Source organism: Nicotiana tabacum, chromosome 20 (genome assembly GCF_000715075.1).
Source record: "Nicotiana tabacum cultivar K326 chromosome 20, ASM71507v2, whole genome shotgun sequence".
Classification (NCBI taxonomy): Eukaryota; Viridiplantae; Streptophyta; class Magnoliopsida; order Solanales; family Solanaceae; genus Nicotiana; species Nicotiana tabacum.
This window is the reverse complement of record NC_134099.1, coordinates 77967447-78039535: the sequence shown is the minus strand read 5'-3', so window position 1 is coordinate 78039535 and position 72089 is coordinate 77967447. Positions and strand designations below refer to the sequence as shown.

Genomic DNA, 72089 nt, shown 5'->3' with positions numbered 1-72089 from the left:
GGGTGTTATGGGTAGAACATAGGTTTTTTCAAAAATTAGGGATTTGGACCTCGATTTGAGGTCCGATTTCAAAACAAATTATATATTTGGGTTCGTGGGGGAATGGGTAATCGGGTTTTGGTTATAACCTCGGGTTTTGACCATGTGGGTCGGGGCGATTTTTGACTTTTTGGGTAAAACTTTGGAAAACTCATTTTCATGCATTGGAGTTGATTCATTTAGCGTTTATTGATGTAATTAAGTTAATTGTGACTAGATACGAGCGAATTGGTGGTAGAATCAAGGGGCAAAGCGATGAGATGTGAATTGTGTTCGTGACATCGAGGTAAGTGTTTGGTCTAACCTTAGCTTGAGGGATTAGGAGTCGAGTCTTATTTGTTATGTGGCATTTGTCGAGTACGACGTATAGGCACGGTGAAGAGTATCTATACGTTGGTGTCAAGCATGCCCGTGAGTCTTATATTGTGATTTTTATGACTTTGTTGTATTGTTCATGCTTTGGTGATGATTTCCATTATTGGCAAAGTTTGTAGAAGTAATTATGGCGTTTGAATATTGAGGAGCGTTGACTCAAGTCGTATAATGAAATGTGAAAGTGTAAGAGATAAATTGAATCCTATTAGATCATTGGCTCAAATTGTAAAGTGAGTTGCAAAGTGAAAGTGAAAAAAGAGAAAAGAATGTCTCCTTTGTCGGGATGTTGTTGTTGTTTTGATGTTGTCCCTTGCCGGGACTTGTTGTTGAATTATTGTTCCCTTGTCGGGATTATTATGATAGTTTCAATTATTTCCTTGCCCTATTGTTTGTGATTGTTGTTTGGGTGAGGAAGAGAGTTAAAGCACGAAGGGTGATGCCGTGTATTGTTTGGTGAGAGAGTGATAAAACACGAAGAGTGATGCCGTGTATGATTTGTGAGGAAAGAGTGTAAAGCACGAAGGGATATGACGTGCCGTACGATGTACCATTTCGTGCCGATTATATTGATTATATGGTAAGGACGAGAGTAAAAGCACGAAGGGTGATGCCGTGCACTTTTTCATTACTTGATTGCTTTAGTGAGGAAGAGGGTAAAAGCACGAAGGGCGATGTCGTGTACTTATTGATTTCTGATTCTTTGTTGATATCCGAGATATATTATTTCTTTCAATTACCGGTTGTCCTTAAATTATGAATTGATATCTCCCCCGCAGCATTCTACCCCTCCCATACTTGACTGTTTATTATTGTTCTTCTTTTCCATTGTATATAGTTGAATTGCACAGGTTTATTTGGTAGTCTAGTCCTAGCCTTGTTACTAATTCGCCGAGGTTGGTCTAGGCACTTACCAACACATGGGGTCGATTGTGCTGATACTACACTCTGCACTATGTGCAGATCCCGGAGCAGCTTTTGGATCGTAGATTGACTGGCTACCTTTAGTCCACGCGGAGATCCAAGGTAGACCTGCAGGCGTCCGCATGGCCCTGGCGTCTCTCTCTATCCCTTTATCCCTGTTTCATTTCCTTAATTCAGAAATAGTGTATCGTTTATTTTTCGGACTTTGTATGTAGTAAATCTTAGATCATCTGTGACACTAGTTCTGGGTGGTTAAGGCTTAAACAGTTGTATTAGTTACGTCTTCAGATATTTAATTGTCTTTATTTCGCGTATTTTAAATTTTCGCTATTTACACATTACTACCTTATAACTGTTAAAGAGTATAAAAAGGGTAAAAAAGTTACTTGATCAATAATTGGCTTGCCTAGCTCACACTAGTAGGCGCCATCACTACTCCCGAGGGTGAAAAATTCGGGTCGTGATAGTTTTGATCCGAATTTCGGGTTTGGACCAAGCGGGCTCGAGGTCGATTTTTGACTTTTTGGAAAAAAATTTAGAAAACTTATTTCCATGCATTAGAACTGATTCATTTTAATATAATTAAGTAACTTGTGCCTAGATACGAGCGAGTTGGTGGTGGAATCAAGAGGTAAAGCGATAGTTAAGGCTCGAATTGTATTCGTGTCATCGAGGTAAGTGTTTGGTCTAACCTTAGCTTGAGGGATTAGGAGTTGTGTCTTATCTGCTATGTGCTAACTGAGGAGTACGACGTATAGGCATGGTGACGAGTATCTATACGTCGGTGTCAAGCATGTCCGTGAGTCTTGTATTGTAATCGTTATGACTCTGTTGTGATTTATTGTGCTTCATGTGAGGATTATCATTATTGTTCTCTTGCCAGGATGTTGTTGTGGTATTATTATTCCCTTGTCGGGATGTTTGTTGTAATATTATTGTTCCCTTGCCAGGATGTGGTTATTATGCTATTGTTCCCTTGCCGGGATTCTTTTATGGTTAGTATTGATATATGAAATGGGAACGGGTTGCACGCCTGCAGCGGAAATATATGAAATGGGAGCGGGTTGCACGCCTATAACGGAAATTATATGAAATGGGAGCGGGTTGCACGCCTGCAACGAAAATTATATGAAATGGGAGCGGGTTACACGCCTGCAACGGTATTACATGTGTACTTGTTCTTCTTATTTCCTTATCTTTGCTGGTAATTGATTTATGACATTCCTTACATTTCTCTACTGTTGTTCTGTTGTTATCTGTTACTCCTCGCAACATGTTTCTCCCGCCCAACTTTAATTGTAATTATCTGCTTCTATTTTCGTTGTATATGATTTAACTGCACATGTTTATTTGGTAGTCTGGTCCTAACCTCGCCACTACTTCGCCGAGGTTAGGCTAGGCACTTACCAACACATGGGGTCGGTTGTGCTGATATTATACTCTGCACTCTTTTGTGCAGATCTCAGTGCTGTAGACTTTGGACCGCAGTGAGATTGTTGTTTGTTGTTCATCAGGCGACCCGAGGTAGTCCTGCAGGCGTTCGCAAGCCTTGACGTCTCCTTCTAGCTACTATTCATGTTTCTTTCATGTATTTCCAGAGACAGTGCTGTATTTATTTCTTTCAGACCTTTATTTGTAGTACTCCTAGACAGTCTCTGAAGTTGTGACACTAGTCTTGGGTAGATTTGTTATAGAATGGTATTTGCAGTATTATTAAACTTGAAATTTAATCTTCCGCTTAGTAAAATTTGTTGATTGATAACTGTTGGTTCTTAATTGTTAATGGATTTAGAATGGAAACAAGGTAAATAATTCAATTGATTAGCTTGTCTTGCTTTCACTAGTAGGCGATATCACCACTCCCGAAGGTGGGAAGTCCGGATCGTGATAACAACCAAAATACACCCAAAAAGTTAAAATACCTCCATAAGGAGCTACAACTTCTCCATTCAAGTTGCATAAATTAAAATAATGGAGACCAGAAATATACTTACAACTACTAAGAGATCCGATCTTCGTCGATAAACAAATTCCGTCACATTCTTATTCGCCATCAATTTTCTGTCCAAAGGTGCAATAAAGAGAGAAAAATTGCACAAATAACTCACCAGCACAAAGTGGGGAGGTTTACCCGTAGACTGTGGCAGAGATTGTAGCGGCTACGATTTTCCCTCTCAACCAAAAAAAACTCACCAGCAATAAGAGAAGTCACAAACAGAAAAAATTGACAAATTCATAGAAGTGAAAACACAAGTGATCATCCACAAAAACTGAAATAAACCAAGAGGTAATAGTGCAAAAAGAAAACTCACCCAGAGCAAACAGAAGAGAGAGGAGGAGAAAATTTTTAATAAATGAAAGAGGTGATACAACCTGGTGAGAGAATAGGGCTTTGAATGAAAAGTTTTAATGATACATCTATGTCCACGTATAAATGTCTTATACAATTATAAATTGTATGAAACACAAAATGTCCACGTATCTTCTCGAATAAAAGGCAATTTAATAGTTAATGAATAAGATTATAAGAAAATGATTTTACCCCTTGACGAACATGTTCCTACATCTAAAGTCTAGCTTCTAAATAATCTATATTTATATATTATATATTATTATAAAAGTACGAATATTTTATGCTAAATATTGAACGACAAAAATATCCCTAAAATATTAATTGACTTTTATGCCCTTAAATAAATAAAATATATGTTTAATGAAGCAAGTTAATTGTGGACGTAGTTGTAATACTCAAAATATATATTATTTGAAAGATACAATTCTTTTTCATTTAAACTACACATTTAGTTCTACTTACTTTTTCGATTTAAACTACAACTCTACAATTTTAGTTCTACTTATAATATGAATCAAATATGCAGCACCGACCGTAAACTCCTATAAACATGGTTAAATCATGCGCTTGTGCTATAATAACATGTCGTCCTAAACCTCAAAATATACTAAGAGTAAGAATACTTTCTCCTGTGTAATTGATCACATGAATAGCATATACATATTGAGGTTTAACTTCTTCTTCTTTTGTCTAAAGTCATTTGTTTTCTGATGAAGTCGTTTTGTTTTACGTCTGCAGTACATTTATTGACATATCTTTCTATGTTTGTTTTTTTTCGTGTAATAAGGTACACCATCATTCATTCAATTGTAGGTTTGATTTATGAAATTAATTGTAGTATTTAATTAAGCGTATTAAGAACGTGGCTAATTACTTTTCTTCTTGGTTATTAAAGCACGAATCTTCAAATCGAGATATAGACTGATCAAAATAATTTAAAAATATTGATTGATTTTTATACTCGTGAGTAACTCTTCTTACATGATTTAGTTCTATTTTATTTCTCTGACAAACGTTACTATTAAAATACCTATATATGCAATTAAATTTTTAATATCTTTCGTACAAATTATATGATATTTGACTTAAAATATTCGTGCAACGCATGAGTATAGAGACTAATACTATATTAAAAGTATGAAGGTCTGTAGTGAAATATCGTTCGCCTTTTTTATCCTTCAAAAATTAATTTCATACTAGACAAAATAGTTATTTGTTAATTATTTTCTCAAATATTTAGGCCTATGAATTAAATCATCCCTTATTAAAATTAGGTAAAAACTTCTAATATTTAGGAATTTAAATCGAGTAAATTCTATTCATATAACCTCATTGCCTAAATTAACTAAAAATACCCTTCCGGTTGTTATTATTTTGAAAGTCCTAATCTAAATAGGAATCGATTATAGACGTACATGTAAACTAAAATAGTGACATCGATGGAGATCATTAGCTAAAATTTCATATTTCTTTTCTATTTTGACATAGTATTCAAGTTGGAAATTCTTATTTCATTATTTTAGATTGTTTTGTTTGATAATTAGGGATTGCCGTTTTGCTTCGTTTTTAGAAGATTTTTTTTACATTTATTTTAGAATAAATCTACTTGTGGACTAAATGGTACTCCCTCCGGTCCAAAATAAGTGATTTTTTGGTTGTTTTCACACATATTAAGAAATTCAACTTTTAACATTAATTAGCAATAAAATTGACTATATTAACCTTTATTGTCTCTTCACATAAATACTCCTAACACATACTCCAACATTAATTACTCTAAGGGCAATGTAGGAAAAAAATAATTAATTCATTCTTGAAATATGAAAAAACCACTTATTTTGGACCACAAGAAAAAAGCCAAAAAATTACTTATTTTGGACAGGAGGGAGTACCTATTAAAAATATATTTCACCGTGACAAACTTAATTTATTTTTTTTCATAATATTTAGAACTTTAAAATCAATTAAAAAATTTCTTTTAAAGTTATTTCTTATTTGAACTAAGTAGGAAGTCGTAATATATCGTACTTTAAAATAAATTAAATTTTATCTTATATAAAAAAAATTCTTATTTGAATTATTTAATATAACTATATTATATTCCGTATTACTTTTGGTTAGGATTCATCTCCACGGTACATTTAATTTTTTTCCAAGTTTTTATTGCAAAATTTTAAGAAGATTTCTAGATTCAGTATTTTGTCTATTCTTTTATGTACGTCAAGAATTATTAAAAAACGGTTTATATATTCAAGTTTTATTTATTTATTTTTTATGATTTAGAATGAGTTTTCTCATGTTTGAATGACTAGATTATATAAAAATATTTTACATGTAGTGACAAATTAAAAATTACAAATATATTTTACCATTACTATTTATTAAAGTAAGACAAAACAAATTGTATCTAAAAATACTTTAATTACCTAATGAATTTTAAAATTTAAAAGATAAGAAAGAGAGATATTTCTATAAATTTCATAATGACTAACAGGATATGTGTGAAGCACTAATCTATATCTATTTTATATCAAATAAAATGATAACAATTGCAGTTGAATATACTGTTTGAAGATTGAGAACCTCTATTGGAATAGTTTATTTTTTTAATTGAGTGATAAATATCGGATCAATATTCATCATTTTCAAGAATAAATACTTTATTTTATAACTCAAACACAATATTTAATATAATGTATACGCTTTTTAAAAAATCTTTTACTCATCATAATGTACACGCGCAATGCGCGTAACGTAAGACTAGTAGTAAAATAAACAATAGGAGGAGGTCTAATTTCGTTGGATTAAGACATCATTCTCACTCTCTTTACTTGATGGACTTTTTGGCAAACATATGTTTCCATACTGGAAATTATACCTCAATTCGTTGAAGAAAGAAGTAGTTTACTTCACTGCTTTTTCTACGCCAAGAAAATCAATGCAGAATATTCTTTTTTCTCCTAAAGTGTGAGCATAGTATTTCATTTGATTAGAAAATGTACACTTAGCTTGTTAGCAATCATGAAGAACGTTGGCAGAGATATATGCTACACACGTTGTGTTGGGCAAAGATTGCATGACCTAACGAATCATGTGCTACTCGGCCTTTGAATTTACTTTTGATTCAAATTTTGGGGATATTACTTTTTGGACAATTTTTTGCAAAATGTCTTTACAGAGAATATTTACATTTGAGTTCTTTTTAGTTCTTAAAAGTTAGGAGTATTAGTCTTTTCGAAAATAATTTAATTTTTTGTTTTAATTTTGCAAACAATTATAATTCAAACCCATACAAATATTTTTATTTTACATATTTTTATAATGATAGTATCCGACGAGTATATTTTTATTAGTCCACGTTGTGCTGTTTTCTACTAAAATTTGAACCTTTATTCCCAAAATTATTACTTACTCACCTTTTGGATGGCTCAAAACCTAGGAAATTTATATTCTCCTCCTTGTTTGTTTTAAAACTTAAATGTATACGTACGTAAATAAAGTGCTTTGTTTTTAGTAAAAATTTATTCACAATCAAGGTTTAGTCCAAGCTACATAAATTTATCATAGTCAATTTGTGTATGGGTAAAATCGGGGATAAAAGTTACCCCCAATTTTTCGGTAAAGAAACGAGAGGACAGTGCGACCCGATATGTCCTCGGGGTAATGCCGAGGGGTTCCACAGACCAGAACCCGAGGAGGACGAATGGTGCACCCGAAACCGGAAAAGGCCAAGCGTTAGCTTGAGCAAAGTGATGAACCGGGGCTAAGAGAAAGGCGGTTAGACAGAATAAGGGGGGGGGGGGCAAAATATCTGCCCATCCACCAGATATTACGGCACAAATCTCGCCCGATATCAACTACGTAATAACGTTTACTGGAAGCCAAAGATCTTTACTTTACTTAGACTTATACTAGGATTGAAACTCCTCTACTATATAAAGAGGAGAATTTTTATATTTTAGAGAACACTGTTGGCACATATATCAAAGCAATAAAGTTAATTTTTGTTCTTTAGCTATTGTTCAAAGTGTTCTTCAGCTACTTGTTTATAAAGTGGTAATTGAGTCCGTTCTGAGGCTGGATCGGAACCGGTTTTCAAACCTCCATTGCAAAGCTAGAGTTAATCATACATTATATTTGGTTTGATCTCTCTGATTTCCTTTAATTCAATTATTTATTGTTCATACTTCATTCGTGTAAAATTAAATCACATATCCTTCAACCGCGTATAAATTCACTTGTTACTCATTTTAAGGGTAAACAGCTTGGCACCCACTGTGAGGCTAAGGATAATAGTGGTATTTAATACGAATCTCCATAACACACCTTATTTTACACTTGCTCTTTGATGTTTGATTTTACGTTAGTCTAAAAAATGTCAAATTCTCCATCTCTTCACTGGAACGTTGACACCGAATCAGGCCACTACGATGAAAATAATGTGGTACCAAATAATGGCGTACCCCCTGTTGATCCTAATGGTTTCCCAATCGGTGACCCGGTCACCGCTAACAAGTTGCCATCAACATCAACCTGCTAACTGATCCCGAAAATAGCATTCGTGGGGCACCTCGGCTATCAGATCGAGAAGCACCTGAAGGGAAAGGTGATGGAGTTAGTTTACAATTGATTTTTAAAGAGATGAATAAATTGTCGTAAAAACGGATGAGTTCGGGTCCAAAAAAACTTGCGAGGTGATGAAAAATGTTGGAAGCGCTAACAAAGCGGGTGGAGTCTGGTGAGAAAAAGATAGATGCAAATGACAAGAAGGTGAGAACTTGCAATTCGAGAGTCGGTCAGATCTAGGGAGTGCCTCTAATATTGAAAAGGTTGGATTCCAAAAAATTCATTCAGAAGCCTTTCCCCCAAGTGTGGTACCGAAGCCAATTTCGAAGAGATTCTGAATGCCTAATATTCGCAAATATAATGGGACCACAAATCCAAACGAGCATGTAACCATCTAACGTGCACAATAAAAGGCAATGACCTAGAATACGACGATATCGAGTCGGTGTTATTGAAGAAATTTGGAAAAACCTTATCCAAAGGGGCGATGATATGGTACCATAACTTGTCTCCAAATTCTATTGATTCATTTTCTATGCTTGCAGATGCCTTTGTTAAAGCCCATGCTGGCGCCGTCAAGGTCGAGACGAGGAAATTGGACCTCTTCAAAGTCAAGCAAAGAGACAACGAGAGATGCTTAGGGAGTTCGTGTCGAGGTTCCAGATTGAGTGAAAGGACCTGCCCCTGATCGCAGATGATTGGGCTTTTTAGGAGTTCACTGAGGGGCTCAACCCTCGAAGTTCTATTGCTTCTTAATAGTTGAAGCAAATCTTGGGGAAGTAACAGGGGGTTACTTGGACCGATGTCCATAACATGTATCAGTCAAAGATCAGAGTCGAGGACAACCAGCTGGGGGGCCCATCAGGGTCTGTTTACCTCAATAGAGCAAATGACAGATCTAAAAGAATTATGGACTAGGAGCCAAGGCCAGTCTAAGATCGGTATCAACTATATAACTTGGACAGAAGGGGAAACGAACAGGTCACCAGCCAACCAGGAACGATAGGAGAAGCGATAAAGGACCTAGTAACTGGGGTTTGATGAATAAAAACAGTTTTGACAGATCAATTAGGGGCAGGGAAGCCCCAAGAATATTGGAATATAACTTCAACGTAGACGATGCGAGTATAGTGTCAGCCATTGGTCACATCAAAGAGACCAAATATCCTACGCCACTTCAGTTTGATCCCCTACAAAGGGATCACAATTTGGTACATAAATACCATGATACTCACAGTCACATGACCGAAGATTGTCGACAGCTAAGGGAGGAAGTGGATCAACTATTTGACAATGGGAATCTTTGGGAATTCCTAAGTGAGGGGGGCAAAAATCATTTCAAAAACAAGTACACCAATAAATAAATTGTGCAAGAGGAGCCTCAACACGTGATCAACATGATCATTGAGGGAGTGGATGTCTAGCAAAGGCCACTGATAAAACACACCAAAGTTTCTATTACAACATTCAGCTAGAGTTTATGACTTTGTATTACCTAGTCTTGAGAGGTTGTAGTGATTATTGTCGTGTAGACTTATTTCACATGTATTTTGGTATTATATAATTCTCTGATTTAAATATTATTGTTAAATTGGCTTAATAGTGGCAAGTAATCGGCTTACCTAGTCTTAGAGACCAGGTGACATCACGAGGCCTGAGGTAGGATTTTGGGTCATGACAGTCGGGATCCGCTCTCGGGGCAGGGAACCGCTGCACAAGCTTTGGGCTTGAGCTCGGCCCGCCTGACCTGGCAACACGTCCTTTCTTGGGATCTCCAGGTGGCCAAAATCGGAGTAGTCCTCCAGCGCACCGATGTCCATACCTTTAAAAAAAACAGGTTAAGGGCTTTATTTGCGGCCCGTGATGCCTCAGTTGGCTTTTCTTTAACGACCCAAGCCTCATCAAAATGAGACTCTGTGTGAGACGGTGACTCCATAATGCCAATGACGTCGGCGGTTTCTCTTGGAACTAGAGTAGCTTCTCGAGAGGCAGTAGCCATAGGCTTTTCCTTGCGCTCCCGAAATGAAGAGGGTTCAGCCTTACGGTCACCTCCCTCCGGTGCTGCCCGCTTTTCTGCAGCGATGTCTGGCTCATGGGAGACAAACTCCACATCGTCATCTTTAGGGTAGTCCCTAAGCAAGTTAAGAGAATAAGGGTTCAGTCCCCTCGCTCGAGTACTCTTCTTGGTACTTTTTCAGACCCTGACTTTAATCTTTTTCTTCTTGGCCTCAGCGGGAGCATTCGAGGAGCCAGAAGACCCCCTATTTCTTCTCTTTTTCTCCTTCTTCTTCATAGTAGCCTCGGCGACGGGCTCTTCCGAAGCGGAGGGTTTTGCAGATAGGGACGAGGGCCTCGTCCACTGTCCGAATCTCGATGGCCTTGGGAAAACCCGTGGAAGGAAGAAAGGGACTTAGTCAAAATGAAAATAGAATGAAAAGGAAAATCAATCAGGAGAAGAAAGATACTCACCATGGGAATGGACCTCCCATTTGCCTTTTGAATGGTTGTGCCACTCGCACTCGGAGTATGTCAATTGTTTACAGATTCCTCCCTCGATCCAGTCCTTGAAACTAGGGACTGCATTGGGGACTTGGTAGAATCACGATCATCCATGTTATTGACAAAGTGACGAAGGAGAATCACGATCATCCAAAAGGATTGGTTGATCTTCCCGAGATAGACCTCGTACCTTTTGCAAAAATCAAAGACCACATTGTCTATCGGTCCAAGCATGAAGGGGTACATAACGTGTGTTGTAATGAGATCTTCCCGAGACAGACCTCGTACCTTTTGCAAAAATCAAATACCACCTTGTCTATCGGGCCAAGCATGAAGGGGTACGTAACGTGTGTTGTAATTTCCTCGTCAGGACCGGGGATGACTACTTCCTTGACTTCCCACTTGCAATCCTCGCAAACCTTCGGGAGCATGTCTTCAGTGATGGAGCAGATATACCTCCACACCTCCTCATCGCGATCCCCTTATTTGGAGGCCTTTTCGACCTTAAAATCATTATCTATAGAACAACCTTCATGAATAAAATCCTTATGGGGGAGGTTCCGCGACCGCTGCCGAGGGTCGCTTCGATATCATTGGCCGGGGTAGAAGTTGAAGGAGTGGTATTTTGAGGCACGGACTTCGAGGTTTTTTCATCGGTATCGTGGAATATGAAGGTTTGAAGGCGGGTATGAAGGTTTGAAGATGAATATAAAGATTTGAAAGTCTAACTTGAAGATTCAAAGACGAAATATGAAGATTTAAAGATTGGAGATGAAGAAATGAATATGTGAAGAACAATATATGAATATTTGAAGGAATTATGGGCAAGTAAAAAGTTCAGGGGTAACTTAAGAAAATTTGAAATAGGAAAGTAAAAAAATAAAAAAAAAGGGAACCGAAGCTTTTATAGGAGGAAAATAATAAATGGGTGACGCTTCACATTCGAAGCCTACCAAGGATGGTCAACCAACGATTGACACGTGTCCGGAGTCAGAACGACGCGACTGATGGGACGTTTCACTGACTCGTCGACCCGATTGTAGCGTACAAAGGACGGAACCAGGGTCAATTAATTACCTCTCGTCGTTTCTATAAATTTGTTCTCTAAAAAGTGAGGGGACTATATGTGTATGAGTAAAATTAGAGATAAAAGTTACCCCTGATTTTTCGGTAAAGAAACGAGAAGACAGTGCAACCTGATATGGCCTCGGGGTAATGCCGAGGGCTTCCACAGACCAGAACTTGGGGAGGACGAATGGTGCAACCCGAAATCGGACACGGCCAAGCGTTGAGCTCGAGTAAAGTGAAGAATCGGGGCTAAGAGAAAGGCAGTTAGACAGAATAAACGAGGGGCCAAAATATCCGCCCACCATCAGATATTACGGTGCAAATATCGCCCGGTATCAACTACGTAATAATGTTTGCTGGAAGCCAAAGATCTTTACCTTACTTAGACTTGTACTAGGATTGAAATTCCTCTACTATATAAAGGGAAGAGTTTTTATATTTTAGAGACCACTGTTGGCATGTATATCAAAGCAATAAAGTTAATTCTTGTTCTTTAACTATTGTTCAAAGTATTCTTCAGCTGCTTGTTTATCAAGTGGTAACCGAGCCTGTTCCAAGAGCTGTATCGGAACTGATTTCCTAACGTCCATTGCAAAGCTAGACTTAATTATCTGTTATATTTGGTTTGATCGCTCCGATTTTCTTTAATTCAATTATTTATTGTTCATAGTTTATTCGTGTTAAATTAAATCATATATTTTTTAATCGCGTATAAATTCAATTGTTACTTAATTTAACGATAAATACAATTATTTAAAATGAGAGATGATTATAAATCAATTTAACTGATAATAATGTCTATATTCATTATATCGTTGGAATCATATGCTGGTGATGACAACGTAAATCCTAAGGACAATAGGACCCATCACCTAAAAATAATTGTTGGAAAACTATGTTATTATAACTCTCTCAAAGCTCTTTACAATTCTTTATTTCATTCACATATAAAATAAGCTATCAATACATATATTTATAATAGTATGAAACCTATTTTAACTAATAATAAGAAAGTCTATTCCTATATTTATTCTAACTGCAAATCATATTTAGACATAAATTAAATAAATCAAATCCTAAATAATTAAGGTTTCCTACTACAATTTTAAATTAGTTTCCCAACATTCTTCCGTAATTCAAAGTTGTATAAGTCTGACTTGTTCGTTGTGCAGTAATATTGCAACACTTCTCTCCAACTTTGACATTTTGATGAAGTACATGTCTTCATTCCTAGTTGATGCACTTTGTCACCAATACCCAATTTTATTGAAGTACTTGTCTCCAACCGTTGATGAACTTTGTCACAAGTACCCGATTTTCTTGAAGCGCATGTCTCCAACTCCCGTTGATGCACTTTGTCACCAGCACCCGATTTTGTTGAAGCGCTTGTCTCCAACTCCCGTTGATGCACTTTGTCACCAACCCAATTTTGTTGAAGCACGTGTCTCCAACTCACGATGATGGTTTTTGTCACCAAGCGTTGATGCACTTTGTCACCAACACCCAATTTTGTTGCAGCACCTGTCTTCAACACCCGTTGATGCACTTTGCAACCAACACTCAATTTTGTTGAAACACATAATCAACTTCCAACTTTTTTAAACCTCTCTCCAACTTTTAGAGAAGAGTTTCTTCATTTTGTGTCATATTTGTTTGCACCTGTTTAATTTTTTTTTTCTTGAAACTTTTCATCAAATAATCTAATTTTATTGACAACTATCTATGATTTTGCCATCATATTTTTGGCCAGACGGGTGACACACTTTGACTAGCGCCACCCGCCGGCAGCAAAAGCTATTTGATTCTCTCCCAAGATCGTAGAAGCTTTGATATCAATATGTAGGAAAATTATTTTATTATAACTCTTTGAAAGCTCTCTATAATTCTTTATTTCATCCGCACATAAAATAATCTATTAATACCCTTATTTATAATAGTATGAAACCTATTTTACTTAGAAATAAGAAAACCTATTCCTATATTTATTCTAACTGCAAATCATATTTAGACATAAATTAAATAAACCAAATTCTAAATAATTAAGGTTTTTTATTACAATTTGAATTAATGTTCCAACAATAATCAAGATTAGTTTATCGTTGATCAACTGCCTGTGTTCTGACACGTTCCTTTGACTCCGTAATCACAAAGGAACCTATTACCAGAAAGAAACAAAAACCTCATAATCCGTTATTACCGTCTTGGTTCAAGCGAATCTTGTCTGAATCATCATGGCGGTGAGTTAGGCACAAGAAAAGTAGAGGTCACAAAAATCAACTACACCAGCTGAAACTTCAATCTTAGTCCTCTCCACAAGCATAGGAAATTAAAAAAGTTGCAATTTTTAATATGGACATTAATTAAATCAAATGGGATATTAAGTAAGTTACTAGTAGTATATTAAAGGCTATATTAAAAGAAAGCTTAAGGAATATATTTTGTACCCGACAATCCCAAGGATCGGTCCTTTTAAGCCTGGAACTGGTCAGACTAACCATGTGAAAGTACTATCAACTTTACCAGGTATTACTCTTTCAACTTTTAGCCTGTGTTTGCTGAGTATTTCCTTTCTTGAATGTCTATGAATCTTGATGACCCTTATTAGAAATAAATTTTGGGTTTTGCAAAACCATCAAGATTCATGTTTTTTTTTTTTTCATTTTTTTAAAATTTGGGTTTGGTTTTCCTTGTTCAGTAGATCATAAAAGGTAAATATAATCTGTTTTTCAGCAGACAGTATTTTTTTATGGCTTTTTTAATTCTGCAGCTAATGAATGTCTGGTCTTCCTTATTTTTCTTTGGTAGCGCAGGTATATATTAGCTTCTTCTGCAGTATAAAAGCAGAAATTCTGGTTAAAGATTCAAACTTTATGGATTTTAGGAGCTAAATTTTGGTGGTGAAAACTCTCAACTTTACCAATTTTGGTTCTTGGAAAAACCTTCAGGGGTTTATGGAAGTAGTTTGTGCCTGCTGAATTTGTGTGAATGAAACCTACGAAAGTATCTGAAAGTTCTTGAAAAAGCAGATACTAATTTTTCTTATATCAGTATTGTTGGCATAAATCCCTTTAGCTTAAAAAATGTCATTGTTTCTTGAAAAGAGCATGCTAGCATCCAGGTTTCTATCTTGTTTAATAGCCATTTCGGTTTTCGTTTTGGTAGTTTCTTCATTGTCCCTTCTTCAATTTGCTGACAATTCTTTCATACCAAGATCAGTGTTTAGGTTAATTCTTGTTAATAGTACTTCCCTTTACTCAACCTCGAGTGTCACAAGTGGAGAATCTAAAACCCCTTTCTTGACCCCTGAAACTTCTTCTGAACAAAGCTTGAAAAGCCAAGAGGTAGCATGTCAAACATCCAGTTCCAGCAACAGGTCAGCTGGAGTAGGAGTTAATAAAGCTTGTGATGCGAAACAAGCTCTTCTTAGGGTGTATATGTATGACTTAACCCCTGAATTTCACTTTGGGTTATTAGGTTGGAAAGGAAGTGGGAATGAAATGTGGCCTAATGTTGGTATACAGGGTCAAGTACCCTCATACCCTGGCGGCTTAAATTTACAGCATAGCATCGAATATTGGCTTACACTTGACCTTCTATCGTCAAATATACCAAATATTACTAGACCATGCACTGCTATTAGAGTGCAGAATTCGAGTGAAGCCGATGTGATTTTTGTGCCTTTTTTTTCGTCCTTGAGTTACAATCGGCATTCTAAGCCTCATGGGAAGGAGAAGGCAAGTCTAAATAGAATACTACAGGATAGAGTGGTGGAGTATTTAAGAAGTAGAGATGAGTGGAAGTTAAAGGGCGGGGCGGATCATCTGATTGTCGCTCACCATCCCAATAGCATGTTGGTTGCAAGAAAGAAGTTGGGCTCAGCCATGTTTGTCCTTGCAGATTTTGGAAGGTACCGAGCTGAAACAGCAAACATTGAAAAGGATGTGATTGCTCCTTACAAACATATGGTCAGGACATTAGATGCTGAGAACTCGCCCTCTTTTGGACAGCGTGATATATTGGTTTATTTCCAGGGGGCAATTTATAGGAAAGATGTAAGTTGCATATATTCTTTTGCCTGTGTTTTATATTGTCGCTTGTGTTGCTATTTTCAGGGCAGATAAAGTTAAATCTAAATTCTAACTATAACATAGCCAGCATTTAGTTGGTGCACCCCAATCTACTTAGCAGCAGCGAAATTTGAGTACTATTGCCAGATAAAATTTATTCATATCCTCTTATTAATTATGGTAAAAACCTTCACTGGAAATTAAGAAATCAATTTGAAAGAATAAAGTAGCAGCAGCTTTTCATTTCAACCCTTCTGTCGTCCTTTAATACCCTATGCTACTTAAATTACTCATGGTTCACAAATAGCATGCACCTTAATATTCTCTCGCCTGGTACGTCCAGACAATTGCTTTGTTTCTATGTTGTAATATTGGAATAGTTGAGGATGTACTGCATTTAAGAAAGGAACTGAATTATTTCTTTATTTCTATCGCTCAAGTATAACAGGTTTTTCTCTTTTCTCCTTTTTTGTTGACCTTTATTAATATGATGATAACCTAGACCTACCCTACCACCAACCCCTTCCCCCGGAGTCAACGTTGGCCATTCCACACTTTACTCCCTTGGTTCTCTTTTATCCAAATATGATAGATTATTTTAATAGTTTGGAATTTGGAAGATGTCATGGATTTAATTGTTTTAATAGTTTCAGTACTTTGTAGATCTAATTTAGCTCTAAGGTTATCAAAGAGATTCTAGAAGAATCCCATGATGAGCTGTTGGTACTGTCAGTAGCTCCTCAAGAAAGAAGGGAGATAGGAACAGAAGAAGCCAAACAGAAAAATGAAGTTATTTATTATGATTTTGAGATGTCACTTAAGTAACAAAACTGTGATTTTCTTGTTTCCGTCATTTTCAAGCTTGAGAATAGGAGCTTGATCGTTATGCTGTTGACCTGAAGTACATGATCTCATTTCTTTGCTTATATAATACCAGGGTGGAACAATCCGTCAGGAATTATACTACCTTCTCAAGGATGAAAAAGATGTACACTTTACCTTTGGGAGCATCAGATCAAACGGCGTCAGGGAGGCTGGACGAGGAATGGCCTCTTCAAAATTCTGCCTGAATATTGCTGGAGACACTCCCTCTTCCAATCGCCTATTTGATGCCATTGCTAGTCACTGTGTTCCTGTAATAATTAGTGATGACATTGAGCTACCATTTGAAGATGTTATCGATTATTCCAAGTTCTGCATTTTTGTCCGTTCTTCAGATGCCGTAAAGAAGGGTTATCTTCTGAACTTTCTTAGAGGAATCAAGGAGGATCAATGGACCAAAATGTGGGAAAGGCTAAAGGAGCTCACCAAGCATTTTGAGTACCAATATCCATCCCAACCTAATGATGCAGTGGATATGATTTGGCAAGCAACTTCAAGAAAATTGTCATTTATACAACTGAGGGCTCATCGCAACAACAGATACCATAGTTCATAGCTGTTCCTTAAGGACCGCTAGTTCTATTAGGAGATCAGCTATGAGGTCAGGCTCGATTCTTTAAGTAGCACTTGCACTATGAAAATATTTAACTGTTTTGTTGCCATTCTTGACAACCCTTTGTATATTATTTTCATTATGAAGTTGCATATACAAGTTGCCATTGATGTAAATGGAAATTAACTCAAAAGCAGAGTAATGCTTTGTCAACGGAGAAAATAGGAAACCAACAGTAGACAGCCTTGACAATATGTTACTATTGTAAGCATAGGCATGAGATGAAGAAAATTGCACAATAGAAAAAGGTTCAGAAAATTCAATGTTTCATCATACATGCAAGAATTGCTGATGTTTTAATTTTAGCTATACTGAGCATGGATATATTTTTCTATTTTGCCCTTGTTCTAGCTTTACATAGCATATGAAGTTTCTGCATGCACAGGAGGTGACGATGAGTTTAAACAACCTATATAGTCGAAGATCTTGTTCATGACAGCAAGATTGAAAATCCTAATCTATTTGACTGTGGTTCTAGCTTTACAAGACATGAGGTTCTGCATTCTTTCATCTTCTGCTTTGATTTTTTGACTGAAGATTCATATTCAAACACAAAGCAATGATAAGTTTAACAAAACCTATGTAGTGTAAGATAACATTCTGTTGTGTATTACAATGAGCATGACAAACCTAATCTATTTGACTATGGTTCTTGCTTTACATAACATATGAAGCTGCTGGCTGCACAAGGTTTGCAGCTTATCAGCTGCAATCTTTCATCGTCTGCTTTCAAATAATGACTTATACTCAAACAAATAACAACAGTAAGTATAGCAAACCTATATCAAAATGTTCTGAGCTGTGCAGAAATTCCCACCATTCTAAAGTTTCTCTTAGAAAAATGAAAAAAAGAAGGCAGCCATTTCCTTCTTTCCTCTTGAGTATTTGTTATGGTTTCATCCTTGCATACTCTGCGAAGATCGTTAGCACCTATTGTGGATGGGGTCTGATCCTTTTTTCACACTTCTTTTGCTCGATTCATTCGGATCAAACGTTATTGCAGGGGCAGGCGCTATATTCAGCTGTGTGTGTAGATCCTGCATGTCAACAGCCTTTAGAATCCGAGAACTTCTGAGAAAAAACAACTTGCCTTCTCCCCATCTGAGAGCAATATCTATACTTCCCAGAGCAGATACCATCTTTGTTTGAATATTTAAGAACCCAATACAAAGAATTAGAACCATCACCTTACAGGAAGAAGAGCACATATTTCTTCACTTGAAGAGGAATAGAAGAGATAAAATCTTCTGTTTAGGCTATGATGAGTGAATAAGTGCTTTGTCTGTGGCTATACTCTTGCATATTATCTTCCTAAGGAATTTATATATAAAAAACTTGTGAGTCATCTTTAATGGATTTGCAAAACTAAAGGTACTAAAACAGGGAGGGCCCCAGGGGCAAATATCTTAAGAAGTTCAAGATTCACTTCAATCATGAGCCTGCTATAGAAGCATTAATATAAGGCTGTTTTTAGAAGACACTGACAGGTTTGAATAGAAAGTTAAAATTGGAACCATTCTTGGGAAGACAAGAATCTTAACATTTGTTCCCCACATCCCCATCATTTGTCTTGTTCTTTTGGACCAAACAATGACCAATCCAGTCTCTTTGAACTTTATGCCAACTCATCTGCCACCTCATCAGATTACGCTCACGGCTTGCTTGCTCTTGATTCTTGAAACTCTTAGGGGTCGTTTGGTTGGAATACGGATTATGCCGGTATAAGTATGTTGGGATAAATTATGTTGAGATTAGTTATGCTGAGATTGTTGTTTATTCACTGTTTGGTATGTTGTATTAAGAATGACAATTGCATAATTTCTAAGAAAGGTATAAGTTATACCGATGCTAATTACCCCACCCTCTATAAGGTATAAGTTATTCTAGTGTTAAAATTAACATCGGATAACTTATACCTGATTTGCTAACCAAACATAGTACTCCCTCTGTTCCAGTTTATGTGAACCTATTTCCTTTTTGGTCCGTTCCAAAAAGAATGAACCCTTTCTAAATTTGGTAACAATTTAGCTTAAAATTACAACTTTACCCTTAATGAGAAGCTTTTATAACCACACAAATACTCTGGCCCCATTTGAACTTGTTTAGGACCACAAATTCCAAAAATCTTCATTTTTTACTTAAACTCCGTGCCCAGTCAAATAAATTTACATAAATTGAAACGGAGGGAGTATTAAAGTGGTATTAAATTTTTATACTATCCCTATACTTTCTTATACCTCATACCAAACGAGCCCTTAGCATTTAAGCTTTGCTAACATGTTCACTCATGCTAATACATTAGTATAATACAAAGTAAATCAACCTTAAACAGGAAGCAAAGCCTTAAAATCAACATAGTTCTAGACTCAAAGCTCTATAATAATAGACTGACATTACTTACGTAAAATTTGTCCTATGCTATTTTTATTATGAAATGAAATGGCTCAAGTGTGAGAACATAAGTTTTGAGGCGGCAAAAGAATGAGAATACAACAGTTGCGTTGCAAGAAAGCCAGATAAAGTAGAGGTATTGGACAATGTGAGGAATAGGAGCCTCTTCTAAAAACAAGACAAATCCAAGGACTTGCTTTATGACTACTCTTACTTTAGAATTCCAAGCTCTTCTCTCCATGCATCAAAATTGACAGTCTTGGTTTCTTGTGCTTAATGGTTTTCCCTTTATGCCTTTCTTTTTGTTCCATCTTTAGTTTTAGATTGTGCAGCCTCACCTTATTCAAAATTGGTGGTGTTTGGACTTCCAACTCATTCTTCTCATTCTTCTCCTTCTTATGTACCCCCCCCCCCCCCACACACACACCAAACAATCGTCTTGTCTCTTTTATTTCTTCTTGCTATCATCTTTTTTTTTTCCATTCCCTTATTGTTTTCGTAAATAATAAAAAGTGGAGTAAATATCAATTTGGGACAAGTTTCAAAATTGAGATAGTCCTAGACCCATATTTGCTCACAAACCGAATTGTGATATTATTTTGATGCCATTGCATAAAATCCTACATAAATCACTTATATACCTCAATCAGTTTAAGCTAAACGAATAATTCTTCAAATGTGGTGTACTCAAAGGTGTCTTAGTCATTTGTGATCGCGCAACTAAAATATCTTCTAAGTTTGTTTGGAGTAATTCTCTTTTTGCCATGGAGTTCTCTAAAAATCGATTGAAACAACGCGAGAGAAGGGCCGTGGTGGCGGTGGGGGTGGGCATTTTTGGGAAGTCAGGTTAATCAGATGTCTTTAAGTAAGTGACGATACAGAAGAAGAACAATGAAATAAGAGAAGGGGGGCAAGGAAAAGAGTTGAGTCAGATTAGGTTGCGTATAAATACCTGAAATAAGAGAAGGGGGGCAAGGAAAAGAGTTGAGTCAGATTAGGTTGCGTATAAATACCGTGAGGAAATGGTGATAAGAACTATATTCACAGAGTGCAATAAAGAACCTGATCCGGCATATGCACCTTGTTGCATATGGTGTCACCGGGCACCGCTTCGTCAATTTTTAATGAAAATATTGAGGATAAATAATTAAATATGAAAAATAACACCACTTATTCTTATAATTATTTTGTTCATTAGTCCAATTCTTCAAATTGTGATACTGCTTATAAAATGTCCTGCATAGCCACTGCTTGATATCCAATGCAACAATCAATCAAAAGAGTGGAGCTTAGAGCGATCAGGAGAAGCAAAACGAAATTAGAACTTTGCCGAAAGCGAAGATGACTCCATTCTTGTGCTTAATGGGTTTCCCTTAATGCCTGTCTTTGGTTCCATCTTTAGTTTAGATTGTGAGCCTAAACTTATTCAAAATTGGTAACTTTGGACTACTTACTCATTCTCGACCTTCTTATGTACATCCTCCCTCCCCGTGGCGAAGGCAGAATTTTGCTAAGGGGTTTAAAAAAGAAAAAATTAAAAAATTAAAAGAGATTGTAGCTAGTGGGAATTGAACCAATGACAACACAAATATTTTGAATCCCTATGACCACTAAACTATGCTTTTAGACTATGTCAACAAAAGAATTTAAAATATAATATATAAAGGTATAAAACAAATTTTGTCTTATATATACAACTAGTGAATTTATCTGCGTTTCGCGCGATTATTAAAAATATTAGTAAAAGCAGAAATACTACTTTTTATAAATTTAGTCATGATTTAGTAGATGAATGTTTTTATGCATATAAAGTTTGACTTTATTATATATAATGATTAAATCAGAAATATAATATTTTTATTGAAATTAGAGGTTGCATAAACAAAATGTCACGTTTAAATATGTGTATATGTCTGTTTTCTCCTATTCCAAAAAAGAAAAGGAAACATGAAATAGAATTAAAGAAACTAAAAACATATAGAAAATCGAACAACCAATTTATTGGAATTAAAGAAAATTGAAGATTCACAATTATTTTTTGCCAGGTGAAGTACAAATAATTACAACTAACTGTACATTTTTTTTCCAACTCAAGTACTTATTCATAGATAATGAAGAAACTTTTAACATTCCTTGAAAATAAAGAGCCTTTAACATTCAAGAAATGCTAAAGGCCCTTGTGTCATTAAACGGTGGACATCGATCTGAGAAGACTACTAAAAAGGAAAGAAATATGGAGAGTACGAACAACAAAAGGAACAACCTCATCTTCATGGAGGTTGCTTTTTCACATAACTTTAACATATCTCTAAGCACAAGCTTCCGAATATTCTCGGTTGAAATTCTTGGAAGCTCTTCCTTGAAAATAAATTTTTGATACCATATATATAGTATGCAATTTAGCTCTGCAAACTCTATAATATCCTTCTTATTTGGCCTTTTGTGATGGTCTGATAGGTCATTTATAGTTTTAACCCTTAATTCTATATTTCGAAACCTCAAATAGCTGCGTTTAGCCTTCCTCGATTTGCATGCGCAGTCCGTATCTTATTTCGGAAGGTTTTTATGTGAAAAATTTATTAAAATGTGAAATCGTGCTTTAAAACTTATTAGAGTTGACTTCAGTCAATACTTTGAGCAAACGGATACAGATACGTATTTTGAAGGTCCCGAGGAGTCTGTATCATAATTTGGGACTTGGGCATATGCCCGAAATCGAATTCGGAAGTCCCTAGCTTGATTTATCGCAATTTGTTGAAAAATTAAAGTTTAAGGGTTGAAAGAAATTTTAAGTTTGCCCGAAGTTTGACTTTGTTGCTACGGGGTCCGGATTTTAGTTTTGGAGCTATTATAAGTTCATTACTATATTTATGACTTTTTTGCAAAATTTGGTGCGAAACAAAGTTGATTTGACGTAATTCGGATGTCCGGTTGTTAAAATAAAAGTTCTTAAGTTTTTTTGAAAATTTCATTCGTTTTGGTGTATGATTCGTAGTTCTAGGTGTTATTTTGGTATTTTGATCACACGAGCAAGTTCGTATGATGTCTTTGGACTTGTGTGCATGTTTGGTTAGGAGCCCTGAGGGCTTGGGTGAGTTTATAGGCTTCGGAGTGGTTTGGACTTGAGAAAGATAGCTCGTAAAAAATCTGGTTCTGGTGCAGCCTCTGATCTCGCATTTGCGAGGTCAATGTTCGCATTTGCGAACTTTCATTTCCTCTGTCAGGTTCGCATTTACTAACAAGTAGTTCGCATTTGTGAAGGGGTGTTGGGGGAGAGTGGTTCGCATTTGCGATCAAAAGGCTGCAATTGCGAAGGTCCAAGTTTACAATTGCGAACAAAACCATTGCATTTGTGATGGCAACAGAGGTGGGGAAACTTCGCATTTGTGAGGGCTTTCTCGTATTTGGAGGGTTCTCAATTTTGAACCCCGGGTCGCAATTGCGATATCTGCGCCCGGAAAAAAGAAGGGAAAGACGGGATTTTAGCTCATTTTTTCAAATTCTCAATGCTAAACACCCTAGAGGCGATTTTCCCAAGAACTTTTCTTCCTAAATTCATTGGTAAGTGACATTAATCTACTTTCTTCCTAAATTCATAAGGGTGAATTTATATTGATATGGTAGGATCGGGTTGCGCATCGCAACATGTGAAATAAGGCTGGATTGATATGGTGAAATAATGGTGAATTATGATATTGACTCTGATTATATGGTGGGATCGGGTTGCGCGCCGCAACATATATATATTTATTATTACTGGTAATTGCACGGAGGAATAAGGGAAAATTGTGTTATATGGTGGGATCGGGTTGCGCGCCGCAACACATATTTATTTTATTATTACTGATAATTACATGGAGGAATAAGGGAGAATTGTGTTGTACGGTGGGATCGGATTACGCGCCGCAACATTTTATGTGATTTACATTCCTTATTGCATTGTGTTGTTTTCGGTACTTTCGTACGAGATTTCAAGGATTGATAATTTTGGCATTTACTGGTTTCTTTTGAGGATTGAGTTGTTTCACGAGTTTATCGCCTTATTTCATTTCCATCATTATTTTACACTGCATACAAGTTATTTTAAGTGGCACGCCTTAGCCTCGTCACTTACAGTATATGGGGTCGGTTGTACTCATATTACACTATGCACTTCTTGTGCAGATTTTGGAGTTGGTCCTAGTGGCGGTCAGTAGATTGCTCAGGTTGGCTATCAGCACGGAGACTTGAGGTACAGCTACTCAGCGTTCGCAGACCTAAAGTCCCCTTCTGCTTTATTTAGTTGTGTATTCTTTATTCAAACAACTTTACTTTCATTCAGACCTTTATCTTATTATTCTAGTGGCTTATGCACTTGTGACACCAGATTCGAGGTTGTATTAGATATTTCAATTGTTATGATTTTTCGTACTTTACTTCAGAATTATTTCAGTTATTCGGCTTCTTTATTATTATTTAATCTGAATTGTTAAAATGGATAAAATATTCTAACATTGACTTGCCTAGAAAGTGAAATGTTAGGCACCATCATTGTCCCAAGGGTGAGATTTCTAGGTCGTGACACCTGTGTTTGCCTTTGTCTCATCCGTAAAGCAAAAATATATACAATGAGCTTCACTTCAAATTATTTAGGGGTTTGTCATGTGCCTCTGAATCAAGACTCAAAATACAACAACAACAACAACAACAACAACAATAACAATAACATACCCAATATTATCCCACACTGTGGGGCCTGAGAGGGTAGTGTGTACGCAGACCTTACCCCTACCTTGTAAGGATAGAGAGACTATTTTCAATAGATCCTCAGCTTAGGAAAGTATAAGCACCACATTAATGAACATATAAACAATAAGGGACAGTACCAAAAAGTCATATAAAATCAAAATAAAAACAACAAGATAGTAAGGTGATAAAAAATGAAAGCAAACAACGGTTAGTCATAAAAATCTACTACCAACAGAAAATGAGACTACGTGCCAATACTACTGTTATGAACACTCTAAACTACCTACTCTACTACCCTAATCCTCGACCTCCATACCTTCCTATTAAGGGTCATGTTCTCGGTCAACTGAATTTGCGTCATGTCTTACCCAATCAGCTCTCCCCACCTCTTCTTTGGCCTACCTCTACCTCTCTATGAGCCCCCCAATGCCAACCTCTCACACCTCCTCACCGGGGCGTCTGTTCTCCTCCTTCTTACATGTCCAAACCACCTAAGCCGTGTTTCCTGCATCTTGTCCTCAATAGGGGCCACACTCACCTTGTCTTGAATAACCTCATTTCTGATCCTATCTAATCTGGTGTGCCTGCACATCCATCTCAACATCCTCATCTCTGCTACCTTCATCTTCTGGATATGAGCAATCTTGACTGGCCAACACTCAGCCCCATACCTAACCACCACTATGTAGAGATTACCTTTAAGTTTCGGTGGTACCTTTTTGTCACACAGAATACCAAAAGTGAGTCTCCATTTCATCCATCCCGCCCCAATATGATGTGTGAAATCTTCATCAATCTCCCCACCCCCTGACTAATAGACCCAAGGTACTTAAAACTTCATCTCCTAGGGATGACTTGTAAGTCCAGCCTCACCTCCCCTTCCCCTCCTTGAGTCTCTCCATTGAACTCACACTCCAAGTATTTTGTCTTTGTCTTACTCAAACTTGAAACCATTAGACTCTAGGGTCTGCCTCTATACCTCTAATTGCGCGTTCACATCATCTCACATCTCATCAATCAATACAATATTATCCGCAAATAACATGCACCCCAACACCTCCCTTTGAATGTGGCACGTCAGTACGTCCATCGCCAGAGCAAACAAAAAAGGGCTGAGTGTCGACCCCTAATGCAGCCCCATCATAACCAAAAAATGGTTCAAGTCCTTACCCACTATCCTCACTCGGATCTTTGCTCCATCACACATGTCCTTAATCAACGTAACCTAGGCAACATGTACACCTCTAGCCCCCAAACATCTCCGCAAAACCTCCCTCGGAACTTTATCTTACGTCTTTTCTAAGTCACTGAACACTATATGCAAGTTTTTCTTTCTCTCCCTATACTGCTCCATCAATCTCCTAACAAATTGGATGGCTTCTGTAGTCGAATGCCCCGATATAAATCCAATCTGGTTCTTGAAAATAAACATACTCTTCCTGACCCTTAACTCTACCACTCTCTCCCAGAGTATGGCTAAATAGCTTGATACCCCGATAGTTATTGCAATTTTGGATATCACACTTGTTCTTGTATACAGGAACCATCATGCTCCACCTCCACTCTTTGGGAAACTTCTTTGTTCTAAAAATGACATTAAATAACCTAGTGAGCCACTCCAAACCTACCTAGCCCGCACTCTTCCAAAACTTTACTGGGATTTCATCCGACCTGATCATTTGCCCTGCTCATCTTACACATAGCTCCCTTAACTTCATCAACTCTAATCCACCTACAAAATCATAGCAACTCCCAAAGAGTTCCAAATCACCCAGTACAATGCTCATGTCCCCCTCCTCATTCAAGAGACTATGGTAGTAGGTCTGCCATCTCCGACGGATAAGCCCTTCATCTAACAAAACTCTACCTTATTCGTCCTTGATGCGCTTTACTTGGTCCAAATCACGCGTCTTCCTTTCTTGTGCCTTGTCTAACCTGAACAACCTCTTATCTATACCTTGGCCCTCGATTTCCTCATACAAATGACTAAAAGTTACAGTCTTGGTCGCTGTAATTGCTAGCTTTGCCTCTTTTTTAGCCAACTTATAATGCTCTCTATTCTCCTTCTTCTCCTCCTCGTCTACACTTTTCACTAGATTCAGATATGTTGTTTTCTTGGTTTTCACTTTTCCTTGCACCTCTCCATTCCACCATAAGTCTCTCTTGTGACCACCAGAATAATCTTTTGAGACCTCTAATACCTCTCCTGAGGCTTCTCTAATACACTGTGCAGTCGTGGTCTACATAACGCTTGCGTCCCCACTACTCCTCCAAGCCCTCATAGTCACTAGCCTAACTCCCAACGCATGCGCTTTAGCTTCCGTCAAGGCTCCCCACTTGATCCTATGTTAGCTATACATCTCCCTCTTCCTCCTCTTCCTCGTGATCTCAAGGTCCATGACCAGGAGCCTATGAAGGGTCGAGAGGTTCTCACTCGGGATGACCTTGCAATTCGTGTAAAGACCTCTATCGAACTTCCTGTAAAGTAAATAATTAATTTGAGTCTCGGCCACCGAACTCCGAAAGGTGACCAAGTGCTCCCTCTTCTTCGGAAAACTTGAGTTTGCTATCACCAAATCGAATGTTCTAGCAAAGTCCAGTAGAGACATTCTCCTCCATTTCTATCTCCAAAACCAAAGCCACCATGCACAGCATCATACCCCCAGACTTCACTCCAATTTGGCCATTGAAATCTTCTCCTATGAAAAGCTTCTCGGTATGCGGGATACCACGCACCATCTCATCCAAATCCTCCTAGAAATGCCTCTTGAATTCTTCATCCAAGACTCAAAACACAAAATTACAAAATGAATACACTGTCATTTTATGGTTATTAGAGTCGTATGTAGAATTGAATGCCAAAAAGAAATGAATAAAAAAATCAATGAACTTACAGTGTTCATGCCTTAAAATCAGCTTCCTCTCCTTCCATGGAAAATGAAGTCTCAAGAGAAAAGAAAAAACAGGGTAAATATAACTCGTTGAACTGCATATTTTAACATCTCAAGTGGGAAACCAAAAACTATGAAACTGAATCACAAAATGTTCTCTTGTCTACACGCTATCAACATAGTGTAGTATATAGTATACTACGACTCTTTTTACCAGTATTCAGATGTTTTGATAAATTAACCCCAAAGAGCTCTTACGAAAATATCATAATTGATAACAAACTTTTTCCTACCTGCAACAAATAACAATTTAAGTGTAAATGTTAGAGATTTATCCACATTTTCTCTGCTACTTCCACCAAATGGAGTTGCGCAATCGCCTCCGCATTTCGCCGGTGTCTCAATGATTGAGATTTTACGGACACTTTTGCTTCCACTATACTCTTAAGTATTTTCATCGATATTTACAATTTTGCTTCCTCTTACTTAAGAATTTTATGCCAACAAATACTTGGTTAAGCATAGGTTCTGTCATTTTGGGAAGGAAGATGTGATTAGTTCTCTATATTTGCACAGGATGAAAAGTAACCTTTAATAATATTTATGGGTTCATCTAATACAATAAATAAAAAGAAGATGAAAAATCACAGTAGCGTATTTCGTCTTTTATTGTCCTCAAGTAACTCCTTTCACTTTTAATTGAAAATTATTTAGGGATTTGTGGACTTTTCAAGTTAAGATAAACAGAAAAATTGTGAAAAAAAAGCAAAAAAAGAGAAAAAAGATAAGTGAGTTCCTTGGCCAAAGCTTATAAGTTTTATGTGTAAACCCAGCAGGTGGATTTTCTATCCTCACGTGAAATAAATTAAGCGAAATGATGCATTTAATATGGGTAGTTAAATAAAGTTAATGGAAGAATTTCAAAATTAAATGGAGAAGTACAGTTATGAATTTTTAGTGAAATAATTCGTAATTTATGATCGTATAATTAATTCAAATATTTGGAATTAATTACATAATAGGAAGTCCCGTCAATTATATTATGTGATCAAATGGAATATGATTCATTGGTGAAAAATGAACACCTAACAGGTTTGAGAAATGATTTTAAACCCTAAAACTTGCATTGTATAAAAGGTCTTATTCATAGTTGAGCTACAGTTTTTGCATATTTTTTCATTCAAAACCAACTCACTCTAAGGAAAGGAGAGCTTTGCGAAAGTTTAAAAAGGAATTGAGTGAGCTCTCGGCTAAGAGAAGAATTTAATAAAGCGGAGAGGGATTTTCCGACAACAAAAAAACTTTTCTCCCCAACCGAGGTGATAGACCACCTTATGACCGATGTGATTACCAGCCAAAGGGCAAAAAGACGGGGTTGAATGCGACTCTACCAATACCGATCTCCTTTGGAGCAAGGAAAAGCAACTCTGCTTGGTATCGGTAACGATTAACATATTATTTGTTTTTGAGAGAGAGGAACCCTTACTTAAGAACAGAGAGTGGCCGAGCAAAAAAGCAAGGAAAGGGATAAAGCAGAAGTACCCGGCCCGGCAAAGAAGGGTCTCCCATTAACAGGTTTTTCCTTATAAGCTAGCTTTGGTTGCTAAGCAAGCCAGGTTCTCTTTCACTCCTGGAATGAGCCTTTTGGCGACTCTCTCTCTCAACACAAAGAAAGAAGAGATGAAAGAATCTTCAAGTAGCCCTGACTAAGATAAGGGGGGAAGACCTCATTTCTAGATTCATATCTATTTTTTCTAGGAGAAATTTTCCTACACGATTTTTACATATTTACTGGTCATTATTTCTGCCTTTCATCTATTCACTGGTTCTTATGTTGTTATTATTATTTTCATGATGGTACTCATATATTTTCTCTTTTTCTCTTTTTGTCTTTTCGTCTTCTTGAGCCGAGGGTCTATCGGAAATAGCCTCTCTACCCCATCGGGATAGAGGTAAGGTCTGCATACACACTACCCTCCCTAGACCCCACATGTGGGACTATACTGGATTGTTGTTGTTGTTGTTGTTGATTTTTACATATTTCTAGCATTATTCTGGTAATACGATAGGAGACCGTAGAACTAGTGGAGATAATGATCTGGTGGACGAACTGAAACACTTTTGCTTGATTCATTGAAACTGAAGAATGATCTTGTGGATGCTTTTGACTCATGCTTGAAGGTTCATTTCGCAATTAAAGTCACACTTCAAGAGATAAATACCAATCTATATTTGATTAAATCTTGTGATTGTGTGTTGTCTGTATTATATGCAAGTAATCTTGGCTATTTACTTCCATTATTTGTACTTGTATTCCATCAATTAGACCGTTGTTGCTTGCTTAGACTCCTTTATATCCATTCATATGTACCCCAATCGAGTTTAACTTAAAAGAGTAATTATGTAACTATGTTGTCTTCAAAGATGTTTTAGGCCTCATTTTTTTTAAATTAAGATGTCAGCTGAATCGAAATGCACATCTGAATTTTAAAATATGTATTAAAATTAAGATATCTGATTTGTATGTATATCTGAATATAAAAATTTGAATACTAAATAATTAAGGTTGTTTGTTTTTCAACGTCTGAATATATAAAAATTATCTTTATTTAAAAGTTAATAAATATAACATTCAAATAAAAAAATATTAATTAAGCTAATATTCTATCACACAAAATTTTTAAAATATAAAATGTCAGTTCGTGGGGTGCTGGTTAACGGTGGTGCTTGCGGATACTGATTGGAGGCGATGGTTGGTGGTGGTAGTTGATAATTGTGGGTGATGATGATAGTTGTAGTTAAGAAAGGAAGTTATGGGTGGTGGTGGTAATTTATAATGGTGGGTAATGACGGCTATGGTTGATAATTGTAGTGTTAGTTGGTGGTTGGTGGTAATAGTTTATAATGGTTGGTGATGACAGCTATGGCTAATAATGATGGTGGTGGTTGGTGGTGGTAGTTGATGTCAATGGGCGGGTGGTTGAGGACGATGGTGTTTGGTGTTGGGTAGTGATAGTTAATAATTGTGGAAGTAGTAGATAGTGGTAGTCGGTAATGCTGGACAATGGCGGCAATAGTATAGGATGGTGGTGGTGAGTACTGGTGGTTGTGGTTGAGTATGTCGATGGTGGATGGTGCATGATGGTAGTTATGGTAGGTGGTAGCGGTGGCGGTGGCTAGTAGTGAATGTGGATGATAGCTCCTTATTGAAATTAAGTTTTTGTTATAGATCTTAATTATTTAGACATATTTAGACCTATTAAGTGATTGTGAATTAAAAAAATAAACATACTTAATGACTAAGATTTGAATAATTAAAATATAAATTTAAAGATCAAACGTATTTAATATCTAAAATTTAAATGATTAAGATTCAAACCTACATTAAGTACAAACAAACCTACATTAAGTACAAACAAATGAGGCACGTGAAAATTGTGATCGCTACACTAAACATATCATAAATATGACTCCATTCGAATGACTGTGTTTCCCCCAATTTAAGCACTTAAATAATTAAAATTCTGTTTTATAAAGATTAGAGTTAATGGTTATAACGCTCCTCGTTAACATCTTACTATGTCCATTTATTACTATTTTCAGTAGTTATCAAGTCCAATACCGTAGGAGTTAGCACTTCAAACAGTTATATGACAACACCCCCCAACCCACCCACCCACCCCCCAAAGAAAAAAGGATTTTGATAATCTTCGTGACTCTTCGTATGGTCGAGTTTGCACCTAATGTTAGGATTTATAAGTATGAATAATTAATTGAAATAGACTTTACGGATTTGACTTATTTGTAGAATAAATTGAAGAAACTACGCAAACTTATAAGAAAGATGGCATGTCTTAGCTAATACTATTTGACTCAAAAGATATTGGAACTTTTTTGAACAAATCAATTAAAGAAAGTGAAGGGGTAAATCTTAGTTAAACATAATAAATTTCAGATTAATGAGCTACTTGAATAGATAGTACATAAGATGTTCCCATTAGTCAATGGAAGAAGTGGTTTTACATGTTTCTCTGGAGATTGCTTCATCCTCTTTATTATGAAGATTGCAGAAGAGAGAAATAAGGAGAAAGGGAGAAGCCCCGAAACCCTCCCCCCTCCCACAACCGAAGATTTTTCCTTCCTATATATAGTCATGGGACCTTTGCTATTTACTTGGTCTGACTCTCTCACATTATCTATCTTGGTCGTTCCCTGGACGTTGTTCCTTCCGACTCGATGGATGTCGTGAGTGCGGGATGTAGAATGGACCATGTCGTCTTTTGATACCCCGTCTCTTGGACGAGATGCTAGTCAGCTTGACCGCAGTGGTTAGATTTTGACCAATACAGTTAGTCCCTCCGTCTGTCAGGGTCGTCCCATGTCGGGCCAGACAGATGGATCATGATTGCTACAAATCGGAGAGAAATCTGACTACTATCCCTCGGTTATGCTCCTTAGGTTTTGAGTGAGGTGACGACGCTATTTCAATATCCTTGTACTGTTGCGGCAGTTTCGGAATCGAAAAGTCGTTTGGATTGAAACGTTGTTTCGTGGTTGCCACCATTATGACACACGTTCCTAGGGAATCGAAACATTTCGTGCCCTATCAGATTCTATTGGCGACTCTTGGGTTTCGTGCTTGGGGAATTTATGTCTCTTATAAATAGAAGTAACACATCATTCGATTGAAACACTTCTTTGCCCTTTTCTTGAAAGAGTTTTTCGAATATACTTTCTTTCTGATACTCCGAATTTTTATTCACCCCCAGTTGACCGAAAAACTTTCATCCTTCTTTTCCATTATCTTTTTGCTACACCATCTTGACAAAATGGCTGGTGATTCTTCTCACGCTGATCCCCCTGCCACAACTCTGACGCCGGAAAATGTTGCTCTGGCCATCGGAGGATTAGAAGTGGTGGAAGATAAGGAGGTCCCGATCACGCCCAACTATGCCTTATAAAAGGACAATGCGGACGTTGCAAATATAACCTGAGTATTTATGCCCAGAGTCGAATCCACAGAGAATTAACCTATCAATTACTTTCGTTGGACATACTAAATTCTTTAGAATCAACTTCCCCAAACGTTGTGAATAACAGTTGATGGTATATTTAATAACTAAGATTGAAAGTCAATAAACAGTTGTAAACTAAATATGCTTAAGTTGTGAATAATAATGAGACGGTTTTAAGGTAGTGATTTCCCCTATTGATGGAATCCCTTCTGTTTATGTTTCATATAGATTTACCAACACATCTCTATCAACCATGAACACTCTTTTTACCGTGAATCTCTCCCGAGTAATCACGATAATTTACTAGACGCACTCTCCCGAGATACTCTAGCTGGCTTTGTTTATTAAAGTTCACTTTAGATTGCACCCAAAACTTCGTTATCCCTAATCCCACCTTTAAACCCGCAATTATAGATCCCTCTTATACTTTGGGAGTGGTGTTGTTCAACAATCACCTAAATATGCACTCTCTCCCGAGTTATGCACACTAATTAGGCACAGCTAATTGAGGATCCTGTCAATTAACTACAACAAACATGTAGTTGAACAAATAGAGATTAAATTGGCAAACTATATTAACATAATCAAGAAGTTCATCCTTCAATAGGTTCCATCAAAACCCTAGACAAAGGATTTAGCTACTCATGACAATGGGTAAATAAACTATGAAAATATTCATGATCAAAATTGCCAGAAAAATAAAGAGAAGAAGAAAATATGATGTTTTGGGTGATCTCTCACACTTGTTTTTCTTGCCAAAGTACTCTCTAAGACATTACATGCCTCCCTTGGGCGAGTTCTATTGTTTAATATAGGGTTTTGGGCTAAAAATCCCGTGTTTTTGCACTTCAGTCCCTCAATTTTCCGCTTCCTATCGCGGTCATACCGCGGTATGCCAGGACCGCGACCAACTAGCCTCTCAGAATCCGTAACAGCCTTCTGCCGCGGTCCGACCGTGGTTACGCCAGGACCGCGGCAGTCCATCTCCAGTTCTGGTTTTGCTGCCTTCGCATGGTACACTTAGCGGATATTGTACGATTGACCTTTTTTTCTTCGTAATTGATCCCAAAAGTACTCCATAGACTTCTTTTATTGTATATAGCCTGCAACGCATGAAAAGCACTAATCAGAGCATTTTGTTATCACTTTTTACCATAAAAACTACACAAGAAGGTGGTTCTTTAGGGCCTAATTATAGTCAATTCACCTATTATCAACACTCCACACTTAAATCTTTGCTCGTCCTCGAACAAGTTGAACCACACTTCTAGGCCTAATCGTTCGATGCATTACCCAGTTTATGTCACACCCGCCATTATGAAAGAACAATCTAAGCAGTGCAACAGCCACACCTCAGATGAAGACTCTAATGCCATGCCACACTCGTGCTTACTCTAGTTACTCTAAATAGGTGAAAACTTGCTTTTTCTTCCTGAGTCACATGCCCTCACATCACATTTCTGAGGGAAGTTCCACACACATAAAATCAAGCAACAAGGAACTATAGATAGAACGAATCCACTCACTCTCAGCAAAGAACATTCACATGCCACACAGATACACCATAAACTTGCCCTTAGTGTAATACTCTACTAATCGAGTTATTCAGTCCAAGATCAAGAGGTCTTTATTTGGTTATAATGTAGACTAAGGAACGGGTATGATATATTTGGATATAGTGACTAACCTCCCTAAGCACTTTTAATACAATCATTCCCTTTATTCCAATTTCCATGTTCAACCCAATCATTCTTCCACACTTGTTTCATAGGCTACCCCTACTTTTCTTTAGGTGCAACTGGCCTCTTTTTTTTAACAGCCATTGCACCATTCAAGTATTTTCCTGATTTTCCTTTTCCCACTCCATTACTACCCCACACTTTGACTTTTATATGCTTTTTAACGATTCAAGTGCTTCTAGGAGGTACAGGTCCAAACAGTCAAACTATTCAAACACAGGGATGTAGGTTATTGTAAGGTTATCAAAGAACATGCTTCAGGTTTGAACGGGTTAACTATGGCAATATGTACAGGTGGATTCATAATTATACAGGCTACACAAGGAACTGCCTCAATCATCTCTAAGGCCAAACAACTTCTATTTCGCTTTGCAAACACACAGGGCAAGTTCTAGGTATCGCATGCAAGCACAGAATACAAGTATTATCTCACACACACTTACGTGAGCATTCAAGAAAGACAAGGTGTGCAGAATTAAAGCATAAAATTACGAGTCTACAAACGAGCCTAGACGTCGCACCCTCAAGTTTGTTTTAGTTATTTGCAGGTGTGTACATTACGGGTTGCATTCTTGCCTTCACCCATCTTGGTCCAATAGAGTCCTAAGGGTTCTAAAAATATTAAAGAAAAATCTACCTAACCCAGTCCAAGAAAAGCCCTTGGAAAAGAACCGTGGTCAAAAGAAAAACCAAGGAGGAATTACTACACTACCTAAAAAGAAAAATAAAATAAAAAAAATCTAAATGGACTACTTCCCTCAAGAGTACTGTCCAAGTGGTCCGTCCTCAGGAAGAGTCTCCTACATTTATTTATTTTACAACCAATGTATATGTACACTAACAATACACCACTAAAGCAAGTCTCCCACCCCACACAAAAAGAATATGGCATGTCCCCATGTCATAACACAAATAAAGTGCAGAAGGGTAAGAAGACTTCTCTGAGCATCACTCGGAGTCGGAGACGGTGCTGGGATCCACATGACAAGCCCTCCCCAAAGCACGGAACCAAGATATCATTCGGCTCTCAAAACTGGCATGCCGCTGAGACATGGCATCCATACGTACATGCAGGCCATCCACCGAGGAGCGAAGATCTGCCACCTTTTCCTCCAAAGAATGCAACATGGGTCAGTTGGACTGTTATCTAGAGAACCCTACCCCAGTATGGGGTCGCCGAGAGGATCCGGCTCCATCATAGGATCTCCTGGATGGTGCCATGGGTGTTGGGGAGTCATCCTCATCATCAAGCTCAATGGTTGTGGGTGCATCTCTGCCCACTGTGATCTTTGAAGCTCTGAATGCCGTTTTTGCGGGCAAAGCTCCATCTGTAGGATTGGTGGGGACACCATCCAGCAGACACAACCTCATCACAAGTGAGGGGAAGTAAAACCCCTTAGATAGCAGAGGTGATCGAAGGATCATTTCATCTCCAATAATTCTCGCCACATCAAAGTCTTTCTTGGTGACGAAGCACCACACCAATAGAGCCCGTAGGTGGTTCACATCTGTCGTGTTGCCCGTGGGCAATAACCGGCTACAAATAATGGTGAACCAGCACTTAGCCTCATGTGTGAACGACTTGGAGTGAAAGGTAATGTTTTCCTGTAGCCAGATTGGTCGACCCCCTGCGCAAATTGTCTCAATCATAGTGTCCCAAGTGACCCCTTGGGCATCGTGGTAATGATCAATGTCACCAGTGAATTGGGGCAGCTGCAAGACCTGGCGAATCTTCAGAATTGAGGCATCTACCACCCTGCCCCGCACAATCACAGACCGACACAAATGTTCCGGGCAGTTCGCGTAGAACTCCCGGACTAATAATGGGTTTGCCGTCTCAGGTTCATCAAACAAGAACTCCATCTCCCTCTGTCTGTTTTCCGTATACATGTCTGCTTTTTCCATACTGAGGACAGCCTTGTCAACAGGAATCTCAGGGACAAAGCTTTTGGTGGCCTTAGCATGAAATGCGTCCTCTGCCTCCTGTGACTGGAACTTGGTGGCATCATAATATTAGCATTTGGGAAGTGCTTGCCGAGCTCTTTCACCTTTTTCGGGCCATATTACCTGCAGACAATTCAGGGTAACAATCAGATGCATCCTAACATATGCCAGTCGGATGGGTACTCAGACTTCGCCACCCGATGGCACCAAACAGTTTCCTTTTGTCAATCAATGCCAGTATACCCAATTAGTAAGGTGCCCAAAGTTGACAACCGCCACTATTGCCCTCACACCACTATTAATTTTACAATTCCGCCATATAATACCCCACACAATCTCCCACAAGCGAATCATGTCAAAATGCTACCACCACCACAAACTAAGAAGGGCACAAAGTGCTCCAAAATTTTACAATACACCCCAATTTTCGGCCATTTAGACCCCTCCACCAAGCTTCACCCTAAAACAATTTGTTTAGGCCTCCAAACATTCTAAAAATCGCCCCCAAGTTAAGCACAATGAAAACCCAACCATTTAAACATCAATCATGGCCAAAAGAAGCAAATAATGGAGAAAAGGAAAGAAAAGAAAGGAAAAAAATTACACTAAAACACTACCTAGGGTTTAATTGAAACTAATTTAGACTACTCATTACACTAAGTTATGTAAAAGAAAGAGAAAAGAATAGAGAAGCTTACCTTGAGGATGAATGGAAGGGATAGGTTGTGGAGAGAGAGAGATGGAGAAGAAAGGAGGGGCAACAATGGGGGTTTGAGGGATAGGAGATGGTGTGAAAGAGAGAAGAGAAGAAAGAAGGGGATGGGGGAATAGTGGGGGGTTAGGTTTATTAAAAAAAGGGGGGGGAGGGAGAAAAAAGAAGAAAAAAAAATTCTGCAACTTACCTGGCCCGCGCTGGTCTACCGCGGTTCTACCTCGGTTACGCTGGGACCGCGGTAGACCTCTTTCTGAGGGGTTATTTGACCGCGGTCCTACTGCGGTTACGCTGGAACTGCGGTAGACTTCTTTCAGAGGAGGTCCTTGACCATGGTCCGACCGTGGTTACGCTGGGACCGCGGTCTGGGCATGTTCCTGCTACTTTTTTTTTTCATGAAGTTATGCATTCACTTACAACACATTCGTGGGTTGCCTCCCATGCAGCTCCTGATTTAACGTCGCGGCACAATGCATATGAGCGCATTTAAGGCTCGCTCGACCTCTGTGGTCCAGTCAGGTGTAGCTCAGACACTTCCTTTGGTTCGCTCATGCCCACATATAGTTTCAATCTCTGCTCATTGACTCTAAATGTATGAGAGTCTTTCTCTGTGGCAATCTTGACAGCACCTGAAGGGAAAACTTCGACCACTCTAAATAGTCCAGACCATCGTGACCTGAGTTTACACGGAAATAGCCTTAATCGTGAGTTATAAAGCAACACCATATCTCTAGGATTGAAATTTCACTCCACAATGTTCTTGTCGTGCAACCTCTTCATTCTTTCCTTGTACAACCTTGTGCTCTCAAAAGCAAGATGTCTGAACTCATCGAGCTCATGCAATTCTGTGATTCTCGTTGTGCCCGCAACCTCGATGTTTAGATTCAGGTGTTTCAGTGCCCACCACGCTCTATGTTCAAGTTCCACTGGCAAATGGCCGGCCTTCCTGAACACCAGCTTATATGGTGACATACTAATCGGTGTTTCAAAAGCAGTTCTATATGCCCAGAGTGCATCATCTAACTTTTTCGCCCAATCAGTTCTTGTGGCGTTCACAGTCTTGGTTAGCACACTCTTTATCTCTCTGTTGGACACTTCAACCTACCCACTAGTTTGCGGGTGATAAGGGGTAGCCACCTTGTGGCGTACATCATACTTTGCAAGCAACTTCTCGAAAGCTCTATTACAGAAGTGAGTGCCTCTGTCACTGATAATCGCTCTTGGTGTCCCAAATCTGGTGAATATGTTCTTCTTCAAAAAACCCACCACCTCTCTTGCATCATTAGTGGGCAATGCTACAGCTTTTACCCATTTGGACACGTAATCCACAGCAACAAGTATGTACTTATTTCCATAAGAGCTGACGAAGGGACCCATGAAGTCAATCCCCCAGACATCGAACACTTCCACATCTTGAATTGGGTTCATGGGCATCTCATGGCAACGGGAAATGTTCCCGGTCCGCTGACATTCATTGCAGCCCTTCACCCATTGGTGCGCATCTTTAAACACTGTTGGCCAAAAGAATCCGGCCTCAAGCACTTTCGCAGCTGTCCTGACCCCTCCAAAATGTCCTCCATAAGCCGATGCGTGACAAGCCTGCAAAACAGAAGATTGTTCTATCTCGGGGACACACCTCCGGATCATATTGTTAACACAAATTCTAAACAGGTAAGGCTCATCCCAATAATACATGCGGTAGTCACGAGAAAACTTTTTCTTTTGTACAGATGAAAGGTCATAGGGAACTATACCGCAGGCCAGGGAATTTGCAAAGTCTGCATACCATGGCGCTTCCTCAAGATTAGTAGCGAGCAGCTACTCGTCTGGAAAGGTTTCCAGAATATCTTCAACCTCAACTGCATTTTCAGCTCCCTCAAGTCGTGATAGATGATCTGCGACTTAGTTCTCTGTGCACTTACTGTCACGAATTTCAAGGTCAAATTCTTGCAGCAGCAACACCCAATGAATCGATGCGACTTAGACTCCTTCTTCTCAATCAAGTACCTAAGTGTTGCATGATCAGTGTATACAATTACCTTAGAACCAATCAGATATGATCTAAACTTGTCGAAAGCAAACACCATAGCCAACATCTCCTTCTCAGTCACAGTATAGTTCAGTTGGGCTCCACTCAGTGTTCTACTAGCATAGTAGATTGGATGCATCATCTTGTCCTTCCGTTGTCCCAGCACTGCCCCCACTTCTTAGTCACTGGCATCACACATGAGTTCGAATGGTTGCTCCCAGTTGGGGGCAACAATAATAGGTGTTGTGACCAGTCTCTTTTTCAGCTTCTCAAATGCTACCCTAAAATCATCATAAAACAAGAAAGGGTGATCTTTTCTAACAACTTATAGAGAGGGTTGACAATTTTTGAGAAGTCCTTTATGAATCTCCGGTATAAACCGACATGCCTAAGGAAGCTTCTGATTGCTTTGACTGAAGTTAGAGGAGGTAGCTTTGCTATTACATCCACTTTAGCACGATCCACCTCAATTCCTTTGCTTGACACTCGGTGCCCCAAGACTATGCCTTCTTGTACCATGAAGTGGCACTTCTCCCAGTTCAGAACCAGGTTAGTCTCGATACACTGTTTCAGCACACGAGTCAGATTTATCAGGCACTCATCAAATGAGTTCCCTACCACTGAGAAGTCATCCATGAACACCTCCATTATGTCCTCTACCATGTCAGTGAATATGGCCATCATGCACCGTTGGAATGTGGCGGGTGCATTGCACAGGCCAAAGGGCATCCCCCGAAAGGCATAAATGCCATAAGGGCAAGTGAAAGAGGTCTTCTCTTTTTCCTCCGGTGCAATGGAGATCTGGTTGTATCCTGAGTACCCGTCCAAAAAATAGAAGTGTGACCTCCTTGCCAGTTTGTCTAACATCTGATCAATGAAGGGAAGTGGGAAGTGGTCTTTCCGGGTGGCTAGATTTAGCTTTCTATAATCCATGCAAATTCTCCAGCCCGTGACTGTTCTTGTAGAGATCAATTCATTGTTATCATTCTTAACTACCGTCATGCCACCCTTTTTAGGTACACATTGAACTGGGCTAACCCAGCTGCTGTCAGAGATTGGGAAGATAATTCCCGTGTCTAACCACTTTATTACTTCCTTCTTCACCACTTCCTTCATGTTAGGGTTCAGCCTTCTTTGGTGTTCCCTGGAAGGTTTGTGTCCCTCTTCCAGTAGAATTTTGTGCATACAGCAGGCGGGGCTGATCCCCTTTATGTCTGCCATGGTCCACCCAATGGCAGTCTTGCACTCCTTAAGTACCTGCAAGAGTTGTTTTGCCTGCACATCTAACAAACTAGATGAGATAATAACAGGTAATGTGGAGTTAGGTCCAAGGAATTCATACTTGAGATGGTTGGGCAATGGCTTTAACTCCAGCTTTGGTGGTTCTTCGATAGATGGCTTGGCTGGAGGAGTCTCTCGATTTTCCAAGTGCAAGGGCTCAAATTCTAGAGTTCTATCCCAGAACCCTCTACCCTCTAATGCCAACACCCATTCCGCCAGTTCCTCTCCATTCACCTCATCCAAATTCATTAAACATGCAGCAAGGGGGTCCTCAATGGTTAGCACCTCATCATCAGTCTCTATGATTACATCCACGGCATCAATAAGAGAACAATTGGCGAATTCACTTGGTTGCCTCATAGATTTCTGCACATTGAATGTTATCTCCTCATCGTTCAATCTCATCTTGAGCTCCCCGATTTCACAATCAATGAGAGCTCTCCCTGTGGCCAAGAATGATCTTCCTAAAATTATGGGAATCTCTTCATCCACTCTGCAGTCTAAGATCACAAAATCTGCAGGGAACACAAATTTTCCTACCTGAATTAGCACATCATCTAAGATACCAGAGGGTCGCTTCACTGTCCTGTCAGCCAGCTGCAACAACATAGAGGTGGGTCTAGCTCTTCCAATGCCCAACCTCTTGTAAATCTCCAGGGGCATAAGATTGATGTTGGCCCCTAGATCACACAGTGCTTTAGCAAAAGCAAAATTACCAATAGTGCATGGAATTGTAAAGCTCCCTGGGTCAGACAGCTTTTCTGCAATTGGTCTAGTCACCACTGCACTACATGTCTGAGTAAGAGTAAGTGTGGCCAAGTCTTGGAAATCAAACTTTCGGGACATCAAGTCCTTCATCATTTTTGCATACCCAGGCGTCTCCTTCAAAGCTTCAATCAATAGTATGTTTACCTGGATTTGTTTCAGCATTTCGAAGAACTTCTTGTATTGCTCCTCCTTTTGGTACTTAGCCAACCTCTGAGGGAATGGTGCAGGAGGTCTCTTCTTCCCAATCAACTGGGATTGATCCTTATCAACTGCTACATCAACTACAGGTTCCTGGACTGTCTCAGCTTCTTTCTCCGTCAGTTTCGTTGACTCATCCAGCTCAATAGGCACTGGTATAAGTGTCTCAGCTTGTCTAGTTTCTCGAGCCCTCTCTTGCTCTACACCTAGATTTCTGCCATTACGTAGACTTACCGCTATCATCTACTTTGGGCCTTGATCTTTTGGATTTATCTGGGTGTCTGCAGGTAGTGTCCCATGAGGACGATTGTTCAGAGACATAGAAATTTGGCCCACTTGCACTTCAATATTCTTGATTGATGCATCATGTGCATCCACTCTCTCATTAATTTTTGCATTAGACCCAATAACCTGCTGCATCATTGCCTCAAATCTAGCAAACCCATCTTCCTGCCTTCCACCATGCTGCTGCTGAGGAGGGTGATACCCCTACTGCTGACTCTGATTATTATATCCATGTGGCCTTGGGTAAGGTGTCATATTGTTAGGGGATCTCATACCTCCCATGTTTCCATTGTTGAACTGTGGATGGACTGGCCTGTATTGCTGATTTTGCTGGCCCCAATTCTGACCACCCTGTCTCTGGCCTCCATGATTAGACACATAATTCATGTCTTCAGGGTAGTGGTGATGATCATGTTCTGTATTCCATTGGTTACTGATTGGATGACTAATTCAAGATGCGCACAAGCCCCCATTGGTAGTATCTACGATGTGTACTTGCTGCTTCTGCCCTGACTCTTCCACCTTTTTGGTGAGTATACTCATCTGTGTCAATAAGGTGGCCATATTTTTAGCCATAGAGTTGGATGGATCTAAGGGCACTGAGTGAACCACTGGAGTGATAGGTGCATTCCTGGTTGTCCATCCCGAATTTTGTGCCATCTTGTCAAGCAGACTCTGGCCTTCTCTCCATGTTTTGCTCAAAAATGCTCCACCAGCTGAAGCATCAACAATGTTCTTCATGCTATCTGACAATCCCATGTAAAACCGCTGCCCCAACATCAGATCTGGAATACCATGGTGCGGGCATATAACCAGCATCCCTTTAAAGCGCTCCCATGTTTCATGCAGTGTCTCCATTGGTCTCTGTTTAAAACTCAAAATTTCATCAATTTGTTGAGTAGTCTTATTGGGTGGGTGGAACTTGTTATGGAATTGCCTGACTAACTCATCCCAAGTTGTTATAGAATTTATGGGAAGTGAGTTTAGCCAAGTTTGGGCAACTCCTGTCACTGAGAATGGAAACAATAACAGCTTGATTGCTTTAGGAATTACGTTGGGCTGCCTTTGGGTTTTGCAGATAGAGAGGAAGTTCTTCAAGTGCTGCTGAGGATCTTCGACTTGCGCACCCCGAAAATAGTCCCTTGTTCTGCAACAAGTGCAGCATGTTATTCGTAATTTGGAATGACTCAGCCTGTATCTGCGGAACTACAATGGCTGTGGATTGATTTTCAGCTGTGGGTTATGCCCAGTCATAGAGAGCAGCCTTTAGCACTATTGGTACCATTGGGTTTTCCTCGTGATCCCCCATGACTATTTCGAATTGTGCAGTTGTTGGTTGTTGTTTGTTTTTTCGATTAGCCCGATTCAAGGCCTTGAAAATTTTCTCGGGATCTGATAATGCTTCAAATACTTCACCAGATCTCGATGAGTTTCTAGGCATGCACCTGTGCAACCAAGTCAATAAACGTTAAAATTTCAATGTAAAATTGGGTATAGAGAAAAAATGACTACAATAAGAATCTTTGTACTTCTTTCAATTGTAATTGATAACACCGTTAATTCCCCGGCAACGACACCAAAATTTGATCACGCCCAACTATGCCTTATAAAAGGACAATGCGGACGTTGCAAATATAACCTGAGTATTTATGCCCAGAGTCGAATCCACAGAGAATTAACCTATCAATTACTTTCGTTAGACTTACTAAATTCTTTAGAATCAACTTCCCCAAACGTTGTGAATAACAGTTGATGGTATATTTAATAACTAAGATTGAAAGTCAATAAACAGTTGTAAACTAAATATGCTTAAGTTGTGAACAATAATGAGAAGGTTCTAAGGTAGTGATTTCCCCTATTGATAGAATCCCTTATGTTTATGTTTCATATAGATTTACCAACACATCTTTATCAACCATGAACACTCTTTTTACCGTGAATCTCTCCCGAGTAATCACGATAATTTACTAGACACACTCTCCCGAGATACTCTAGCGGGCTTTATTTATTACAGTTCACTTTAGATTGCACCCAAGACTTCGTTATCCCTAATCCCACCTTTAAACCCGCAGTTATAGATCCCTCTTATACTTTGGGAGTGGTGTTGTTCAACAATTACCTAAATATGCACTCTCTCCCGAGTTATGCACACTAATTAGGCACAGCTAATTGAGGATCCTGTCAATTAACTACAACAAACACGTAGTTGAACAAATAGAGATTAAATTGGCAAACTATATTAACATAATCAAGAAGTTCATCCTTCAATAGGTTCCATCAAAACCCTAGACAAAGGATTTAGCTACTCATGACAATGGGTAAATAAACTATGAAAATATTCATGATCAAAATTGCCAGAAAAATAAAGAGAAGAAGAAAATATGATGTTTTGGGTGATCTCCCACACTTGTTTTTCTTGCCAAAGTACTCTCTAAAACATTACATGCCTCCCTTGGGCGAGTTCTATTGTTTAATATAGGGTTTTGGGCTAAAACACCCGTGTTTTTGCACTTCAGTCCCTCAATTTTCCGCTTCCTATCGCGGTCCTACTGCGGTTACGCCAGGACCACAGCCAACTAGCCTCTCGAAATCCGCAACAGCCTTCTGTTGCGGTCCGGCCGTGGTTACGCCAGGACCGCGGCAGTCCATCTCCAATTCCGGTTTTGCTGCCTTCGCATGGTACACTTGTACGATTGACCTCTTTTTCTCCGTAATTGATCACAAAAGTACTCCATATACTTCTTTTATTGTATATAGCCTGCAACGCATGAAAAGCACTAATCAGAGCATTTTGTTATCACTTTTTACCATAAAAACTATACAAGAAGGTGGTTCTTTAGGGCCTAATTATAGTCCAATTCATCTATTATCAGGTCCCGTCGGTAACCGAGATCTTGCCTCGTCCTAGGAGATAATGGACCGACTTCTGCAGTCGTGCCGGGGTGGAGATGAAACATATCCCCTTTGTTATAAAAGAGGAAGACATTGCAGAGTTGAAAGCTAGGTGGGGAATCCCCAGTTACGTTGACATGCGGCCGGCGGTGGGGAACGATATAGTCCATTTCGACCGCCCTGGGTACTGCGTGTTCTATGCCTACCCCTTTCTTATTAGGTACACACTTCCTCTCCCTCTCCTGGTGGTAGATTTCTGTCGTTTTTACGAGGTATGCCCCTCCCAACTTTCGTTGTACCTGTACAAGTTGTTCCTTATGTTGTTCAAGTTTGCGGAACTTGCCGGTCGTGAGATCACTTTGGATCACATGCTTAATATCTTCGCCCCTCAACTCATTCGCGGCACGATGATTCATATGCGTCATCAGGGGTTGAAGAGTCTGGTGGTGAAAATGGACGATAGGGCCAACCATCATTTCTATGAGAATTATTTCTATGTGTGGATCGAGCATATTGTGGCGGATCCAACGGGGTTCCCTGAGAAGTGGAACTTTGCGCGTAAGTATCTTATGTTTTTAGTCGGTGAGATACCCGACCGCTTTTTATTACAGTACTAAACCCTGTTATGTCTGTGCAGCTGAGAAATTGCCCTCTCCGTCTGTCGAAGGTATCCACGAGTGGGCGAGTGCCATCCTTCCCCATACGGCGGGGGTTCGCACATGGTCGGCCTTTTATGAAAAATTTGGACGTAGGCCCCTTACAGGTGAGGTGTTGTTTCTGTTTGTTGTTTTTCTTCTCTTTTTACTTAGTTTCTTATATGCAGTTTTGTCGATGCCATGGAGAGTGCGGAGAGCGAGGGCTCCTCCATTAGCTTTTCGTCAGTCGACATCATCTGCTCGCCCTGCTGCAACACCTACCACTTGGCTTTCGTCGAGGTCTGCTTGAGTTGAGTCTGCGGCTGTGGTTATTCCTGCGGAGGCCACTTCTCAGGCTGAGGTCCCGACTCGTATCGCTCATCCGACGGTTGAATCTCCCCCTGCTGAGGAAGAGGAAGGGTCGTCCAATAGGCGGTAAGTGGAGTTCGAGGCAACGCCTCCAACTGTGATACACCTGGACGATTCTCCCTTGACAGGATCTGGGGGGGGGATTGATACCACTCCGCACATAGAGATGGAGCCAGCCGTCGTATCTGCCCCTACGACGGAGATTCTTGCCACTGTCATTGATCAGCAACCTGCCACGATGGGGGGCCAGATTTATGAGGTCGCCGTGGTGGTTTCGGACGTACCTTCATCCTCCGTACTGGGTCGCGCTTCCTCCTCAACTGCTAAAGGAGGAAAGGGTGTTATGGTCGATGACTATGAATCCAAGTCGGACCTCGATCCTGATGATGTTAGGATGTTTGAGGAGGGTATTACCCACTCGGTGGTTCGTGCGGGAGGCCTAGCCTATATTCTTGAGATCTCTTTAGATGTTAATCTCTTAGGGGACACAGAGGATCTAGTGCCACAGTTTGACATTTTGTGCTCCGCTGCCGAGAATGAGGCTCTCCGGAACGTTCCTGATATCGATTTGATGAATTAGGTGGCCGCTATAGGCTTGAGGGTACTTTACTCTTTTCTTTTATACTTCTCTTGTTTTTCTTGTTGATATGGCTTTAACCCATCTTCTCGTTTTTCAGACATACATGGTGGAAATGGAGAGTATGCGCAGGGCCGACATTCGGGCCAAGATTTTCTTGAAGACGTTGGAGAAGTATCGACGTAATCGTAACAAGTGTTGTGTGATGCACGAGCGACTAAGGGAGAATCCTGGTACTCGATACCTCAGTGATGAATTGGAGAGGAGAGACCAGCAATTAATGGAGGCCGTTCGCAGAAATAGTGTGCTCGAGGAGCAACTTCACGCGAAGGACAAAGAGCTTGAGTTGGGAAAGGGGGTAGCCGCAGAGTGTGACTATCTGCAGGAGAAACTGAGGTCGATGCAGGCCGAGGTGGATCAAAATCTTATCAAGGTCGAGCCGATGAATGCAGAGTGAATGGGAAAGTTGGCCGAATTGGAGAGAAAGGTTGTCGGGTTGGAGAGTATCAAGAGTGCCTGGTCTGCGGCTTTGGCAAGGGCGGCGGCCCTGGAGAACACTATCGCGTCCTCCAGTCTAATCAGGATTCAGAGAGAGCGACGACCACACTAATGGAGGCGAGGCTTGAGGAACGTATTAGTGAGATCTACCGGGAAGCTTCGACCTTAGAAGATCGAGTCGCGCTCTGGAAGCCGAGAAGGAGCAATTGTTGGCTCAAATTGAGTCCTCCTCCGCCGCCGTTACCCGCCGCTTACATGAGATTTGGGTTCATGTTGAGGCTCAGCAGGATATATACAAGAGTTTGTGGGAGGTGGGCAATGTTACTGAGGCCGCATATGAAGGAGCACGGGAAAAGGCACGAGAGGATCGTGTCAACTGTGGTTACAACTCTACGACTCCGGAGGCCGATGAGGGCGTGGATGATGAGGGAGGGCTTCCTGGAGATGGTGGCGATGATGGTGGCAGTGATGACGCTGAGGGAAAGAATGCTATCTTTGTCTATTTTTTGTTTGTTGTTGTTTTTTTATACATTTGTTGTAAGTTGTCGTTGTTCCTTTTTTCTTTTCTATTATTGGCTTGGGCCGTGTGTAATCTGCGACTGTTTGCGCATCGATTTTGTATAAAGAATTTTTCGTTGTTATTTGCCTTGTACTTTGTCTTTGTTTTTGCTTTTCATGACTTTGGTGCGAGGTAGATTCCCGTATGGTGAGTCCCAATTTTTCTTTCCCTTTATATTTTTTGTCGGTCCTTGGCCTTAGGGATATTTTGAATTTTCTCTTTGGCGAAGGCTCTTGGCCTTAAAGGGTGTTATTTCGAACTTATCGAAATAGTAACCCATCGTTGTTCGATCAAGGTCGAACTCTTCTTTTTGGCGAAGGCCCTTGGCCTTAAAAGGTATTATTTCAAACTTATCGAAATGGTAACCCGTCGTCGTTCGATCGAGGACGAACTCTTCTTTTTGGCGAAGGCCCTTGGCCTTAAAAAAGTGTTATTTCAAACTTATCAAAGGGTAACCCGTCGTCGTTTGATTGAGGTCGAACTCTTCTTTTTGGCGAAGGCCCTTGGCCTTAAAGGGTGTTATTTTGAACTTATCGAAATGCTAACCCGTCGTTGTTAGATGGAGGTCGAACTCTTCTTTTTTGGTGGAGGCCCTTATCCTTAAAGGGTGTTATTTCTAACTTTTCGAAATGGTAACCCGTCGTCGTTTGATCGAGATCAAACTCTTAATTTTGGAGAGGGCTCTTGGCCTTAAAGGGTGTTATTTTGAACTTTTCGAAATGGTAACCCGTCGTCGTTTGATCGAGATCAAACTCTTAATTTTGGAGAAGGCTCTTGGCCTTAAAGGGTGTTATTTTGAACTTATCGAAATGGTAACCCGTCGTCATTCGATCGAGGTCGAACTCTTCTTTTTTGGCGAAGGCCCTTAGCCTTAAAGGGTGTTATTTCGAACTTATCGAAATGGTAACCCGTCGTCGTTCGATCGAGGTCGAAGTCTTCTTTTTGGCGAAGGCCCTTGGCCTTAAAGGGTGTTATTTCGAACTTATCGAAATAGTAACCCGTCGTCGTTCGATCGAGGTCGAACTCTTCTTTTTTGGCGAAGGCCCTTAGCCTTAAAGGGTGTTATTTTGAACTTATCGAAATAGTAACCTGTCGTCGTTCGATCGAGGTCGAACTCTTCTTTTTTGGCGAAGGCCCTTGTCCTTAAAGGGTGTTATTTCGAACTTATCGAAATGGTAACCCGTCGTCGTTCGATCGAGGTCGAACTCTTCTTTTTTGGCGAAGGCCCTTAGCCTTAAAGGGTGTTATTTTGAACTTATCAAAATAGTAACCTGTCGTCGTTCGATCGAGGTCGAACTCTTCTTTTTTGGTGAAGGCCCTTATTCTTAAAGGGTGTTATTTCGAACTTATCGAAATGGTAACCCGTCGTCGTTCGATCGAGGTCGAACTCTTCTTTTTTGGCGAAGTCCCTTAGCCTTAAAGGGTGTTATTTTGAACTTATCGAAATGGTAACGCGTCGTCAGTCCCAGTTTTTGGAGAATCAGGCATCTTCTGGGGGAGTCCCAATTCGCTTAATATGTTTTCATCAGAGAGTGTAATGTCGGGGAATACGAAACGTTGTTGTTTCGCTTATGTTTGTTTTGCACACATATTGGAGTTTCCCTGTCTGATTCCGGCCTTCCGGCCTGGAGGTGTCATCGGAGGGCAATGTTTCGGTTGTCTTGTAGTAGTTTCCCATTCTCTGATCGAGATGTTTCTTTGCTCGCCCGCTCGCACGACACTTGTGTTCATGTTTGAGCATTGGGCATAAGGTGATTCAAAATGGCACTTTCCTTACCCCTATCCGATGAATCGGTGAATGAGAGTAGGTTTGTAACGTTGCTCATTTTGTCTGGAATGTTGACGGTTGATGGGGCGATGGTTCCTAAATTCGGTGGCTGTTTCCAGCTCTCTTTCCCCTCCTATGTCGCGCCTTTGCCTTGCGTGGGTTGGGCTTTTTCTTAGCGCTCTTTTTGGTGGGTATTCGTGTTTCTTGTCTTTGATCTGGAAGAGACTAGGAAATTTCACTAAGAAATCCCCATAAACGGCGCCAAATTGTTTGACTCAAAAGATATTGTAACCTTTTTGAACAAATCAATTAAAGAAAGTGAAGGGGTAAATCTTAGTTAAACATAATAAATTCCAGATCAATGAGCTACTTGAACAGATAGTACATAAGATGATATAGAGGTAACCAATCTTATTGAAACTTTCATTGTGATTCCCATTAATCAATGGGGGAGGTGGTTTTACATGCTTCTCTGGAGATTGCTTCATTCTTCCTCTTTATTACGAAGGTTGCAGAAGAGAGAAATAAGGAGAAAGGGAGAAGCCCCGAAACCCTCCCCCCTCCCTAACCGAAGATTTTCCCTTCCTATATATAGTCATGGGACATTTGCTATTTACTTGGTCTGACTCTCTCACATTATCTGTCTTGGTCGTCCCCTCGACGTTGTTCCTTCTGACTCGACGGATGTCGTGAGTGCGGGATGTAGAATGGACCATGTCGTCTTTCGATACGCAGTCTCTTGGACGGGATATTGGTCAGCTTGACCGCAGTGGTTAGATTTTGACCAATACAAATACTTCAATATTAATAATTTTACTGCGATTACATAATTTTTATTAGGTTGCCCTTAAACTTGTTCGAAATTTTTATTTAGACACCTAAACTAACTATCATACCTACTGAACACTTGAACTCAAGCCAAGCCATATCTATTAGACATGCCTGGCTGACAAGGCATCATATGTGTGCCACACTCATTATCATCGCGTGACATCCATTGTTTTTTTTAAAAAAAACAATGTTTATCCTTCTTCTTTCTCATTCTCTCTCCTCCACCCACCACCTCTTCCATGCGTTGCATATTCTAATTGGTTTACTTTGCCATAGGAGGTGTTTGGCAACACACTCTAAACTATTTCAAAGGTTGTGCCAGGCATGTCTGATAGGCACACTTAGGCTTGGGTTTAGATGTGTTCAATAGGAACATGACTTAGGGTGTGTTTGGTATGAAGGAAAATATTTTTCAATTTTTCTATGTTTGGTTGGATTAAATGTTTTGAAAAATATTTTCTTTATCAACTCAAACAATGTTTTCCGTATCAAGAGAAAGGGAAAACATTTTCTAAAATTCCTTTTCAACCTTCCCCACCCTCACCCCCTCTCTCCAAAAAAAGCTTCTTGTTTTTTTCAAATTTCAGTTTTTCTGTTACCACCCACCCTACTACCCGTCCACCCCCCTCCCGCAAAAAAAAAAATTTACCTTATTTTTTTTACAATTTCAAATTTCTATTTTTTTGTTTTTCTGCACCACCAACCCCTCCCCCCACCCACCCACCCCCCGAAAAATATATGTTTTAAATATATTTTTCTGTTTTAGTTTTTTTATTTATCGGTTTAAAGGATCAAAATTTTACAAGTTCCAAAGCTATGAATTCGGAGGTTTATGTGTTTGGAAGTTTATGGGTTTAGAAATTATAAAGATTACGGGTTCAAAATTCTACGGTTTCGAAAATTTAGCGGTTCGAAAGTTTATGAAATTTGTGAATTCGGAAGGTTATTGGTTTGAAAATTTATGGCTTCATTTTTATTATATCTAAATCATTTATGAATACTCTTGAGAAGTCATTTTCCTTAATTTTGCGTATCAAACACCGAAAAATAAACAAGATTACTATTTGTTTTTCAAAAAAATATTTTTCACGGAAAATATTTTCCGTTATACCAAACACACCCTTAGCTCAAATATTTAAATAAAAACTCGGGCATTTAACAGGCTGCATATGTATTCGGCCATTTTGTTAAAATGAGTTATTCTTTTAAACGAATTCATTAAATTCATCAAAGAGTACTAATTACTTCTCTTGTTTATAATAAATAGTACTCCTTTCACCTCATTTTATGTGATAATGTTTAACTTAAGATGGAGTTTTAAAAAGAAAGATGTCAAATCTTGTATTTTAAATAGGCCATAAATATTTATGTGGCTATACTATATCACAAGCTATTCCGGATATAGAAAGCTGTATATTTTTAGATAGCCCTAAAAGGGGAGTATGTTACCTGAAATACGACGGCCTTTTTGTTAAAATGAGTTATTCTTTTAAGCGAATTCATTAAATTCATCAAAGAGTACTAATTACTTCTCTTGTTTATAATAAATAGTACTCCTTTCACCTCATTTTATGTGATAATGTTTAACTTAAAATGGAGTTTTAAAAAGAAAGACGTCAAATCTTGTATTTTAAATAGGCCATAAATATTTATGTGGCTATACTAAATCACAAGCTATTCCGGATATAGAAAGATGTATATTTTTAGATAGCCTAAAAGGGGAGTATGTTACCTGAAATAGGACGGAGGAGTAATTAGTTAACATCCTGTTTCGCCGTTTCATGCAAATAGGTCCTGGATACTAATATTCATTGTTAAACAACATTGACAAGAAATACTCCCATAGTGAATACCCTTCTATAAAAAGAAATTAGATGTCCAAGATAGATGAAAATAAATAAAATAAAAACAATTAATTTATCAAACTTGGTGCAGCATTAAACTTGAGTACTTGGAACCATTGCGCTTGAATCCATAAGGACAAATTATTGGTTACAATAATTGGTGCTTGACTTGATTGAAATTATTATTGGGATAAACCTTAAATCAATTTACAGCAGGGCAAACCCAAGAAACGAGAAATCATACACCTGCCCCGCAGTTGAGCAACTCATGAGAAAACTGTAGACCTAAAGGAAATATATGGCAAAATACATCGACAAACCCCTCAAAAAAAAATTCATTCTTTTTCACTTAAATACTCTATCTTAAGTATGTTTTATTTGAGCACTTTAACCAAGTCTTTATCATGTCATTTAGACACAAAAGGCTGCAAACATTTCTTACATTTTTCAAGCTCGTGAAATGGCACGAATAATAAACTACTCACACTTTTTCTATTTTTTTCTTTTTTCTTTTCTTATTCTTTTCTTCCTCTCTTACCTCACCCTTCTTGGACGGAAGCTATGGAATAACCGGCTATCTTTTCTGGAAATTGGTCTCTTCAAATTTTTTAATCTCTTTCCACTCTCTTTTTTTCTCTCTCTCTCACTCACACACGCACGCACAAATCACACTCAACAGAATGCAAACAAATCAAGCCAACATCTGTAACGGAAAGAATTTGAAAAATGTCAAACCTAGGCATTCCATCATCACCACAAATAGCCTACCTTTCACCGTTCTTTTGAAGAATGAAGAAACTCAAACTCAATATGTTTTCTTCTTCCAAGTTGGTCGAATCTATGGCTGAAAAATAGCGAAAAAGTGGCCCAAAAATTGATAGAAAATACCTGAAAATGTCAGAAATAATTTTTGGAGGATTGACCCGTAAATGTTTGAAGAAAATGAGTTCGGATCTAAAAGAAGAAAGAATGGGATGATGTGAGGAAGAGGAAGAATGGTACTGCCGGAAAATTGATTTTTCCGGGACGGGAGGGGGGTGGGGATGACGATGGGTAGGGTAGCTTTTCTCATTTTTATATTTATTTTCTTTAGTTTTTTTTTTAAAAATTTGTTTATGTAAATCCATGTGTCCTCATCTTATTTGTCACTATACATGACACAACAAAGGCTTAGTTATGCTCAAATCGAACAAACTTAAGATAAAGTGTTTAAGCGAAAAATATGAATAACTTTTAAGAGGCTGGCGATGTATTTTGCCAAAATATAATGTACATGAAGTGAAGACATGGGCGGTATCTTCACAGTTAAAGCACAGCCCTATAAAAGCTAAAAACTGACCTCAGTTCTACCAAGCAGCTGGTTTGCTGCCCTTTTTTTTTGGGGGGTGGGGGGGGGGGGTGGGGGGTGTACAAAAATAATGTCACAGTGAAGGAAAGGAAGAAGTTTGAGCTTCGGCCTTCTCTCCAAATTTGAAATTGCAAGCTGGCAAATTTGAAAAGGAAATATTTTTCCTCAACCCCATCTAATCCAACAAACAGTAAAAACACTCGATCATCAGTAACTATCTTTTAGCAAGGTAACAAAGCGAATGTAATACTTTTGTATAGAGATGGCGTCTCAGACAATTTAGCGCAAAGCTAAGCCTTTTATACTATCTCAGGACGAGGAGCTTCTGCCTGCCTGGTTGGCATTGACACATGAGTTGTTGCCTGATGGGGTGCTGCTGAAGGCTCGGATGCAGGAGCAGGTCTTGGTGCTATTGTGACATGCAAGCCTCTTTGTTGCCCTGCCTGCAGTAAAAAAGCAACTTCAGCTGCTGCTAATGCTGCTGCCTCCTGCTTTACATGAAAAAATATGATACATTAGAAATAACAGAGTACTCATAGGAAGAGAAACTTCGTAACCCTTAAGGCACCCACTGCTCCAGCTAATTGTTACCCTCTTCAAGTCTGAATTCTATGCACTTTGGTATCTTATTGCACAAAAATGGTGGTATATTCCTCCATTGATTAAGAGTTTTGGTAGATTAATTTCTTACTCCAAAAACTCTTAAGTAGATCCTCTGCGCTTCACTCAATTGTCATTTAATTGTCATTTAATTTTAGCAGAAGGCGATGGAGACTAGCAAACACACAGCAAAGGGGGTACTTTGGCACAGGCGTGGACATGAAGACACAAAATCATGAAAATTAAGGACAACATGACATCGTCAGAACTGCAGTCTTATTTTGTAGGGGTTTGACAAAAGCTACTACAACAACGATGAACCCAGTGTATTTGACAAAAGCTCAAAGCAAAAATCTAGGACCCAATGGTTGATGCTTCCTCAGCTCCCCTCCACCTCCTTCCAAGCTCGTCAATCGCCCCCATAGCAGCCACGGTTCCAGCGGCGGTGGTTTAGGGGGAAATGATGAGTTTCCCAAGCGGGATGAGCATGTCCCTCGTGGAGTAATCGGAAGACTAGCCGTTTCATAGCTATCGGAGTGAGCTTAGAGGGAGTTCAATTCAGCTAAGCATAAGAATTGAGAGAATCTTTGGGAGATGCTAGCTGCTAAGATGGAGGAGATCGGATATAGGAGAGGTGCTGACAAATTTGGTCAATTATTACAAGGGTAAGGAAACATCTGATCCAGATAATGGCAGATAATTTTGATTTTTTTATGCACTGCATGCACTTTTTTCAGCAAGTACAAATAACGTACATTAGCTACAGCTAGACCCCAAGGCTGGTTCCCATCCTAACAGGTAAGGAAGAGGTGTGGAGAGCAAGTAGGGATCAATCTTTCGAGGAAGTCACAGAAGATGAAGAAGGTTATGCTTATGAGAGTGGTGAAGCGAAATTAGCAAGAAGCAATGTTGCTTCCAAAGAGAAAATTGAAAAAGTAAAGTGGCCAAGAACAAACAACGCAGAGAAACCTCTGAGACTGCCCAGCCTAGGAAGTATTATTAACACTACTAGAACTGTTGATAATATTCAAAATATGCTTAAATTTTTTTTTTCCAGCAGCAGCTGAGGATAGAGATCCAATGGTGGTAGAAGTGTGCTCGTACTCATGAAAGAGAACAATTTGAGCAGGAATAACGGTCATCAATGGAGAAGCTTGTAAGGGATAGGAAGATGATTAAGCAGGCTTGGAGGGAGGGTAGGAGCAAAGGAGAATGAGAGAGTAGAGCCAAGCAGAAAAGAGGGATGCCATCTTAACAGCACTCTCGAACCTACTCATTGGTGAAAATCATCCGATGAATTATTGTTTTTTTTTGGGGGGTCATCAGTACGTAGCTCAGACTTCAATGTCTCATCCGATGATTCACTGTATTTCATTTTATATATCAGAAATAGACCCAATGAGGTATTGCATTAGGTGGTTTATAGGTGAGGAATTAGGTATAGAGTACAAACTTTGAAGAATTAAGAGTAGATGACCATTCTTCTATTGTGATTTACATCACTATCAATAAGAATAGCTTCAAATCTGACATTTGCTAGGGACAAAGATGTAAGGCCAAATTACATAGAGTTCCTCTGAAATAGGGAAATGTAAAACTAAAAATAAAGAACAAACAGATACTGTTTTCCTCTTCGTATCGAATTCTTCAGACAGCAAAAAATGGAAATCACTACAGCTGGCTTAAGCATGGCGCATTTGTAAGTGGGAACTGCGGGCAGACTTCGGCTCCCACTATAGCAATGTTTTTAACTTACAAATACATGAGCAGAGACCATAGAAATTATCCGAGCATTTATTGTACATAAAACGTAAACACACACTTCATCATTTTGCACAAGTCTTTTACATTATGCATAAATGTATATCACTAAACTGTGCACGAAGGAAGATGTGCATGTTAATAGCCTTCTGAGGATTTACGAAAATCCGAAAAGACTCTAACCTGTCTTTGCCTACGACGCTGCAATATACTGATACCCCAAGCCATGATGAAGCAAGGTAGAAGAAAACCAGCAGCCCGGAGCAAAAAAAGCTGTGCCAAAGGGTCAACAATATCATTAATCCCGCACACTTTTTACTACTATGGATGCGTCACAGAGTCACCACACAGAAGAGGTGTAGTTTAATTTTATGATCCACTTACAGAGAAAAAGGTGGTAACGTCATTCATCATCAGCATCACCTTCATCCTCTTCAAAAGCATGCCTCAATAATAGGAGGGCCATTAACTGCAGGACAGAAGACATCGTTCAATAAGGTTACCATGATCCTGACATAAGCTTCAAAATAGAGTAAAACCAGTGGGAACACAAGGGCCAACCAAAAAGAAAAGACTGAAAACATGATTTCACTACCACATCCACAATTTTTTGACACATCTAAATAGATTCTTCCCTATTTCTAATTTTGATATCCCTGACTTCTTACATTCCCTACACACTATGAAGACATTTTTACACATTTAGGCAGAAAGTAAATGTCATTTCTGCACCATTTGGACAACCAGAGGGGAAAGGGTAATAAGTGGAAACAAGACAAGGGAACGGAAGGAGAAAAGAGAAAAAAAGGCATGAATTAGAGCATGGGACCTTCGCCCCTCCACCTTCCGACTGCACATTGCCATTTTAAAGAAAAATGAGCGTGGAAGTACAGATAGCCATTGGTGGATATGTTTTTTACAAATCTTTTGTATAGGTAGGTAAGGATAAGGTAACATTAAGATTTTTTTTTCTTTTGAATACTTCAGTGAAATGAAAATTATCAGTTTTCTCTAAAATAGCGGACAGAATATAAGAATGCAGTTTCTATGAAATTCGACCACCACCGTATTCCTCCAACTACACTCAGATCTCTTGTTAGGTACCATTAGGTCACTATTTAGCAGGAAATTTCAACACCACCACCAACAACAATATACCCAGTGTGATCCCACAAGGAGGGTCTGGGCAACATGGAGACTTAGGGATGCAAATGGGGTAGGGTAGGGCAGGGCGGGGCGGGGTGGGGAGGGGCAGGGCAAGCCTTGACCCGCCCTGCCCTACCCCATTTAACATTTTTTCAAAATTTTGCCCTGCCCCGCCCCGCCCCGTTAAGCCCTGCCCGCCCTGCCCCATTTAAGTTTTTTCTTTATCCTATCCCTTTTTCTTTTTTTTTTTAATCCCACCTTTCACAGTAACAACCCCTTAATCCTTAAAAATAAGAGCTTCTCTGAATTTTCTTCTTACAGTGAATAGGGTCTTTTTTAGAAGAGTCATCGTCATTTCTAGATGTAAGAAACTGGAACAAATTTGTAGTTAAATCTTCCCTGCCATTCTTATTTCTTCATCTTTCTTATGAATAGCATGATAAACAAGAAATAAAAACTTAATCCCTCACAACTTTTTAGCTACACTGGCATCTTGTTCTAGATATATACAATGGGATTGTGATGATTGAAACTCTTGCATTTTGATTTGATTTTGGTTTAATTTCTAAAATTATTAGTCTAAAAATATGAAGATATATTAAAAAGAGTTTGAATTAATTTTAAAGTAATGAAACATTAACCAAGTCATAACCATACATAACGGTAGGAAAATTTAAGCAATTGAATCAAATGGTAATAGCCCACATACGCTATACACAGGCATCTCTTTAATGGCCCAATTTTTAGCCGGCAAACCAAACCCAAACCTGCCCTGCCCCATTAAAGTTCTTCAAAATGTAAGTTTTACCCTGCCCCGCCCCGCCCCGCCCTTGCCCTGCCCCATTGCCATTCCTAGGTGGAGTGTACGCAGAACTTATCCCTACCTTGTGTGAGATAAAGAGGTTGTTTTGGATAGAACCTCGGCTCAAGAAAAGCGTTTTCAAAACAAGTTTGAAAAAAATACAAGAGTAAAAAAACTATAATGAAAATATTGAAGAAAAAAGAAGTATTGACAGCAAAAATAGTAAAGATAATCAAAGTAAAAGAAATAACGGTAGTAATAAGAAAAAATCAAGAAATCAAGAAGGTGTTTTCCTCCCCACGGGACAAATTCTAAATCTGCTTATCTTGATGTCAGTCAGAAGAATAGTTTCTAATGCATGCTCCACGTTACCACTACAACACATTTAGCCAGTAACAACAGCAGAAGTTTAATTACGCCAGATAGAGTTGCAGAAGCTCACAAATAAAGCAGCAGAACGACAAAATGCAGCTCCGCTAGCACTTGCATCAGCATATTCGTCATGATCAGCCTCTTGAAGATGGCGTTCTCTGACAGCCATCGAAAGAAGACGAGGGTCATTTATGTCAAGCTGAGTGCCAGCCACTGTCCAACCACCACTGAAAGAAAAAATTCATGATTGATGAAATCCATCAGTGACACAGAACAAAGAAGATTTTCAGCTGATCAGATCAAAAAGACATGCTAACAAGCTTGGATTGCTCTTTGACCACAAGAGCACAGCAAGCAGAGAAGCATTAATAACGAACAACACCACAAAAGGAGAAGGAAGGAGAAACATAGCCACTATGGTCCACTGATCGTTGGAAGAAGAAAGGGCAAAAGGTGAGATTAACAATAAAAACTGGCACCAAAAAAGAACCAACTCCTGATTAACGAAGACCAACATACAAACTAGTTGTATATTTTGTGGAGAACTGAAAGATAAAAAGGTTTAACATGTCATAAAACCCTTTAAATGAGGGAAAAGGGTTTTGATGTCTAGTTCAGCTTGTTGTCTCTAGGTTTCTCAAGAAGCTACTTCCTTGGTGAACGGGAAAAAAAATTAGTTCATGATAATGAAGCTGTTTTTTTTCCTCCTTTTTTCTTTTGAAATATCTGAATATGCCGGAATCTCACTGTCACTTCCATACAGACATGTCATTTATATGAGCACCAATGCAATAACAAAAATAGAGGGAAATTCTTTTACATAGTAAACGTGCCGATCAACATCAAAAAGTGATGGTCATTCAACATAGAAAAATACAGATCGACTTATTTATTGTAGAATTACTGTAAATCCTAGATTACCATTATCAAGTTAAGGGAAAGGTCTAAATACAAACAACTGAAACATTATGTTTACAAGGTTTTTAACCCCCCCCCCCCCAGAACAGCTCGATCCTTTCAATCTTTTGCTGCAACTGAGACATTGAGGTGTTAGCAAACAGGTAGATATCAGTGTATATTGAAATGCAAATACCCACATAGCAACACATTTAAAGGATTAAAAGGAATGATTTTGCAACAACGAATCGAATCCTGATATTAATAAAAAATTATGATAAGACAAAACCTGATATCAATGACAGTTTCTTCCGAGGGAGGAGGCGGCGGTGGAGCAGTATATCCAGGTCGGTAAGTCTGCAGATTGGAGAGAATTCTCTAAATAAACATGTCACTTTGCACAAATAACTAAGTGTGACAGTACAAGAACCAAGCCATAAATCCTCATTACTCAAAATTCAAAGTGCAAGCAACTGATAAATAGATATGTATATTACCTGGTGACAGATCTCACAAGTTATATCTCCCTTCTCATTGCACCATCTCTGAACGCATTTCCTATGAGCATACTGGATTTGTGAAATTCACAGGTGGTAAACAAGAGAAAGAAAAGGAACAGTTAGCCGATCCGTGAAACCCCACAAGTATACAAAATGGGAGAGAAAACATGCTCATCTATGATTAAAACATTTTAAAATATAAGGCTAATTCAAGAGAAGTAAATCAATCAACATGCCTCATCCCAGATCATTTGAGGTCAACTATAAGAGAATCCTCCATACTAAAAGAATTTTCGATTAATGAAGTTTTAGCATCCAAATCATTTTGCAATTTCACAAAGGCAAAACGTTCTTCAGCTTTAGTAGGTAACTTGAGTAAATAAAGTCTTCTATCTTATGCGCTTACAAACACACAACTATATCTAAACAGAACCGCAAATTTCAGATGGGACTTCAAAACAGTTGACAAGCAGGAACATGAACATTGCACGCTGCACATACGCAATGGTGCTGAATCTGTTTCTGGTGTAGAAATGTCTGTATATATGTTTTTCGCTTTAAGGGACCTGTGCAGAAGATACTTGCTAAAACAAATATTCCCTCCGTCCCAATTTATGTGACGTTGTTTGAGTGGGCACGGAGTTTAAGAAAGAAAGAAAGACTTTTGAAACTTGTGGTGTAGAATAAAGCACAGATATTTGTGTCGCTATAAATCATCTCATTAAGGGCACAGTGGGCATTTTAAAGTTAAATTGTTATTTAATACAGAAAGGTAACATTCACTAAAAAGGAAAGAGTATCCATAAAATGGGACGGAGGGAGTAATCACTTTATTTCAGAATTACTGACAGGTCTGAGACATGAGGTACACAAAGTATCAAATGCAACAACCGAATCCAACTAATATTTGCTTGATGACAGTGAATCAAACCAAAGAACAAGAATGACTTCCAAAAAAGGAATTTAAAAATACAAAGAAAAGCAACTAGCTTAAGGATACAATGCTCTTCAACGACCAAGTAAAAGAACCAGGTTCACAACCACCAAATAGGAGCTTAGTGCCCATAGCAAGAATATTAAGGTAGGAGGTGAATATTTACGCCTAGTACCAAAAAGGAGAAGGTAGAAAAATATGTAACCAGATTACCCTTATCAACAAGTAATTACAGCTAGAGATACTGATGCGAGACTTAGCTGGGTGAAAGGCATAAACAATAAGCTTCTGTTAATGTCAACACCTGACAATTTCAAGTTCTTCAGAAGAATTACTGAGATATTTGAAATTTTCAACTTAGATAAAAATAAGATCAACATAATTGACATTTACATGCATAAGCAACTCTGTGATCAATATTCAGTAGCTCGTGAAACAATAAGAGCACAAATTAATCAACTTCACAAAGATACCTTCAAGCTGCCACTACAACTACAAGGAATCTCCAAATTTTTTGGGCTATCTTCTTCCTGGCAAATTCGACATTCCACAGTCTGAATTAGTGGCTCTTCTTCGCCCTCACCCAACGTTGATGGGCCAACTCTGTGAGAATAAGAACTGCCCCCTGATGATCCAGGGCCCCCGGCACCTTGCGGCGAGTGCAGGGATTCAGGTGTGACGATACGATCAGCACACAGAACTGACTGTTCTCCCATTAGCAATTCACTGATGTGTCCTAAGATCACCAAACACCAAAAGCCATCTCACACATAACAAAAGGAAAAAAAGAATGAAACATGGATAAACACACCAATCACAAATATTACTCCAAACATCAAATTCAAGGCTAGTAGCCCTATAAAATTAGATGATTCTTTAGGGAGAATATAGGGTTGTATATCTAGTTTACCTTTATGCAGAGCATTGTATAGGTGCTACTGCCCGTTTGCCTGGCAACAGTTATGACATTTGCCGTTTACATTGAAGACCCCTATGACCCCTTTTTTTTCCTTAATAAAAACTCCAATATCACTATTGTTGGCAAAAAAAGAAGAAGAAGAAGAAATATTCTAGTTTGATTTCCCGAACATAAATCCCACAGCTAAACAACAACGTAAGAATAAATGATAAAAAAGAGTTCCAGGTTTTACTACTAGGGTCAACTAACTACTAATCTTCCCTCTTTAATATTTTTTTTGGATATGAAACAAACCAATTAATGTACTAGAGTTTCATCTCTCTTTTTTTTTTTGGCCAAACGAAAAATTATATTTAACCGTGTGTAAATATGTACAACTAGCACTTCTTGGACTCTTGAGCTAGATCCTCAAACAGACCTCATATAAAACTCTAACAAGCTGGACTACTTCATAGACTACTCCTACGCAACTGGATAACTATTGTGTCTATCTAGCCATCTAGAATGTATAATCCTTTTGTCCTACAATGTGCAACTGCAAGACTATTTCCCTGACTATCATCTTGTAATCTTGTGCTTTCTTATTGAATCTGTGGTTGTTCCTTTCCACCCAGATATGATACACAGTGGCTGCAAAGAGGTATCCTAAGATAGCTTTTCTTGGCCTACTGTTGCTCACCTGTGTTGATAACCATGTGATCTCTCCATCCCAAGTTCCTATTTTTCTATGAAAACCAACCACTGTAGTAGGGCCTTCCATATGTACTGTGAGTAGGGGCAATCAAAAAACAGGTGTGTATGAGTTTCTTCCAACGGTGCTGCACACAGAACACTCTCTTTATCCACTAGTATCCCCCATCTGCTCAATTTGTCAACTGTTGAAAGCCTATGCTGAACAGCTAGCCATAGAATGAGCTGATGTTTTGGAACTAAGCAAGGTACCAGTGTCAGGTTTTTCCAAGGAACCTTTTGGTATTTGGGGTAGCAATGCTCTGTAAGCTTTATTAATGTTAAATTCTCCATATTTGGCGAGATACTGCAGCACAATAGTGATATCAGTACTCATTAAAGAAGTCATGGCTGGTATGGTGAAGTTTTGCACCCATTCTCTTGCATCAAATACTTTCATCACTAGCCAGCTGGCCTGTTTAGGAATGGCCAAAATTGTCAAGTCCCTACCCTTTATGAAATAGTTGTGAACCCATAACACCCATAGTTTCATCTCATTTTGATGAACTTACATGCTATAGCATTAGTATTATACTCTTTAACACAAAATCAAATACTAGTTGTAACATATTACCACAAAGACATGCGGTAGAAAGTTCAAACTCATCGGCTATGAACACAATTCACATACCATTTGAGGGAAAATAACACAAGAATTAGAAGAGCCTCTACCATAAATAAATTAGTTCAAACACTGAAACCAAAATATACAATTTGCTGGAAAAGACAACCTTCTTTAGTTGAATACAATAAACCCCACCCCCACCCCCAAACCCCTACCTAGGAGCCCAACAATAATTCTTGATGACTCTAGCTCTCAACCAAACGTTTGGAGGCGAAGCAAAGTACATTATAATAAACACATGAAAGACTTCATTATTTTCCACCACCTCCATTTTCCTCTATATTCTAGCCATCAAAAAGACTTCTTGACAACAGAAAGACCATAAAATTTCAAGGAATAACTTCTACAACTAGAACCAAACTTGAAAGTTTCCAACTTTGAAGTCATAACTCAGAAAATTGATAACCCAAAAAGGAAAATCTTGAACCCATACAAGAATAACAATCTTGATTGATTTTGGGTTAAAAAATAACAGTAAAAACAGAATTTTGAGGTACCTGAATATGGTATTGATTTTGCTTTCTGAAGCCTGGCAGAGTAGCAATTAAATTTGTACAGTGTTAAAAAGGCTGAGGAGAAGTTGCAACAACTATTGCCTTGATATAAATTAGATTAGAAATGACAAATATTTTAATAGTCGTAATATTTATTTATGAAGAAGATTATTCCTTAGATGATGTTGAGGTGAGGTTTATAGATAACTCCCACCGGTTCACCGACCCTAGGAACTTTCTACAGTATTTAATTACTCATATGTATTACTCCTACTCTCCTTAAAAATGATGATGTTGTTATAAATAGTTTGGATGCTCGTGTTGTTAATAACATAGTTTGTACATTTAATGCTACATTAGATGTCCATATTATGAATAACTTAAAATTAAATTTTCTATTTTATGTTCATTATATTTATTTTTTATGTCTATAAAAGGCTATGTAATTGCAATAAAAATATACACCAAAGTGAAAGAAGAAAAAACTTATTCATTCTTTCTATCTTTTCTTATTTACATTTTACTGCATTGCTTTTATTTTATAACATGTTATCAGCACGAAGCTCTAATTTTATTCTTAACTCCCGCTAAGTTGAGCCATATTTTATTAAGGTATGTATCATTATAATCATTTTATTTATGGCAGTACATATCATATGCTCATTGTTTGCAGATTATTTATGCTCTTGGGCATCTTAAATAGTTTAAGTACATTGCAGTGATAAAATAACTATTTACGTCTGTACTCAACTTTTAGAGGACTTTAAAGTCATCAAACTAGCTATGCACTAATGACATACTTATAATATTCATGGACTCCATGGATCAAAACATATCTTTAAGGCATTTTGAAGAACTGTGAGAAATGAATTGACAAGCAATAATTTTATAGTTTAATTACTTTATATTTATTGGAACATATAAATAATGTTAGTCACGTTCAATTCTATTAACACATATATATCAATAATATAAAGTGAAATGCAACATGTAATTTCTACTTTATGGCAAGAATAAAATAAAATAGTAGATTGTTAACATGATATAACTCTATTTTCATTTCTTTTACCTTAATCGTTTTGTTTTCATTAATTGTTTATTATTATAATTATTTCTCTAACTTATTCATCTTTTATGATAGTTTTCACTATGTCAAATTTATCAAAACTTGAATTTGTGGCACTTGACATCACCGGAAGGAACTATTTATCATGGGTTCTTGATGCTGAAATTCACCTTGACGCTAAAGGTCTTGGAAATACTATTATACAAGGAAATGAAGCATCAAATCAGGATAAAGCGAAGGCCATGATTTTCCTTCGTCATCATCTACATGAAAGGTTAAAAACTGAATATTTAACCGTAAAAGATCCACTTGAATTATGGATTAATTTGAAGGATCGGTATGACCACCTAAAACTTACGGTATTACCGAAAGCTCGGTATGAGTGGATACATTTAAGGCTGCAAAACTTTAAAATCGTAAGTGAGTATAATTCTGTTATCTTTAAAGTAAGTTCACTATTAAAATTATGTGGAGACACTATCACAGATGAGGACTTATTAGAAAAAATATTTTCTACTTTTCACGCTTCAAATGTGGTGCTACAACAACAATACCGTGAAAAAGGTTTTAAGAAATATTCTGAGTTAATCACATGCCTACTTGTGGCAGAACAGAATAATACTCTATTAATAAAAAATCATGAAGCCCGTTCCACTGGGTCAGCTCCATTTCCGGAAGTGAATGCTATAGCAGCATATGATAAGTTTGAAAGAAAATAAAATAATTACCGTGGTCGTGGACATGGTCGTAAACGTAGACGTGGCAGGGGACGAAACAATTATCGTCATTATGGTGAAAATAAATTGGAGAACAATAAGAGTTCTCAAATTAATCATTCAAAAGGTAAAACTAGTATGTATCACAGATATGGTATGAATGGTCATTGGGCATGCATTTGTCGTACGCCAGATCATTTTGTCAAACTTTATCAAGCCTCCCTAATAAAAAATAATAATAATGTGGAGGCACACTTGACCTTTCAAAATAATGATGATGAAGTAGGTCCCTCAAACAAATATGATTCTAGGGAACATCTTGCATATAAAGATGATGATTTGGAGGCCTAACAAATATTATTCATTTAGAAGCTGGAGACTTCTTTGAGGATATTGACTGAAGAACTAATCATCTTACTGGGGAATGAAGCTATAAAAGTTGTTATTTTTATGTTTGCAACTAGTTTATTTTTTTTAGTGTATTTTCCTAATGCATCATGTGTTGCTAGTTTCTACATTCCTAATGTATATCTTAATGTTTTTTTTTTCTATTTGTCTTTCATATTTCTTATGATATATTTTTTATGAAGAATATGAAAATTCTCAGTCTTCAGTTGGACTCAAGATTAATAAAGATGATATATGTCTTCTGGATAGTGCTATAACACACACTATTTTAAAAGATAAGAGATATTTCTCTTATTTGGTAATGAAAGAAGCGAATGTTAATACAATATCCGGTAGTACAAGATTAATTGAAGATTCTGGAAGAGCCAATTTATTACTACCAGGAGGAACAAATTTGGCTATTGATGAAGCACTATATTGTAGTAAATCTCAAAGAAACTTATTAAGTTTCAAAGATCTTCGACAAAATGGCTATCATATTGAGACTACAAATGATGAAAAGATTGAATATATTTATATTACTACAATAATGTCCGGTAAGAAATATGTTCTTGAAATGTTACCTGCTTTTTCCTTCGGGTTATACTACACAAGTATTAGCAGGATTGAAACACATGTCGTAGTAAACGAGAAGTTTACTAATCAAGATAATTTTATTATTTGGCATGACCGGTTGGGCCTTCCTGGTTCTAATATGATGCGTAAAATAATTGAGAATTCGCATGGACATGCAATGAAGAATCAGAAGATTCTTCAATTTAAGGAATTCTCTTGTGCTGCATGTTCTCAAGGAAAATTAATTATTAGACCATCAACTGTTAAAGTTAGAATGGAATCCCCTACATTTCTAGAATGTATACAGGGTGATATATGTGGGCCCATTCACCCTCCATGTGGACCATTCAAATATTATATGATTTTGGTAGATGCATCTACAAGATGGTCACATGTGTGCTTACTATCAACTCGCAATATGGCATTTGCGAGATTGTTGGCTCAAATAATAAAGCTAAGAGCACAATTTTCAGATTATACAATTAAGACAATTCGTCTTGATAATGCTGGTGAGTTTACATCTCAAGCCTTTAATGATTATTGCATTTCAACTGGGATAACAATTGAGCATCCGGTTGCTCATGTTCATACACAAAATGGTCTAGCAGAATCATTGATCAAACGCTTCCAATTAATCGCTAGACCAATGCTTATGAGAAAAAAACTTCCCATTTCAGTATGGGGACATGCTATTTTGCACGCAACAGCACTTGTGCGGATAAGGCCCACAAGTTATCATAAAGTCTCCCCAATGCAATTGACTTTTGGTCAGGAGCCAAATATTTCCCATCTTAGGATCTTTGGTTGTGCGATATATGTTCCAATTGCTCCACCACAATGCACAAAGATGGGTCCTCAAAGAAGGTTGGGGATATATGTCGGATATGAATCTCCTTCTATTATAAAATATCTAGAGCCGATGACTGGAGATTTATTTACGACAAGATTTTCTGATTGTCATTTTGATGAATCAATATATCCAACATTAGGGAGAGAAAATAAGCAGCTGAAAAAGAAGATAGATTGGAATACATTATCACTGTCTTATTTAGATCCTCGAACAAATCAATGTGAACAAGAGGTTCAAAAGATTATTCATTTGCAAAATATTGCAAATCAATTGCCAGATGCATTCACTGACCTACCAAGGGTGACTAAGTCACATATTCCAACTACTAATGCTCCAATCCGAGTTGATATCCCGACCGGACAATTAATTAAAGTAAATGAGTCTAAGTCATGCTTGAAACGTGGTAGACCAATCGATTCTTAAGATAAAAATCCTCAAAGAAGAAAAAGAGCAAGTGATCAAAGTGAACATAACACAGAGGTAGTGGCTCAAGAAGAGCCCCAAGACGTAACAAATGATAAGACCTTAGGGGAGGTCCAAGTACCTGAAAATAATGAGAATGAAGAGATATCAATAAGTTACGTCTCAACCGGGAAAATATGGAACCGAAATAATATTTTTATCGATAACATTTTTGCTTATAATGTTGCTGTTGAAATAATGCAACAAGATGAGAATCTTGAACCAAAATCTGTCAATGAATGTAGACAGAGAAATGATTGGCCAAAATGGAAAGACGCTATCTAGGCAGAGTTAACTTCACTTGGAAAACGTGAAGTCCTTGGACTCACAGTTCGAACACCTGAAGGCATAAAGCCAGTAGGGTATAAATGGGTTTTTGTGCGAAAACAAAATGATAAAAATGAAGTCGTTAGATCTAAAGCGCGACTTGTGGCACAAGGATTTTCACAAAGGCCTGGAATTGATTATATAGAGACATATTCTCCTGTAGTGGATGCTATCACCTTCAGATATCTCATAAATATGGCAGTGTAAGAAAAACTTGATATACATCTAATGGATATTGTTACATCCTATTTGTATGGATCATTAGACAACGAAATTTTTATGAAAGTACCTGAGGGATTTAAAGTGCCAGAAGCATATAAAAGTTTTCGAGAAACTTGTTCAATAAAGCTTCAGAAATCTTTATACGGATTGAAACAATAAGGTCGTATGTGGTACAATCGCCTGAGTGAATACCTATTGAAAGAAGGGTACAAGAATGATCCAATTTGTCCTTGTGTCTTTACAAAAAGGTCTGGATCTGAATTTGTTATAATCACCGTGTATGTTGATGATTTAAATATCATTGGAACTCCTGGGAAGCTTCCAAAAATAGTAGACTGTTAGAAGAAAGGATTTGAAATGAAAGATCTTGGAAAGACAAAATTTTGTCTTGGTCTATAAATTGAGTATATGAAAGATGGAATATTTGTCCATCAATCAACATACACCAAAAAGATTTTAAAGCGATTCTATATGGATAAAGCACATCCATTGAGTACCCAATGGTTGTGAGATCACTTGATATAAAGAAAGATCCATTCCGACCTCATTAAAATGATGAAGAGCTTCTTGATGCCGAAGTACCATATCTTAGTGCAATTGGCGTATTAATGTATCTTGCCAATAATTCCCGACCAGATATAGCTTTCTCAGTAAGCTTATTGGCAAGATTTAGTTCTTCGCCAGCAAAAAGACACTGGAATGGTATTAAAAATATATCCAGATACCTCCAAGAGACCATTGAAATGGGTTTATTTTATTCAAATGAATCCAAGCCATCATTGATTGGTTATGCAGATGTAGGATATTTGTCTAATCTACACAAAGGTCGATCTCAGACAGGCTATTTATTTACAAGTGGAGGTATAGCCAGATCATGGCGTTCGACAAAACAAACTATGGTTGCTACTTCTTCAAATCATGCAGAGATAATAGCCATTCACGAAGCAAGTCGAGAATGCGTTTGGTTGAGATCGATAACTCAACACATTCAACAAAAATGTGGTCTTTCTTCGAAAGAGAATATTCCGACAATATTGTATAAAGACAATGCTGCATGCATAGCTCAATTGAAAGGAGGATATATCAAAGGAGATAGAACAAAACACATTTCACCGAAATTCTTTTTCATTCACGATCTTCAGAAGAATGGTGAAATAGATGTACAACAAGTTCGTTCAAGTGATAATTTTGTTGATCTGTTCACTAAGGCATTACCAACCACAATATTTGAAAAGCTGATATATAAGATTGGAATGCGTCGTCTTCGAGACATTAAGTGATTTTTCATCAGGGGGAGTAACTACACGCTGCACTCTTTTCCTTAACCAAGGTTTTGTCCCACTGGGTTTTCCTGGTAAGGTTTTTAATGAGGCAACAAACAATGCATATTATAAATAATTATGTACGTCCCAGTATTTTTTTGTAAGTTCTTAATGAGACACATTATCTTACATGGACATCCAAGGGGGAATGTTATAAATAGTTTGTACATTGGATGCTACATTGGATGCCCATGTTGTGAATAACTTAAAGATTAAATCTCCTACTTTATGTCCATCATCTTTACTTTTTATGCCTATAAAAGACTATGTAATTGCAATAGAAATATACACCAAAGTGAAAGGAAAAAAGACTTCTTCCTTCTTTCTATCTCTTCTTATTTACATTTTACTGCATTGCTTTTATTTTATAATAGATGCTACTTTTTGAAGAGTTAAAATGCTTTTTCACTTCTAATAATTATGGAGAAGTTATAAGTATTTTGTGAGTGGCAGAACAGTAACTTTATTCAAGAAGGGTCTAAATGTACTTTTCTAAGTTTTTCGAAATTATTATTTCTAGAAAAACTTTTCGACTAGTCTCGCTCTACCCTTGCACGTAGACTAATACTATGTTAGTGTCAAAAAAAATTACTCTCAAATTCCATTAGTGATATTTTTCTGGGTCGTTGTTGTTGTTGTTGTTGTTTATATATTTAAAAATAATTTAATTTTAATTTTTTTTATTTTACTCACTTTATCCTTAATAAGAAATTTTTATAGCCACATAAATATCATGACCCCACGAAGCGTTTGCCCCTTAAGCTTTTAGCATCACATATTTTAAAAATCTTTTTTTTCTTAAACTTTATGACAAGTCAAACTACCGTTTCTAAATTGAAACTAGGGAATATTACTTTCTTAAACTGCCTATAGTGTTCTAAAGAACATATAAGTTGGTATGTGGGAAGAGTTCTATTGATTATGCGGAGTAGTATTTAATTAAAAAAAATCTAACTTGATTCCTTAGAGTAACCGAATGAAATTAATTTAAAGAAACAACTTTGTATAATATATTGTCTTAGGCTTGCGAGTTAAAGATTTTGCAATAGTTTTTCAATATTTGTCTTTTTACTAAATAGTAAATCTTTGGAAAGTTTTCCGATTGTTTTTTAAAGTCTTCTATGGAAGAAAATATTTTAAAAACAAAGCACATAAATAGGAAGAAAATATACCATATTTGTTTTGCACAAATATTTTAATCATTCTAAAAAAATATAAAGAAAAGAGAAAACAACCTTATAATATATATATACTACAACAACAAAATACATAAATAGATACTCAAACTTGGCTAAAACTGTCAGTTGGACACTTAAACTTACCTAAAGCAAATGAGTCTAAGCCATGCTTGAAACGTGGTAGACCAATCGATTCTAAAGATAAAAATCCTCAAAGAAGAAAAGGAGCAAGTGATCAAAGTGAACATAACACAGAGGTAGTGGCTCAAGAAGAGCCCCAAGACGTAACAAATGATAAGACCTTAGTGGAGGTCCAAGTACCTGAAAATAATGAGAATGAAGAGATATCAATAAGTTACGTCTCAACCGGAAAAAAATGGAACCGAAATAATATTTTTATCGATAACATTTTTGCTTATAATGTTGTTGAAATAATGCAACAAGATGAGGATCTTGAACCAAAATCTGTCAATGAATGTAGACAGAGAAATGATTGGCCAAAATGGAAAGACGCTATCTAGGCAGAGTTAACTTCACTTGGAAAACGTGAAGTCTTCAAACTCATAGTTCGAACACCTGAAGGCATAAAGCCAGTAGGGTATAAATGGGTTTTTGTGCGAAAACAAAATGATAAAAATGAAGTCGTTAGATATAAAGCACGACTTGTGGCACAAGAGTTTTTCCAAAGACCTGGAATTGATTATATGGAGACATATTCTCCTATAGTGGATGCTATCACCTTCAGATATCTCATAAATATGGCAGTGCAAGAAAAACTTGATATGCATCTAATGGATATTGTAACAGCCTATTTGTATGGATCATTAGACAACAAAATTTTTATGAAAGTACCTGAGGGATTTAAAGTGCCAGAAGCATATAAAAGTTTTTGAGAAACTTGTTCAATAAAGCTTCAAAAATCTTTATACGGATTGAAACAATAAGGTCGTATGTGGTACAATCGCCTGAGTGAATACCTGTTGAAAGAAGGGTACAAGAATGATCCAATTTGTCCTTGTGTCTTTATAAAAAGGTCTGGATCTGAATTTGTTATAATCGTCGTGTATGTTGATGATTTAAATATCATTGGAACTCCTGGGGAGCTTCCAAAAACAGTAGACTGTTTGAAGAAAGAATTTGAAATGAAAGATCTTGGAAAGACAAAATTTTGTCTTGGTCTATAAATTGAGTATATGAAAGATGAAATATTTGTCCATCAATCAACATACACCGAAAAGATTTTAAAGCGATTCTATATGGATAAAACACATCCATTGAGTACCCCGATGGTTGTGAGATCACTTGATATAAAGAAAGATCCATTCCGACCTCATTAAAATGATGAAGAGCTTCTTGGTGCCGAAGTACCATATCTTAGTGCAATTGGGGTATTAATGTATCTTGCCAATAATTCCCGACCAGATATAGCTTTCTCAGTAAGCTTATTGGCAAGATTTAGTTCTTCGCCAGCAAAAAGACACTGAAATGGTATTAAACATATATCCAGATACCTTCAAGGGACTATTGAAATGAGTTTATTTTATTCAAATGAATCCAAGCCATCATTGATTGGTTATGCAGATGTAGGATATTTGTCTGATCTACACAAAGGTCGATCACAGACATGCTATTTATTTACAAGTGGAGGTACAACCATATCACGACATTCGACAAAACAAACTATAGTTGCTACTTATTCAAATCATGTAGAGATAATAGTCATTCACGAAGCAAGTCGAGAATGTGTTTGGTTGAGATCGATAACTCAACACATTCAACAAAAATGTGGTCTTTCTTCGAAAGAGAATATTCCGACAATATTGTATGAAGACAATGTTGCATGCATAGCTCAATTGAAAGGAGGATATATCAAAGGAGATAGAACAAAACATATTTCACCGAAATTCTTTTTCACTCATGATCTTCAGAAGAATGGTGAAATAGATGTACAACAAGTTCGTTCAAGTGATAATTTGGCTGATCTGTTCACTAAGGCATTACCAACCTCAATATTTGAAAAACTGATATATAAGATTGGAATGCGTCGTCTTCGAGACATTAAGTGATTTTTCATCAGGGGGAGTAACTATACGCTGCACTCTTTTCCTTAACCAAGGTTTTGTCCCACTGGGTTTTCCTGGTAAGGTTTTTAATGAGGCAGCAAGCAATGCATATTATAAATAATTATGTACGTCCCAATATTTTTTTTGTAAGTTCTTAATGAGACATGTTATGTTACATATACATCCAAGAGAGAGTATTATAAATAGTTTGTACATTGGATGCCCATGTTGTGAATAACTTAAAGATTAAATCTCCTATTTTATGTCCATTATCTTTATTTTTATGCCTATAAAAGGCTATGTAATTGCAATGAAATATACACCAAAGTGAAAGAAAAAAAGACTTCTTCCTTCTTTCTATCTCTTCTTATTTACATTTTACTGCATTGCTTTTATTTTATAATAGATGCTACTTTTTGAAGAGTTAAAACGCGTTTTCACTTCTAATAATTAGGG

The 72089-nt window shown here is 38.1% G+C and overlaps 3 protein-coding genes, 1 non-coding gene and 1 pseudogene across 6 annotated transcripts; 3 read left to right on the top strand and 2 right to left on the bottom strand.

Moving 5' to 3' along the window:
- Positions 1-13967: 13967 nt before the first annotated feature.
- Positions 13968-17650, top strand: LOC107814176 (putative arabinosyltransferase ARAD1). 3 transcript variants are annotated; one of them, XM_016639527.2, is made up of 3 exons: positions 13968-14344; positions 14632-15873; positions 16826-17650. In XM_016639527.2, the coding sequence occupies exons 2-3, from the start codon at positions 14902-14904 to the stop codon at positions 17324-17326; spliced, it is 1473 nt and encodes a 490-aa protein (XP_016495013.1). In that variant the 5' UTR covers positions 13968-14344; positions 14632-14901; the 3' UTR covers positions 17327-17650. The 3 variants fall into 3 exon arrangements, with proteins under 3 accessions (XP_016495013.1, XP_016495015.1, XP_016495014.1); XM_016639529.2 differs by lacking the exon at positions 13968-14344 and adding an exon at positions 14360-14529; XM_016639528.2 differs by lacking the exon at positions 13968-14344 and having other exon boundaries at positions 14542-15873.
- An 8720-nt stretch (positions 17651-26370) lies between these two features.
- On the bottom strand, positions 26371-27241 carry LOC142174425 (uncharacterized). Its single transcript, XM_075240218.1, has 2 exons — positions 27110-27241; positions 26371-26727 (listed from the first exon to the last, which is right to left on the bottom strand). The coding sequence occupies exons 1-2, from the start codon at positions 27239-27241 to the stop codon at positions 26371-26373; spliced, it is 489 nt and encodes a 162-aa protein (XP_075096319.1).
- Positions 27242-42154: 14913 nt separating this feature from the next.
- Positions 42155-42261, top strand: LOC142175059 (small nucleolar RNA R71). The gene has a single exon (XR_012704249.1). It is a non-coding gene; the product is annotated as a small nucleolar RNA R71 (small nucleolar RNA).
- Positions 42262-52758: 10497 nt separating this feature from the next.
- LOC107827120 (uncharacterized) lies at positions 52759-62630 on the bottom strand. The gene is given in 9 exon segments (XM_075240687.1): positions 52759-53173; positions 55230-55319; positions 55431-55454; positions 55456-55515; positions 57437-57593; positions 58553-58620; positions 58761-58832; positions 60171-60433; positions 62468-62630. Coding segments are annotated over 8 exon segments (903 nt in total). The 5' UTR covers positions 60414-60433; positions 62468-62630; the 3' UTR covers positions 52759-52984.
- LOC142174675 (trihelix transcription factor GT-3a-like) lies at positions 53512-54877 on the top strand (annotated as a pseudogene).
- Positions 62631-72089: the final 9459 nt, after the last annotated feature.

Bases quoted from the DNA above. Each gene is read 5' to 3' on its own strand.
- LOC142174425 (XM_075240218.1), bottom strand. From the start codon at position 27,241: ATGGTGCGTGGTATCCCGCATACCGAGAAGCTTTTCATAGGAGAAGAT. The intron at 26,728-27,109 runs GTCTCTACTGGA...ACGACTGCACAG, and splicing joins AGATAGAAATGGAGGAGAAT to TGTATTAGAGAAGCCTCAGG.
- LOC107814176 (XM_016639527.2), top strand. From the start codon at position 14,902: ATGTCATTGTTTCTTGAAAAGAGCATGCTAGCATCCAGGTTTCTATCT. The intron at 15,874-16,825 runs GTAAGTTGCATA...ATATAATACCAG, and splicing joins GGGCAATTTATAGGAAAGAT to GGTGGAACAATCCGTCAGGA.